The 72,089-nt window shown below is 32.2% G+C and overlaps 3 protein-coding genes across 5 annotated transcripts; 1 reads left to right on the top strand and 2 right to left on the bottom strand.

The window, feature by feature from the left end:
- The first annotated feature begins 41,441 nt into the window (after positions 1–41,441).
- On the top strand, positions 41,442–46,340 carry LOC107433473 (uncharacterized). Its single transcript, XM_016044760.4, has 5 exons — positions 41,442–41,892; positions 42,911–42,988; positions 43,085–43,169; positions 44,932–45,020; positions 45,950–46,340. The coding sequence occupies exons 1-5, from the start codon at positions 41,590–41,592 to the stop codon at positions 46,091–46,093; spliced, it is 699 nt and encodes a 232-aa protein (XP_015900246.1). The 5' UTR covers positions 41,442–41,589; the 3' UTR covers positions 46,094–46,340.
- Positions 46,341–47,784: 1,444 nt separating this feature from the next.
- LOC112489084 (uncharacterized) lies at positions 47,785–50,286 on the bottom strand. Its single transcript, XM_025067042.3, has 4 exons — positions 50,077–50,286; positions 49,400–49,625; positions 48,600–48,658; positions 47,785–48,233 (listed from the first exon to the last, which is right to left on the bottom strand). Exons 1-4 carry the CDS (start codon positions 50,197–50,199, stop codon positions 48,072–48,074), a joined length of 570 nt encoding a protein of 189 aa, XP_024922810.3. The 5' UTR covers positions 50,200–50,286; the 3' UTR covers positions 47,785–48,071.
- A 2,629-nt stretch (positions 50,287–52,915) lies between these two features.
- On the bottom strand, positions 52,916–56,339 carry LOC107433470 (autophagy-related protein 8f). 3 transcript variants are annotated; one of them, XM_016044757.4, is made up of 6 exons: positions 56,226–56,339; positions 55,727–55,765; positions 55,562–55,617; positions 54,645–54,697; positions 53,372–53,490; positions 52,916–53,215 (listed from the first exon to the last, which is right to left on the bottom strand). In XM_016044757.4, exons 2-6 carry the CDS (start codon positions 55,761–55,763, stop codon positions 53,112–53,114), a joined length of 369 nt encoding a protein of 122 aa, XP_015900243.1. In that variant the 5' UTR covers positions 55,764–55,765; positions 56,226–56,339; the 3' UTR covers positions 52,916–53,111. The 3 variants fall into 3 exon arrangements, with proteins under 3 accessions (XP_015900243.1, XP_015900244.1, XP_048320417.1); XM_016044758.4 differs by having other exon boundaries at positions 56,198–56,249; XM_048464460.2 differs by lacking the exon at positions 56,226–56,339 and adding an exon at positions 56,089–56,178.
- Positions 56,340–72,089: the final 15,750 nt, after the last annotated feature.

Raw genomic sequence — 72,089 nt, 5'->3', positions numbered from 1 at the left:
CCAAACACAACTTAAGGCCAAGCTAGTCACCCAATGGAGCAAACTTTGGTAATCATGCTAACACCCAATCCACTACACAACGAGTGATCAAAATCAAAATGAAAACCCCAACCTGATGAAAAATCAAGAACAAAATCCTAATTCTAAGCAAAATCGCAACAAAAACCCAAATCCCAAACAAAATCGCAAACAAAATATCAACCTAAGCAAAATTAAGTAAGTCCACCAGTTAAATTTGAAGAAAAACACACAATCCAAGTTTTTTTCACTTGCAATCTGTATAATGCAGCAACCCAGCAGCAAACATACCAAGAAATCCAGTAATTACAGCAACCTAACAAGGAAAAAAAAAGACAAAAAAGGAAACCCACAGATGAACCTAACATGGTTGTTGTTCAAAATGGGAGAAAAACCAGTGAATATACGCTCACCGATGGCAACAGAAGAAAAAGAAAGAAGAAACCCATAACACTCAGCTAACCCAACTATTCAACTCTTCTTATAGCATGGCAAAGCTAGATCTTTTAAGGTTGGTACTTAGTGAAAAGATGGAGATTGAAAAACACACCCAATATTTTTTTTTTTAATATTAATGAGGATTTTAAAATATCAAACGATGTAGTTTGAAAAAATTAGAGGCAAATACAAATGATTTTAAAATTTGAAAGAAAAATTAATTTGCTCAATATTTTATTCATTTTTGTGTATATTATTACTTATCTATAATATTTTAGTATATTTGATTCATATTCTAAATGGTACATGTAATTGATAAAAAAATTAAAAGAATAAATGCAAACAAATAGGCGACTCTTTTATCATGAAAAGCATCACCCAAACATTTTAAAAATCATTAAATTTATTATATTTTTATTAACTATTTGTTAATATTTATAAACAAATTACTAAAATATAAAATTAATTAAAATATCAAAAATTAAGGCAATAGATGATGCTTTTTATGTTAAAAACGTCGCCTAATCCTTTTAAATTATAAAAAAATTAATTTTGTTAAATTTTTAATAATTTAAAAAATAATTAATTTCAAATTGAATCACAAATAAATTAAATGAATAGATTAATTATTCTACTTCATATTACTAATTAATATGTTTAATATTTATATACATATGAATAAAATATAAAATAAATTAAAATTTCAAAAATTAAGATAATAGGTGACACCTTGGATGTTTAATGCGTCGCGTAATGTTTCTAAATTATAAAATAATTAATTTTGTCAAATTTTTATTAATTTTAAAAATAATTAATTTAAAATTGAAACATAAATAAATTAAACAAATTGATTAATTATTTCGCTTCATATTGGTAATTAATATTTCAGTATATTTTATTCATATTTTTATTATCTATCGATTAAAATTTTCAAAATAATTAAATTTATCCTATTGTAATTTACTATCTATTAACTATGTATTAAATATTTGTTAAATTATTAATTTTAAAATGATAAAATTATTATATGAGTTAATATTTAATTTATTTATAATATTAGTCTATTATGTAAATATTTATTTAAATTTTATTGCCTGTTAATTATTTTGTTTGAATCTAGCTATTAAACAATCCTAATTTGATGAAATTAAAAAAAACAAAATAAAAGGTAACGCTTTTTTGATAAAAGTGTCACTAAATATGCAAATAAGCAACACTTTTTCTAAAAGGTGTCACTACATACTGATATAGGCGATGCTTTGGAAATGCGTTGCAAAATATTAGAACATGCACACTTCCAAAAAGCGTAGCTAATGTTAGAATAGGAAATCCTTTTTCAGAAGCGTCACTAAATGTTTAAACAGGCGATGCTAAATGTGGGATAAAGGCGACGCTTTTTTGAAACAGCATCGTCGAACACTTTTTAAACATAAAAAAAGTTTTTAAAATAATTTTTTAAATCTTTAATGACACAATTATTAAGAAGATATCTCTTAGAAATAATTTTTATTTAAAAAATTATTTTTACAAGGACAAATAATTGATATTTCATTAGTTTATACAATATGTCATGGAAGAGTAATCTTAGCTTAGTTATCACAAACCAGGTATCAACAGATATCTCAAGCTTTAATTTCTGTGCCATATATACCATGCTAATTCATTAACCACTTATTCTCCAATTTATATATATATATATATATATATTTACATACATATGAATAAAACATAACATTAAATAAAATTTTTAAAAATAAGGTATATAGGCGACGCTTTTGATGGTAAAAATTTTAAGTTCTATTAATTTAACAAATAACTAAGTTACAATTGCAAAAAAATTGTAATAATTAAATTAAAATTACAAACACAACAATAATTATAATTGTAAAAAAAAAAAAAAACCATAGGCAACACTTTTTCCATAAAAAGCATCGCCTATTATTGTTCAAATAATTAAAAAAAAATCTTCGTCAACTTTTGCTTCATATTGCTAATTAATATATTAAACTATATTATTAATATCTTCACACACTATATTTAAACATTTTAAATGTAGTTATTGAATCAACATAAAATTCTGTAATCTGTAAAATAAATAACAAAGTGATAGTACAATACTACCTAATGGATAAACTGCTCTCCTTAGGTTTTCAAAAGCAAGGTATCCATAGATATCTCACGCCTTAATTTCTATATTGTATATACCATGCTAATTCACTAACCACTTATTTTCCAATTTATTTATTTATATATATGTATATATATATATTTATATACATATGAACAAAACATAACATTAAAAAAAAAAAATTCTAAAAATAAGGTACATAGTCAACACTTTTGTTGGTAAAAGTGTCGCCTAATCTCTTGAAAAAAAAAAAAGTTCTGTTAATTTAACAAATAATTAAGTTACAATTGAAAAAAAAATTGCAATCATTAAGTTAAAATTATAAACATAACATTAATTATAATTGAACAAATTGAAAAAAAAAAACACAAAGGTGACTTTTTTAAATATAAAATCATTATATTATCTTACTTTTGATAAACTAAAAAAATTAATTTAAGATTTTAAAACAAATAAATCAAATTGAATAAGTGGATTAATTATTTTGCTTCATGCTACTAATTAATACATTTAATATTTAAATACATGTAAATAAAACATAAAATGCATGGATATCAAAATTGCATAGAAAAGGCAATACTTTGATTTACAAAAGCATCACCTAATACTTTTTATTCATAAATAAAATGAAATAACATTATATGCTTCTTTAATATAGTTATTCTTCTTCACTCTGCTAAAATTAAATAAAATGAATATAAATTATGAAATAAAATTATAATAGTCGATGCTCGAAAGATTAGGCCAAGGTTAAACTAAAAAAAACAAGGTTTTCAAGTTGATGGAAATTGATTTTTGGATGTGATGTACTCTGCTTTGTATGAATAAGCTGCTGGAAAATTTTTTCACCACGGCCGGTTTTGTGTTCTCTTGTTTTCAAAAGGAAAACTAAGGTATTTTTCCAAAAAACCAAAATAAAAATTCCATCGAAGTGTTTGTACATATATATAGGTTACAAAAGTGGTATGAAAGCACACCATGGCCGGTCCTATGTACCAATGTTTTCTAAGTCCCTCATGATGAAGTAAGCACATGTGTAAAGGTAACTTCACCACATGCTTCTTAAGATTTTGACAAGTATTGCTGCCTCATTGAGTGCATCATGTTGAAGTAATCCACATGCATAATGCCATATGTCTTCACATGCATTGGAGGAGAGAGAGGTTGAATGGTTAAGCTCCATGTCACTAAGCAGGTATTCATATCATCATCCTTGTCACCAAGGTGCTTCAATGTCATCAAAGTGTTTAGGTTTTCTAAAACCCTAATTTGGCTAATACACATTAATTAAAACATTTTGGTATCATTGTGCACCAACTTAACCAGCTTAGCTTAGACAAAATTTGGCTTTAACAAAATACAAAAACAAACTTAGAAAGTAACCCCTCAGCCAAGACACCTTGGATCTTAAGTTTGCCTTATTTTGTTCTTTGGATTGCTTTGTTCATAGCTAACAATGCGACGATTCTCTAGCACTCCTCCTTGGCAATGTTATGCATGATATGTAGAAGACTCCTAAGCTTTGATGTCTTTCTTTTGGCAATGGTTTTGTAAGTATATCGGCCAATTGATCTTGAGTGGAGCAATGTACCAAGTTGGTTTCCTTAATTTTTTCAGCCTTTTGGATGCTATGGTTCTTCACAGGAATGTCTTGGTTCTTCTATGTTGTACTGGATTTTTGGTAATGGCAATGGCTGAAGTGTTGTCATAATAAATGGTGGTTGCATTGGTTTGTTTGCAACCTAAGTCATCAAGCAATTTCCATAGTCAAATTGCTTAGTTTGATGCTATTGCTATTGAAATGTATTCGGCTTCTTCTGTTGATTGTGCCATGGTTTCTTGCTTGTGTGAACTCCATAAAATGGACCTGAATTAAATATGAATAAGTAACCATAGTTACTCTTCATGTCTTCCAAGCTACCTGCCCAATCACTATCACAATAGCCAACTAGCTCACACATTTTGCCATGTTTCTATAGAATTCCATAGTTGGCCGTGCCTTTCACATTAACCTTAGTAACACACTTACAACATACATAATATCAGGTCTTGAAGCACATAAATAAAGTAAGATTCCAATCAAGCTTCTATAAACCGAACCATTCACTTTTTCACTTCAATCAATGAGTTCGAATTTGGCATTTTGAATTATTGGTGTTTCAACAAACTTGGCATTTTCTAATTAAAACTTATCAAGCAAATTTAAAGCATATCTTTCTTGAGATAGAAATATACCTTTATTTGTTTGCTTGATCTCCAAACCTAGGAAGTAATTCATTAAGCCAAGGTCGGACATCTCAAAGGTTTCCTTCACTTTGTGTTTGAATTTTTGGATGGCTTTGGTATTACAACTTGTTATGAGCAAATCATCAACATAAAGAGAGACTAACATTTCATCTTCAACATAAAGAGAGACTAACATTTCATCTTCATCTGAGTTGTCTTTGATGTAGAGTGTAGGCTCATTATCATTTCTTGAAAAGCCTTCGTGAGTGAGGTAATCATCAATTCCTGCATACCAAGCTCTTGGAGCTTGTTTGAGTCCGTAAAAAGCTTTATGAAGCTTGTATACTTTCTCCTCCTCTCCTTCTTTGACAAAGCCTTCAAGTTGCTCGATATAGACTTCTTCTTCTAATATGCCATTTAGAAAGGCTAATTTCATATTCAAATGGTATATTCTCCATTTCTTACCACTGGTGCAATGGTCTCCATGCAATCTATTCCATATTGTTGAACATATCCTTTTACAACCAGTCTTGCTGATGGAATTTGGTGTAGGTTTATGTTGTTGTACCCTAGAGCACAATCATTCAAGGTGTTAGTCAAGAATGATTGTTGTTGGTTCTTGGTTCTTGGTTCTTGGTTCTTGATTTTGTTTTTTTTTTTTTTGGGTTTGTTTAGGTTTTGTTTCTGGTTTTAATGGAGGTTTAGGGTTCTTGAGAAGGTTGTTAGCTTTTGGGAAGAAGAAGAAACCAAAAATGTAGTAGTTAAGAGAGAGAGAGCCAAAAATGTTGTTTTTCAAAATCTGTTTTTTGAATATTTTCTTTCTCAACATTTTTCATTATAATTTTCATACTTTTAAATACATCAAAAAGACAATAAGGCATGCTGCCATATTGAGCAATAAATACAAAAGCATTAAAAGTAACCAACCAAGCCAAACTATCTCAACTAACTCTAATCAATGTGCTGGGCATGCAAGAAACCTTCTTTAATGGGCAGTTCAGCTTGTCTAAGGCATTTGAATTTGAAAACCAGCTCCATTTGACTTGAAAATTGGAGGGAAGCCTTTTTGAATATTAAAATATCTACCCAAAAACCAGATAAAACAAAGTCCATTTACCCATTCAAAAGTAATCAAACCCGAGGCAGTTTTGCCCAGTTTTCTGGGCAACAACACTGCACAAGGGTCAGATTGTTTTGGGCTTAACTCAGCCTTCCCAGCTCCAAATTGGGCCATTCGTTTTGCTGATGCTTCCTCTGCATATCTAGTTTATCATATCCAAAATTCAGGTCCAAATACCAAACCTACTTCAAACGGCATCCAAGGAAGTGGACTTATGTTGCTGGAAATACAATTCCAGCAACTAGACAAAAAAAGGCCTTAAGCTAGATAATGAGCTTAGGGCATTACAAAAAGGATATTGTTCTTGAACATTACAAGATAAAATAAAATGCATAAACATAAACAATGTTTGGTCTTTGATGTTGCAAAACAAAGAGTGCAAGTGTAACCGAACTACCTTGCACATTGTGGCAAGATCACCACATTTCAACACTCCTCCATGGTGTTCTTGCTTGAAATATTTAGAAGCTTCCTCAAGGTCTCAAATCTTGCTTTTGGAAGTGGCTTGGTGAAGAAATCTGCAAGGTTATCTTCAGTCTTGATATATTCCAAGCTTACTTCTCCATTTTCTTCAAACTCCCTCAAAGAGTGATACTTCACCGGTATGTGTTTTGTCCTTCCATGTTGAACGGGGTTCTTGGCTATTGATATGGCTGAAGTGTTGTCACATTTGATGATGGTTGAACCCTCTTGAGGATAACCAAGGTCCTCCAATAATTTCCTAAGCCAAATGCATTGATTTGCACATGAAGAGCAAGCAATGTACTCGGCTTCGGCGGTGCTTTGAGCGGTTGTTGCTTGCTTCTTTGCATTCCATGAGAATGGTCCACTACCAAGTGAGAAAAGATACCCCGAACTGCTCTTCATATCATCCAAGCATCCAGCCCAATCACTATCCGAGTAGGCCCTTAATCTCATCACATCTTACCTATCATACCAAACTCCAAAGTCTTGTGTTCCTTTTAAGTATCTAAGAATTCTTTTGGCACCTACAAAATGGTTTTGGGATGGTGCTTGCATATATCTAGACAAAACACATGTGGCATGCATAATATCCGGTCTTGATGAACATACATAGAGCAAACTTCCTATCATGCTTCTATATAGGGTCGGGTTTACCTTTGGTATGCCATCCTCCTTCTTGTATTTGTCTCCTTGGCTCATTGGTGTTGACATTGGCTTGCATTCATCAAGGTTGAACTTTTTCAAAAGATCTTTGATGTATTTCTCTTAAGATATGAAAATACCCCTAGAGCATTGCATCACTTCCACTCCAAGGAAGTAATTCATTTCACCAAGGCTTGACATGTCAAACTCCTTTTCAAGTTCATTTTTCAAAACTTCCACATTCTTTTCATTTTCACCCGTGACCAACAAATCATCCACATAGAGTGAGATAACAATCATGCCTTCTTCATTCCTTATGTGTAGTGTTGGCTCATTTGGACTCCTCCTAAAGCCTTGGTAGGTCAAGTAACCATCAATCTTGCCATACCAAACCCTAGGTGCTTGCTTTAACCCGTAAAGTGCCTTGTGTAGATGGTAGACTTTGTCCTCATGTCCTTGAACAATGAAGCCCTCGGGTTGCTTGACATAAATCTCCTCTTGAAGCACACCATTCAAGAAAGCCGACTTTACATCAAGGTGGTACACCTTCCATGACATTGAGGCTGAGATGGATAGGATGAGCCTTATGGTCTCCATTCTTACAACCGGTGCAAACGTCTCTCCATAATCTACACCCGCTTGTTGTGCATAGCCTTTTGCCACAAGCCTTGCCTTGTGCTTGCATATTGTTCCATCCGGGTTGAACTTGGTCCTAAAGATCCACTTTACACCAATTGGTTTCTTGTTTTTAGGTTTAGAAACCAAAGACCAAGTTTCATTCTTTTCTATCATATCCATTTCGGTTTGCATGGCCTCCATCCACTCTTTCTTTTGCATAGCTTCTTGAGCATTGGTAGGATCACTCAAGGCAACATTGCACCTTTCATATATTTCAAGCAATGGCTTTTCTCCTCTAACACCATCTTCAATCTCCAATTCGGCTCCAATGGTCTCAAGTGCATCCTCCTCATCATCTTCATTTTCTTCATTGTCATTGTCATTGGTTTCTTCTTCTCCATCATCCAACCGAGCATTATCTTCATGGACAAGAAGCTCCTCCTTTGTCCAATCCCAAACAGCATCTTCATCAATCCTCACATCCCTTGTTACCACAAGTTTCTTGGTTTCCAAGTTGAAAACCCTAAAACCTTTGGTAACCTCACTAAAGCCGACCAAGATGCCCACATTTGCCCTTTTATCAAGCTTGTCTCTCATGTGTGGATGAACATGGAGAAAACAAACACTTCCAAAGATTTTTATGTTGTCCAAAGATGGTTTTTCTCCATACCATATCTCATAGGGTGTCTTGGACTCATTGGCTTTGGTGTATGCTCGGTTTTGGATGTAGCTAGCCGTGTATATGGCTTCGGCCCAAAACTTCTTTGGCATGTTCTTCTCATTTATCATGCACCTTGCCATCTCCATCAAGGTCCTATTTTTCCTCTCACAAACACCATTTTGTTGTGGTGTGTATGGTGTTGTGAATTGATGCACCATTCCATTTTCTTTGCAAAAATCCTCCATAGCCAAGCTTACCATTGTCGGTTCTCAAGCACTTCATCTTTGCATTGCTTTGGGTTTCCACCATCTTCTTGAATTCCATGAACTTCTCAAGCACTTGTGACTTGGTTGTTAGAAAATAAACCCAACACATCCTTGAGTAGTCATCAATGAAGGTTAGGAAGTACTTACATCCTCCAATTGATGACAAACTCATCGGTCCACACACATCCGAATGGACTAGCTCAAGCTTCTCCTTAGCTCTCCATGAACCTGCTTTAGGGAATGGAAGCCGTGTGGATTTCCCTAGTTGGCATACATCACATAGGCTTTTCATCTCCTCAATCTTTGGCATGTCCTTCACAATGGCATTGGTGTTTTTCATGGCACCATAGCTAGAATGCCCAAGCCTTTTATGCCAAAGTTGAGAAATGGACTCCACTTTGGTTTTTAAGGCTTGTTCATTCTTAACTAGGTCCAATCTATAGCTTTTGTCCTTCAATGGTACCTTAAACAGCTCATTACCACAAGCATCGTATATGATACATCCATCTTTTGCAAAATTTAAAGCAAAGCCTCTTTCTACCAATTGTGCTACACTAAGCAAGTTTTCACATAAACTAGGAACATATAGCACATCTTTTATAATTTTGGTACCTTCCTTGGTGTTCAAGCACACATCTCCTTTGCCTTCTACTTTCATGAACCGGCCATCACCAATCTTCACTTTGGTTTTGTAGTTTCGGTCAAGCTCCACAAAGCCATCCTTTTGGAAACTCATGTGGTGTGAGCAACCACTATCCACAAGCCAACCGAGACCACTACTTGTGACTTTAAGGCATGTGGCCACAAATAGGTTCTCGGCTTCTTCATTAACCACATTGGCTTGTTGTCTCCTTTGCTTGCATACTTTGACAATGTGGCCTTTTCCTCCACATCTTTCACAAGATGCATCCGGCCTCCAAAAACACTTGGATGGTGGATGTCCAAGCTTCTTGCAATGAGGGCAAGGTGGATGCCCTCCTCGGTTTTGATGGCTTTGTTGTTGTTGTTGTTGATTCCATCCATTTTTGTTGTTGTTTGTGTTGTTGTTGGTTGTAAAACCGGTTTGGTTGGTGTTGTTGCTCTTCCTTCCTTTATTCTTCTTTTTGTTGCCGTGGCCACCATAGAATGCACTCTTTATGGTCTCCTCCTTTCTAATGGCTCTCCTTTTTTCGGTTGCTTGAAGAGCATTGATGAGCTCACTCAAGGTTATTTCACTAAGATTTCTAGATTCTTCAAGGGAGGAAATCTTAGCTTCAAACCTTTCAGGTAAGCTCACCAATACTTTCTCTACTACTCTTTGATCGGTCAATTGCTCACCAAGGACCCGAATTTGATTTACCACTTTGAGCATCCTTTCCATGAAATCCTTGACAAGCTCATTCTCCTTCATCTTCAAGGTCTCAAACTCTCTTCTTAGGTTTAAAACTTGCATTTGCCGAGTTCTAGTATTTTCATGGAACTCCTCTTGAAGCTTTATCCAAACCTCTCTAGCACTTGTGCATGACATTATCCTTGTAAAAATGGAATCACTCATGGAGGAGTACAAGGCAGTGAGGGCCTTGAACCCCTTGGCAACTTCGGCCTCATGTGCATTTCTTTGTGCTTGGGTTGCATTAGCTCTCAACTCCTCCACTACATAACCTTCTTCTATGACTTCCCATAAACCAAAGGCTTGAAGGTAGGCTTTCATTTTTATACTCCAAATGGAATAGTTTTGGCCTTCAAACTTAGGTGGTGTTGGGGTTGCAAAGGATTGTGAGGCCATTTGAAAAAATGGTTTTTGAAAAGTTTTGAAAAATGGACACAAGAACAAGCTCTCGGGTGGTGGTGTTTTGGTGAGTTTCAACTAGTCTTTTTGGGAGGTTTTGGTTTCGGTTGGAAGGCTTTAGGTGGGGGATCCTCTCACAAATAAAATGGTCTAGATTGAAAGCTCACAAGGTCCTAAGAAATGACACTATGCTCTGATACCATGATGGAATTTGGTGTAGGTTTATGTTGTTGTACCCTAGAGCACAATCATTCAAGGTGTTCATCAAGAATGATTGTTGTTGGTTCTTGGTTCTTGGTTCTTGATTTTGTTTTTTTTTTGGGTTTGTTTAGGTTTTGTTTCTGGTTTTAATGGAGGTTTAGAGTTCTTGAGAAGGTTGTTAGCTTTTTGGAAGAAGAAGAAACCAAAAATGTAGTAGTTAAGAGAGAGAGAGCCAAAAATGTTGTTTTTCAAAATCTGTTTTTTGAATATTTTCTTTCTCAACATTTTTCAGTACAATTTTCATACTTTTAAATACATCAAAAAGACAATAAGGCATGCTGCCATATTGAGCAATAAATACAAAAGCATTAAAAGTAACCAACCAAGCCAAACTACCTCAACTAACTCTAATCAATGTGCTGGGCATGCAAGAAACCTTCTTTAATGGGCAGTTCAGCTTGTCTAAGGCATTTGAATTTGAAAACCAGATCCATTTGACTTGAAAATTGGAGGGAAGCCTTTTTGAATATTAAAATAAGTTCTACCCAAAAATCAGATAAAACAAAGTCCATTTACCCATTCAAAAGTAATCAAACTCGAGGCAGTTTTGCCCAGTTTTCTGGGCAGCAACACTGCACAAGGGTCAGATTGTTTTGGGCTTAACTCAGCCTTCCCAGCTCCAAATTGGGCCATTCTTTTTGATGCTGCTTCCTCTGCATATCTAGTTTATCATATCCAAAATTCAGGTCCAAATACCAAACCTACTTCAAACGGAATCCAAGGAAGTGGACTTATGTTGCTGGAAATACAATTCCAGCAACTAGACAAAAAAAGGCCTTAAGCTAGATAATGAGCTTAGGGCATTACAAAAAGGATATTGTTCTTGAACATTACAAGATAAAATAAAATGAATAAACATAAACAATGTTTGGTCTTTGATGTTGCAAAACAAAGAGTGCAAGTGTAACCGAGCTACCTTGCACATTGTGGCAAGATCACCACATTTCAACACTTGCTTCGTGTTTGTTTAAGGTGCCATTAGGGTTTAGTTTGGATCTAAACACCCATTTAACACCTATAACATTTCATTTATTTAGTCTTGGCATCAAGCTCCAAGTTTTGTTCTTTTCTATCATGAAAAATTCCTCCTTCATTGCAACTTACCATTCTTTATGTTGTGCAGCCTCACAATATGTTGTTGGATCAGGTGATGCCATCCTTGCTCTTTCATAAAGTTCAGCAATTGATTTTGTGCCTCTCTTCCTAACATAGTTTTCATTGGCCAGATCATTATCATCATCCTTATCATCATTGACAATATCAGGGTCACTTTGATCCATGAAAGGAGTTTTTGATTGAATATAGGGGTTTGCTTCCACTTTATGCTCTTTCCAACTCTAATATGAGTTTCCATCTATGACAACATCTCTAGAAATAACAACTTGCATCTTTGACACATCATATATTCTATAACCCTTTGAAACCGAGCTATAGCCAACAAGAATGCCAACATTTGCTTTCTTGTCTAGCTCTTTATGTCATGTATATGCATATAACAAATACTTTTAAATGAGTAACTACAGGTTTAAAGCAATACCACAATTCATTTGGAGTTTTGGATTCAATTGCCTTACTTGGAAGTCTATTTAGGAGGTATACACTTGTGTTGGCAGATTCGGCCCAAAATTTCTTTGGTAAAGTCTTCTCAAACAGCAAGTATCTTGACATCTCCATGATGGTTCTATTCTTCCTTTCACTAACTCCATTTTGTTGTGGTGTATATGAAGTTGTGAGTTGATGTATAATGCCACTTTGCTTGCAAATATCTTGAAAAGCTTTAGAAATATACTCACCACCATTGTTGGTTCGGATTACCTTGATGGTTGTTTGAGCTTGGTTTTCCATAAGTGTTTTGAACTCTTCGAATGTGGCTGCTATCTCTGATTTTTGTTTAAGGAAATAAATCCAACATTTTATTGAATAATCATCAATAAAGATGGAAAAATACCTCCTCTTGGCATGGGTTGCCTCATTCATTGGTCCACACAAATCCAAGTGCACCAATTGTAGCTTTTCTTTTGCTTTGCCGATTGTTGTCAAAGGAAAAGGTTGCCTTCTGAGTTTGCCAAATTGACAAGTTTGGCATACAGCTTCAAGTTCTTGGATTTGTGGCAAGTTCTCAACAATTTGTTAAGTTTGCATTTGCTTTATAGTGGCATAGTTCTAGTGACCAAGCCATCTATGCCATAATTTTAAATCTTCTTAGAATTTGGTGCTCATAGTGATACGAACCTAGGACGACACATGCTTAAACTCGTATTATATTAGTCCGGATCTTAATTAAGTTCAGATTTTAATGAATTGACCTCAACCCCTAACCAACCTGTGATTAGAAACTTTGGTATAATGAAGACTCCACAATAGGTGATGGATATCCTATTGATAAGTCAAAACTACAACACTCACTCTCTAATGGTGTTTTAGGTGTTCAAAGAGAAAAAAGAGAAATTCAATCTGACAATTAATTTTCTATGGAAAATTCAAGCTGCATTCTCATTAAAAATTAAGTTAAATAGGTTCAAAACATGAAACAAAAAAAAAAACAAAAAAAAAAAAAAACCCTAAAAAGATAGGACAAAACCGGCCAATAGGATTAGGAAACCAAGTTGGCCGAATTTTCTCTCTCCTTTCCTAATCTAATTTTGATTAATTAATTCTTTTATTTTGAATTAGAAATTAATTAATTTAAAATAAAAATAATAAAATAATAAATTTTCTAAGTTGATTTGTCCAGCAAATAAATAAATAGAAATCAAATAAAAGACTAATTTCCTAAAACAAAAAGTAGAAATTAAATTAAGAAACTAAAATACTATATTTTTGAGTAAGTTGATTTTGACCAATCTTTTACCAATTTAAGCTCCAAATCAGCTTCCATATCTTTGTAGGATGCCAAATAGGATTTTCATGGAGTCCCACATGGTGCCTTTTCTTGGATCAAAGAGAAAAAGCCAACTTAGCAAAATACAATAAAACTAACAACAAAATACAGTAAAACTAGCCAAAACTCCTCCTATGCACACAAGCCATTTTTTTTTGCCTTTTTTGCTGCCTTGACTTGATTCCATAACCTCTTAGAGATGTTCATTGAATCCATGAAGTATTGGAACCATTTCATGCTACCTAGAGTCCATATCAGCTACCCGAGTCTGTATCGGCCTCCACCACTTGTATGCTCTTCAGGTATGGACAAGCCCTTTTGAGAATGAATTATTCCCTACCTAGAGTCCTAGTGATTGGTACGGTCTTCATCCGTATCGGGTCAGCACTCCAACAGATTGTCGGTTGTGGGGGCTCAGGCAGATTCTTATCATTCCCCTCCTCTTGAAAAGGATTTGTCCTCAAATCAGGATCATCATCTACAGCAAAAGGAGATAAATTAGCAACATTAAATATATAGGTCTATTTGGTATGGAAGCCTTTGGAACAAAGTCAATTTGATGCTCAATCCCTCTAACAGGTGGTAATCCATTTAGAATTTCATCCAGAAAAATATCATCAAATTCCTGCAAAAGACTAGTGATAGAACTCGATAATTCAAGTTCTTCAAGGTTAGCTTGTTCATTTAAATAGACATCTTTATAAATCATAGCTAGCAATGGTTTCTTGCCAAGATAGCCTTATTAACATCCCCAAAACTCAAATAATTTTTTTTATTTTTCCTCTCTTTTCTTTCTTTCCCTTTCTCACTCACGAATTCAATGGTTCCATTACTCTCGGCTTTTGCACTAAATTTCTCACTCTCGGGTTTGTTAAAATTTTTCCATTAAACTTGGGTTTCAGAGGACTTACCTTGGACAGCAAGCTCACTTTTTCCCTCTTGAATGGATGATGAAACTGTTGGTGCCATACTAGCCTTCTCTTGAGCCTCTCAACTTCCCTCCTTTGTTGCATTTGTAATTGGTCTCTAAAGACTTCCTTCAGGGTCAATGGCTCCAGTTTAACCTTCTTGCCTTTAAACTTTAAAAAAATGGAGCTCTTTCTCCCATAATGTATGGCATCTTTATCAAATTGCCATGGCCTTCCCAACAATATATGACCAGCATGTATAGGCACAACATCACACAACACAACATCCACATATTTATCTATGCTGAATTTTACTTTGGCTTGTTTATTTACTTTCATCTCTCCACTATCATTAAGCCATTATAATCTATATGGTTCTGGATGTTTAATAGTTGTTAAGCCTAATTTATCAACTACCATGCTACTAATTACATTTGCATAACTTCCACTATCTATAATCATACTACATATGTTACCTTGAATTTTTCATCGAGTGTAGAAGATGTTCTCTCTTTGAACTTGATCCTCATCTTTGTATACAGTAAGGAGCCTCCTTGCAACTAAACTTAAATTAGCCCTTGAAGGTTGGAGTGTTTTGAATTCCTCATGCTCGTTCTCCCCAAGTTCTTCATCATCCAATTCGGCCTCTCCCCCACTTTCGGATTCTAGTTCACCATTGCCTTTCAGCACTATGATTCTTCTATTCGGGAATTGATTGGCTGTGTCCTCATCCCTGGCATTTAAAACAAAAAATTTCTCTGGATCTTGAAGGTTTAAGATCAGATTTACCTTCAATTTTGCGTGCTTAGACAGATTCGGTTCTAGCCTCTCTTTTTAGCCGATTTGAACTTTCTTCTCCAACTTTCAGCTTTGGCTTGTTTTCATAGGTAGGATTGTCTCTCCAACCACTTGGATTTGTCCTTTCACTGTTGGAAACACCTCCAAACTATGAGCTTACATCCCTCCTCTTGAATTGATGCTCAAGTTTAATAGCCACATGCAGCATCTCCTTCAATTCCACATATTATTGCAATTTTAGTTGATTGGCTATCTCACGATTCAAACCAATTAAAAACCTTGCCATGGTTCTTCTCTATATTCATTAATGCTTAACCTCATCATAAGCATCTCCATCTCCTTATAATAATCCTTCACAGACCTATTTACTTGAGATAAAGATTGAAGTCTTTGATGTAGCAACCTACGATAGTGTGATGGTACAAATCGCTTCCTCATGGCTCCTTTTATTTGTCGCCATGTAGTAATCAAGTCATCACCAACCCTTCTTCAGGTGTTTTGCTCATTAGTCCACCTTTGGAGTGCATAGTTTCCAAATTACATTGCTGCCAATTTAAATTTCTTGGCCTCTGAATAGTTATGACAGTAAAAATCATCTCCATTCGCTCCTCCCATTCCAAATAAGCTTTCAGGTCACTTTTTCCCATGAAAGGTAGAATGTTTACCTTGATATTCCCAAGATCATCATCTTCATTCCTTGCTGGTCTCCCATGGTTTTACCTTCCTTGGAGTGCAAAATTTTCATCAAACTCCTCCTCCAAGTCATCTTTAAATTTACCTTCCCAAAATTCCTCTTTAGGTCGCCCTCGGCCTCCTCGACCTCAACCTCGGCCTTTATGAGCATCATACATTATATTTAGCATTCTTTGGGATGTCTCTAATCTGTCCATCCTTTGATTTATATGGTCAAATCAAGAGTATTCACCCACTATAATTGCTCTAAGACAGCCTTCATGTCCATTTGTCCACCACTCCCCGTGTTGCAAATCCGCCCGAACTTGCACAACCAACAACCCACTGGGGTGCCAACCCGATACGGATGAATACCGAGCCGATCACTAGGGCTTAAGCTAAGAGATTTAGGGAAAACCTTACTGCCTTTATCCAGGGAGTAATTCATTCTCAAGAAGGCTTGTCCATACCAGAAGATACAAGGCATGTTTTGAGCATACAAGTGGTGGAAGACGATACGGGCCCGGGTAGCAGTTTTGGTGCATTTATGGAGTCCGGGCAGCATGAACTGGTTCCAATGCTTCATCGATTCGATACATATGTCTAAAAGGTCATGGAATCAAGACAAGGCAGCTTCAAAGGCATCCAAAAAGGGGCTATGCTCACAACATGACAATTTGGCCGGTTTTGCTGTATTACCCACTGACTTTACTATATTTTGCTAAGTTGGCTTTTTCTCTTTCCTCCAAGCAATGGAAACATGTGGGACTTCATGATCAGCCTATTTGACATCATAAAAGGCATATGGAAGCTGATTTGGAGCTTAAATTGGTCAAAGATTGGTCAAAGTCAACTTAGTAATAAAGATAGTATTTTAGTTTTCTAATTTGATTTCTAGTTTTTCTTTTAGGAAATTACCTTTACTTTTGGTTTTTATTTATTTATTTTCTGGAAAAATAGGTTTAGAAAAGTTATTATTTTATTATTTTCATTGTAAATTAATTAATTCTTAGTTCAAATAAAGGAATTAATTAATCAGAATTAGATTAGGATAGGAGAGAGAAAATTCGGTCACATTAGGAAACAGTAGCATGGCAGGTTTTGCCTTTAGTTTTTAAGGTTTTATTTTGTTTTCTCTTAGCCTATAAAAGGACTTGTTTTTTAGTAAGACCACAGCATTAATAATATTCAGAATTTATTTTGTGAGATTGAATTTCTCTTTGTTCTTTTGAATACCTAAAACACCACTAGTGAATGAGTGTTTTAGTTTTGACTTATCAATAGAACATCTATCACCTATTGTAGTGTCTACATTATACCAAGGTTTCAAATCATAGGTTGGCTAGGGGTTGAGATCAATCCATTAGAACTTGAACTTAATCATGATCCGGACTAACATAATACGGGTTCAGGAGCAGGTCGCTCTAGGTTCAAATCATTTGGTATCAGAGCCAAATTTTGTTCAGGTTTGATTTATTTATTTATTTATTTTTTGGTATTAATTTGTAATTTTAGCATTAGGTTAAAGTTGCATCCATCCCATACCTATTCAGCATCATAAAAAAAAAAAGAAAAAAAAAACTCATTCCTAGTTAAATTAGGTTTTCCTAGTTTTACCATAATTTTAGTTTCCTAGTTTGTTGGTTGTTTTTCATCATTGTTCTTGTTAATTTTGGTAATTTTTTATTTTTCTTTGCTGTTTTAGTCTTAAATTTTTTCATTCATATATTCAAAAAAAAAAAAATGCACAATTTGTATTTTGTTTAGGTGGGTTTGGTGATTGTTTGATGTTGGAATTGCAATTTTGATGTTGATTCTTACTACTTCAGTTGTCTTATGTTCTGTGAGTCAAAAAAAAAAAAAAAGAAGAAGAAAAAGCCAAATAAAAAAAAAATTTGGTTTGTTGAATTTGGTGTTGAAATTTGTTGCTGGAAGTTTCTTGGAGCTGCTGTTTCGTTGATTATTCATTCAATATTTGGAGTTGCTGGAGAGTATTTTTGTTACTGGATATTTGAATTTTGGGTGCTTAAACTATTTGGATTAAAATTAATTAAAGGAATTGATACAAAACTAGAATTACAAGAACAACAACCAACACTACTTTTTAATTTTGTTCGAATTGATTCTTGTTCGTGTTTGAAATTATTTTTCTAGATGTTTATTCTTGAATCTTTAATTCCTTGCCATCTAGTCCAATTCTTATTGATTCCAAAATTTTCTTGTAATTTGCCTTATTTTGCCTTAAAAAAGCCGAAAACTAGGTTTTGCCAATTCATTCGGTATTGCTTGCTTTTGCTATTGTTTTGTTGATAAGTTAAATTAAAAAATACTTGTGATCTAATTGCTGTTTTGTGGGTGTTTTAATTAGAACTTTGAGATAATTCTTTGAGTGAGAAAAGGCAAGAGAGTGTGAGCTTAAAAGAGGGTAAAAGCCAAAACTAATGTGAAAAAATGAGTGTCGAGACCTTGATTAAGTGAAACACGAGAGGGAGTGATTGTTTGTGAGAATTTATTTTATTTTGCATTATTTATACTAACATGGTAGATTCAAGGTTGAGGAGAGGAGATCCACCACTAAGAATTAATGAAGAAGAATCCATAGGATTCCATGCTAATTCCCGAGCTACGAGGAGTGGTAAGCAAACGAACATGAGGGCTATCTTGGAACAGTTGCAGCGGATGAATGCTCAATTTGATAACATAAATCAAAGGATGGACAGAATAGAAACATCTCATGGTGGACCATATTTGAGGTAAGAATTCCATGGATGCCGAGGTCGAGGTCAAGGAGGCTGTGGATGACTAAGAGAGGAGTTCGAAAAGGGAAATTTTGGAGATGATTTTGAGGAAGGAATGGATGAACCACTTGCTGTCCAAGAGAGGCTAGACCATGGGAGGCATAGGAGAGAGGAGGTAGATGATGATCTTGGAAACATCAAGGTAAACATACCACCTTTCATGGGGAAAAGTGACCCGGAAGCTTACTTGGAATGGGAGGAGCGTATGGAGATGATCTTCGACTACCATAACTATTCGGAGGCTAAGAATGTGAAATTGGCAGCAATGCAATTTGGGCATTATGCACTCCAATGGTGGACTAATGAGAAAAATACATAAAAAAGAGTAGATGACAAATTGATTACTACATGGTGACAAAGGAGCCATGAGAAAGCGATTTGTACCATTACACTATCATAGGTTGCTGCATCAAAGGCTTCAATCTTTCTCTCAAGGAAATAGGTCCATGGAGAATTATTACAAGGAGATGGAGATGCTCATGATGAGATTGAGCATGAATGAAGATAGAGAAGTAACCATGGCAAGGTTCTTGGGTGGTTTGAATCGTGATATAGCCAACCAAGTGGAGCTTCAACAATATGTAGAATTGGAGGAGATGCTTCATGTGGCCATCAAAATTGAAAACCAATTCAAGAGGAGGGGAAGCTCATGGGTTGGAGGAGTTACAAACAGCGGGAGGTCAAATCCAAGTGCTGGGAGAAGCAATCCCATCTATGAGTCAAAACCAATACCGAAACTAGGTGAAGAAAGATCCAATCGGCCAAAAAGGGAAGCCAAGGAATGAAGGTAAATCTGATCCTAAACATTCTAGAACTCGTGATGTTGTGTGCTTTAAGTTCCAGGGAAGAGGACACATTGGTTGTCAATACTCGAATAGGAGGATCATGGTGCTGGAAGGTATTGGCGAATTACAATCCGAAAGTGAAGAAAGTGATGCTGAAACCTAAATTGATGGTGAAGAAGTTGGAGATGATGGACATGATGAATCTGAAACTCTCAAGGCATCTAGGGCTGATTTGAGTTTAGTAGCAAGGAGGGTTCTAACCGTGTACAAAGATGAAGACCAAATGCAAAGAGAGAACATCTTCCACACTCGATGTGAAATTTAAGGTAAGATTTGTAGTATGATAATTGATATTGGGAGTTGTACAAATGTAATTAGTAACATTGTGGTTGATAAATTAGGCTTAACAACTATTAAACATCCTAAACCTTACGGATTACAATGGCTTGATGATATTAGTGAGATGAAAGTGAATAAATAAGCCAAAGTAAAATTTAGATAGATAAATATGTGGATGTTGTTTTGTGTGATATTGTGCCCATGCATGCCGAACATATTCTATTAGGTAGACCATGGTAATTTGAAAAAGATGCTACTCATTATGGTCGAGAGAATTGTATTGTTTTTAGATTTAAAGTTAAGAAGGTTAAGCTGGAGCCATTGACCCCGAAGGAGGTTTTTAGAGACCAACTACAAATGCAACAAAGAAAGGAAGCCGAGAGGCTTAAAGAGAAGGCTAGTATGGCACCAACGGTTCCATCATCCATTTAAAAGGGGAAAGGTGAGCTTGCTGTCCAAGGTAAGTCCTCTAAAACCCAAGTTGAGTGGAAAAATTTTAACAACCTCGAGAATGAGAAACTTGGAGAAAAAGCCGAGAGTGATGCAAAATTTAATGAAACCGTGAGTGAGAAAGATAAAGAAAGAAAAAAAAAGGAAAAATAAAAATTTTTATTTGAGTTTTGGGGATGTTAATAAAGCCATCTTGAGTAAGAAACTATTGCTGGTCATGAATTATAAAGATGCTTATTTAAAAATGTTTTTGTTGTATAGAACTTTATCTACCTTGTTGAGAGCTTTACTTTGTGGAAATTTGAAAATTAGGAAGAGATGTGTTGCTAACTTTAAAAAGGGTAATTTTTTCCAGGAGATTTGGTTTAGTTGCACTTACAAAAGGAGAGGTTTCTGAAACAAAGAAAGTCAAAACTTATGCCGCGTGTGGATGGACCGTTTCAAGTTTTGGAGCGGAATAACGAGAATGCCTACAAACTTGATTTAACAGGTGAGTACAATGTTAGGGACAAATTTAATGTTGTTGATTTTTCTCTTTTTGCTGCAGGTGATGATTTTGATTTGAGGGCAAATCCTTTTCAAGAGAAGGGGAATGATGCGAATACGTCCGAACCCGCACAATCGACAACCCGCTCGGGTGCCAACCTGATACGGATGAAGACTAGGCCGATCACCAGGGCTCATGCTAAGAGGCTTAGGGACAAACTTTCTATCTTTATCTAGGGAGTAATTCATTCTCAAGAAGGCTTATCCATATATGAAGATGCAAGGCATGTTTTGAGCATACAAGTGGTGGAAGCCGATAAGGACCCGAGTAGCAATTTTGGTGCATTTATAGAGTCCAGGCAGCATGAAATGGTTCCAATGCTTCATGGATTCAATTTATATGTCTAAAATTTCATGGAATCAAGTCAAGGCAGCTTCAAAGGCATCTAAAAAGGGGCTATACGCACAACATGACAATTTAGCCAGTTTTGCTGTATTACCCACTGGCTTTACTGTATTTGGCTAAGTTGACTTTTTTCCTCCAAGCAATGGCAATGTGTGGGACTTTATGGTCAGCCTATTTAGCATTCTACAAGGCATATGGAAGCTGATTTGGAGCTTAAATTAGTCAAAGATCGGTCAAAGTCAACTTAGTAAAAAAGATGGTATTTTAGTTTCTTAATTTGATTTCTACTTTTTTTTAAGGAAATTACCTTTATTTTTAGTTTTTATTTATTTATTTACTGAAAAAATAAGTTTAGGAAAGTTATTATTTTATTATTTTCATTGTATAATTAATTTCTAATTCAAATAAAGGAATTAATTAATCAATATTAGATTAGAAAAGGAGAGAGAAGATTCGGTCACATTAGGAAACAATGAGCATGGCCGGTTTTCCCTTTAGTTTTTAGGGTTTTATTTTGTTTTCTCTTAGCCTATAAAAGGAATTGTTTTTTAGGAAGAGCACACCATTAATAATATTCAGAATTTATTTTGTGAGATTGAATTTCTCTTTGTTCTTTTGAACACCTAAAACACCTTTAGTAAATGAGTGTTTTAGTTTTGATTTATCAATAGAACATCCATCACCTATTGAGATGTCTACATTATACCAAGGTTTCTAATCATAGGTTGGTTAGGGGTTGAGGTCAATCCATTAGAACTTAAACTTAATCGTGATCCGGGCTAATATAATACGTATTTAAGAGCAGGTAGTCCTAGGTTCGTATCACCTCATAGCTTGGGAATCACCTTAAATCCTACAGACTCCTCTTCATTAATTCTTAATGGTGGATCTCCTTTTTTCATCCTTGAATCTGCCATGTTAGTATGAATAACACAAAATTAAAATAGGACCTCTCCAAATTCACTCCCTTACGTGTTTTACTCAAATAAGGACTCGACACTCATGTTTGCACACTAATTTCTGCTTTTACCCTCTTTTAAGTTCACAACTCTTACATTTTTCCATTCAAATAATTAACTCAAAGTCTAATTAAAACACCCACAAAACAACAATTTGATCACAAGTATATTTTAATTAAACTTATCAACAAAACAGTAGCAGAAAAAGCAAGTAGTATCGAGTGAATTTTAAACACCTAATTCTTGGCTTTTCTAAACAAAAATAAGGAAATTTAGCAAAGCAAATTTTGGAATAAATAAGAACTGGACCAGATGGTAGGAAATTAAGAATTCAAGAATAAAAATTTAGAAAAAGAAATTCAAACACGAGCAAGAATCAAATTGAACAAAAATAAGGAATAGTTGTTGGTTGTTGTTCTTTGTAATTCAAGTTTTTCTATCAAATCCTTGTACTAATTTTTAATCCAATTAATTTAGCATCCAAAATTCAATATTCAGCAGAAAAAGTAAATCTCCAACAACTCCATATATTGAATAAATAGTAAACAATTCAGCAGTTCTAAGAAATTTCCAGCAAACGCCAAATTCAACAAACCAATTTTTTTTTTTTTTTAAATTCGGCTTTTCTTCTTCTTCTTCTTTTTCTTTTTTTTTACACTCACAGAATGTAAAAAAACTCCAGTAGCAAAGATCAACACCAAAACTAGCAATTCCACACCAAAAATCCACCAAACCCGTGACCTCCAACAATAAAATACAATTTGCAATTTTTTTTCACAAGTCTATATATGTTGCTGCAAACACACTTTTTTTTTTTTTTGGAATATATGAATGCAAATATTTAATATCAAAACAGCAAATAAAAAGCAACAATAAACTAAATTACCAAGAACAAATAATGAAGAACAACCAACCAATTAGGAAACAAAGAAATATGATAAAACTAGGAAAACCTAATTTAACTAGGAATGAGTTTTTTTTTTTTTTTTTTTTGGGTTTAATATGCAGAATGTGTATGATGATAGAAGAAACCTTAACCTAATGCTAAAATTCTAAATTAACACAAAACAAATAAATCAAATAACGATAGATCAAACCTAAACAAAATTTGTCTCTGATACCAAATGATACGAACCTAGGATGACACGTGCTTAAACTTGTATTATATTAGCCCAGATCTCAATTAAGTTCAGATTTTGATGGATTGACCTCAACCATAACCAACCTGTGATTAGAAACCTTGATATAATAAAGATGCCACAATAGGTGATGGATATCCTATTGAAAAGTAAAAACTACAACACTCATTTTCCAATAGTGTTTTAGGTGTTCAAAGAGAACAAAGAGAAATCCAATCTCATAATTAATTTTCTATGTAAAATTCAAGCTACATTCTCATTGAAAATTAACCCTTTAATAGGTTCAAGACATGAAACAAAAAAACCATAAAAAGATAGGACAAAACCGGCCAATAGGATTAGGAAACTAAGTTGGCTAAATTTTCTCTCTCCTTTCCTAATCTAATTTTGATTAATTAATTCTTTTATTTTGAATTAGGAATTAATTAATTTACAATGAAAATAATAAAATAATAACTTTCCTAAGTTGATTTGTCCAGCAAATAAATCAATAGAAACCAAATAAAAGACTAATTTCCTAAAACAAAAAGTAGAAATCAAATTAGGAAACTAAAATACTATCTTTTTGACTAAGTTGACTTTAACCAATCTTTGATCAATTTAAGCTCCAAATTAGCTTCCATATGCTTTGTAGGATGCCAAATAAAATTTTCATGGAGTCCCACATGTTGCCCTTGCTTGGATCAAAGAGAAAAAGCCAACTTAGCAAAATAAAGTAAAGCTAGCAACAAAATATAGTAAAATGGGCCAAAACTCCTCCTATGCGCATAAGCCCATTCCATGACCTCTTAGAGACATTCATTGAATCCATGAAGTATTGGAACCATTTCATGCTGCCTGGAGTTCATATTTGCACGAAAACAGCTACCTGGGTCCGTATCAGCCTCCACCACTTGTATGCTCAAAACAGTCCTTGTATCTTCAAGTATGGACAAGCCCTTTTAAGAATGAATTATTCCTTGTATAAATTCAGAAAGGTTGTCCTTAAACCTCCTAGCTTGAGCCCTAGTGATTGGTTTGGTCTTCATCCATATTGGGTCGGCACCCCAGCGGGTTGTTGGTTGTGCGGGTTCGGACGGATTCTCATCACATAGCCAAATAATTATGTTGATTAAAATCAATCACAAGGCTATTATCTTTAATATGGACAAGTAATACATATGAAATACAACATTTCCATCCTTAGATATTTCACAACATGTATCTAAAATTTTCAAAGTGTATCCTTTCTTCATAAGCTATGGCACATTTAGCAAATTCTCGGACGAATTTGGTACATAGAAAACATTTGTGATTAGTATTGTACTTTTTGATGTTTTAATCACCAAATAACCATTTCCCTGTGCCTCCATCATTTGTCCATTTGCTGCCTTGATTTTTTTTGCAATTCTTAGATTGATCTTCACAAACAGGTCACGGTTGTTGCACATGTGATTAGAACAACCACTGTCCAAAATCTAAGTATCTTTGGATGAGTTTGCAAGGTTGCAAGTTGCTATGAAGGGATGTTCATGCTCTCCACTTGACTCCTCGGGTTTTTAAGCATGTCTTGCCTCTTACCTCTTGCCTTTGGTTCCTTTGCCTGCAAACTTTCTCCATATGACCGAATTACTTGCAAATTTTGCATTGAACATTCGATCTCCATTAGCATATCTTGGCTGTGTGTCCCTGTTTCTTGCATATTGTGCAAGGACTATAGGTCATCTTGTTCCCTTTTTTGTTGGTGATCTCCTTGCCCCTATTTTGCCTTTGAAAAGTCTTTGGTTGCTGGATTGGATTACCTTTATTATTTGCTGTTAGGGCTGCTTCACTCGAACTAGCTTCACCATGTAGCCAAAGACTTCTTCTTTGTTCCATGGCTTGCAAGGCATTCATCAATTCAGTAATTGATATTTGTGAAAGATCTCTTGTTTCTTCTGAAATTGAAATCTTTGCTTCATACTTCTCTGTAAGACACATGAGGATCTTTTCAACAATTCTTTGATCAAGAAAGTTCTCACCTTGTAACCGGATTTGGTCCATAATCTTCATGACTTTGTTTGTGAACTTTTTCACGGTTTCAAGTTTTAACATCTTCAAATTTCCAAATTCTCTTCTAAGATTGAGCTGCTGCATATGTTTTGTTCTTGTGCTTCCTTGAAACTCTTCTTGAAGCATTTCCCAAGCTTTTCTAGGTGTTTTACAAGTATAATCCTTGTAAAATTTCATCGGTTAGAGTAGCTTGTATTACTATGAGAGTTTTGTAAAATCTTGCATTTTCTTCGCTATAAAGTTTAGTTTGGTTTGCCAAAGCTCCTGTCTTCAATGGTTCTGCTTCATAATCAACTTCAACCAGCTCTCGAAGGTCATAAGCTTGAAGATAGGCTTTCATTTTGATTACCCAAACCACATAGTTTTGGCCATCAAACGTAGGAGGTGAAAGTGCTAAAAAATGTGAGGAAGTCATTGACACCAATTGATGTTCTTTGGTTTTCACAAAGGATTAAAGAAAGAAAGCTCTGGTACCAATTTGAAAGATTAGGGCAAGGTTAAACTAAAGAGAACAAGGTTTTAAAGTTGATGGAAATTGATTTTTGGATGTGATGTACTCGGCTTTGTATGAATAAGCTGCTGGAAAATTTTTTCACCATGGCCGGTTTTGTGTTCTCTTGTTTTCAAAAGGAAAACTAAGGTATTTTTCCAAAAAAACCAAAATCAAAATTTCACTGAAGTGTTTGTACATATATATAGCTTACAAAAGTGATGTGAAAGTGCACCATGGCCGACCCTATACCCCCATGTTTTCTAAGTCCTTCATGGTGAAGTAAGCATATGTGTAAAGGTAACTTCACCACATGCTTCTTAAGATGTTGGCAAGTGTTGCTGCCTCATTGAATGCTTCATGTTGAAGTAATCTTGCCACATGTCTTCACATGCATTGGATGAGAGAGAGGCAGAATTGTTAAGCTCCATATCACTAAGTAGGTGTCCCTATCATCATCCTTGTCACCAAGGTGCTTAGGTTTCCTAAAACCCTAATTTGGCTAATACTCATTAATTAAAACATTTTGGTGTCTTTGTGCACCAACTTAACAAGCCTAGCTTACACAAAATTTGGCTTTAACAAATTACAAAAAAAAATATAAAAACAAACTTAGAAAGTAACCCCTCGGCTAAGGCACCTTGCTTCTCGAGTATGCTTTGTTTTGGTCTCGGGTTTGCTTTGTTCATGGCTAAAATGCCATGATTCTCTAACAATGCCTTTATAACAAAAAGCATCGCCCAATATAGATTATTTTTACTAATGCTTTGTTTATAAAAACATCAGCTAATATTTTTATTCATTGAACAAACGATGATGAAAAAAAAGCACCACTTATTGTTGTCATTAAGCCCAACACTTTATCCTCAGCGTTGCGGCTTTCTTTTCACAGACAATTTTTTTTGTAGCGCCTCGTAATTAGTGTCGCTATTTTATTAGTTTGGCGTAGTGCATTGTATTCTCTAAAAATCTATGAAAGCTTTTACACAGAGTGAGAAACAAAATCATGACATTCTATCTATATCCACTCACTTGGAAGTTTAGATAAGTCTATATAAGTACAATCTTCATAAAAGTAAAGTTTAAATTAAATATCTATAAAGTTTTTGGGCATTTAAAAAGTTACGTATGAATAAATCAAAACTTTTCAAGACTTTCTAAAAGTTTATAGGAGTCAAGATTGAATACCCTGTGACTTTAGAAAGTTTTTATAAGTCTTACTTAAATACTTTTGGACTACTTGAGTCTAAAGAAGCCTTTTAAAATCTTGATTAAATACACCCTTTTACTCTTATTCTTTTTTTTCTTTTTTTTTTTTTTTTGGGCAGAGGCATATACTTGGACATTTTCATTTCACCCAAAAACAATACATGAACATTTTTTTAGAAAAAGAAGTGATTTTTTTTTCATCACTTACACTATTAAACCTACCTGTTAAATAAAAGTTGAATTATACTAATAAAAAAAATTGCCTAATGATGTGTAAAATTAACTTGCAAGTGCAGGAATCGTTTTCAAGTAACAAAAGTGGAAAAATAGGGTTATCATACTCAAAGGATTAAAAGTTAAGTACTAAAGAAAATTAGGTTTTAGTAATATTTGAATTAGCAATTTTAATGGCAATTGAAAACTAAAACTAAAATTTAATAAAAGCAATCACTTAAAACTAAATCAATTTCGAGTAAGAGAGTAAACTTAATAATTATGAACACTAGAACATTTGATTTCACCACTAAATATTCCAATTTAATTACTTAAATATGTGGAGTTAATTGACTAATAACTTTGTTTACAGGGCTTAATCACAAAATTAATCAAAAGTAGTTTTCACTCACAATTAATAATATTCACATAATCTAATTTAATCCTTCAGGCTTATAAATTAAATCGTGTAAATTTATTAAGCATGGATTAAGCATATAATATCACATGAGATATATCTATTTTCCAATCAATTATATATTCATGCAAATCATTGTAGATCCATAATACTATTCTTTACTAAGCTCAAATATTAGTAAAATACTTCATTCCTTCTAGCCTATGAAAGCATTAACCATATTAATGATTTATTAATAAAATATATTATTAATTGAATAAAATTTAACATATATTAAAGTAATTAAATCTTCATAGTTAGGGCTACATCATAGCCTTAGCTATGAAAATTAGTTCATGATAAAAATAAATTCAATATCCATAATTATTTTAAAAAAAATGGTTTAAAATTAAAGAGATAAGAGAAGAGAATAAAAACTAATGAAGAAATCCTTCACAACCTCCCCAAGCTATGGCCTTCTTCTCCAAGCGAGCCTACATCTATACCTCCTTCAAGCTCTCCAATTGATCTCCCAAAACTATAAAACTCTAAAACCTTTAAGAGAACTTAATAAACTCACAAAACTTAGTCTGTTTCTATTCAAGCCTCCTGAAAACTCTTAAATAACCCTTTAAAATTGTATATCTTCCTTCAATGAGGTAGGGGCTATATATATATATATATATAAGACCTTGGAGACCTTTTTTTCTCTATTTGTTTTTAATGTGGGACTCTTACAAGACACTCTTTTTAAGTCATCAAAAGGGTTGGACGAATTTCATGTGTAAAAGGAAAACTTTTTTATATTACTTGCACCTCACAACTTTCATTTTCTTTAATTCCTTATATAAAAATATTTTAATTAGTCTAATACACCCATAATGAAGCATGTGATATAGCATGTGTCTCATTAATGACAACTTAACTAATTATCGCTACTTGTCCTTATTTTGGCCCTTGTGTTGCCTTGAGTCTCTATCTTGATTAATGATGAAGATTTAATTAAAATATTCTTTTTATAAATTTCAAATTTTAAATGACGATATATTTTTGCTCGCACCTTGTAATTCAGAAATAATGTGATATTTGAAATCGTTAGATCTTAAGAATTCATATGATATCTATTTCCACTATGAAATTTTCAAAGGAAATTTTATGGACGCTTTGTGGAATCTTCTTAAAATCTTTAAGAATCTTCTTAATGTTTGGTCCATTTGAGCTCAAATCTTAGTTCCTATCATAATTCGACCAAAAGAATCTATTTTTATAATTATTTTCCTGAAATTTTTCCTCCTTCACCTAATTTAATATATATGTATATATATAACTAATTATCTTTCCATAACAAATTAAAACAAATTAATAAATACTAAGCTATAAATATGGCATAAAATTATTCATATTTTAGGCCTAACACTTAACATGTTATGACAACAATTAGAATAATTTTATACATATAACCAAATCTCGAGTAAAAACATGGATTACTATTTATGTGGCATATAAATAAATAGTATATATAAGTAAATGGTAAGAATTCTAATATATTAATTATGAATTCAAAAACTAATTTTGCAATGGTATTATCCAAAAAGGCTATTAATTAATTATTTTTTCTTTTTTTCTTTTTAAAAAATTGATGTTTTAATAAAAAATTTATTTTTAACAAAAATTCACAATGTTTAATAAAGTCATTAGAAATAGATAATTCACCTTGATAATATTTATGTAAGTCCAGCTTGAAATTCATTATACACTATTAGAAAAACAAGATTTCTAATGCATAATAATTCTTATTTCTATAAGCTTATGAATTATATAAACGTTAAAACACATAGATCAAAAGATCACAAAGTATGAAAAAATTAAGAGATAGCTTAGTGTTTGATTATTTGGCTTTAAGACAGTTTTTGCCATGCACTGGTGTTGAATGGTTCTCTAAATGCCAAATGTCTCCTAGACCACAACGAATTCCTTCTAAGCATAATAGCAATTCAAATTCCCAAAAACAATGAACAAAATTTGTACACACTCTCTCTTTATGCAAATTAATGAGTATGAGTGAAAATCAATTATTTTCCTCTATCTTACTATACTTAATTGTAGAAAATTAGTCACATAAATAGATAAGGTTTGCACCTATTTTATTTGTGAAGAAGTACAATGCTTCAAGTTCCAAACATGAGGAACCTTTTCACCCTAAAATTGTCTTCTTGTTTCCCATTTTAAGTAAATAACCCAATGAATTAGCAAACAAATAATTAATTAAAAATAATAATTCACATAAAATTCCTTCAATCCCCACAAAAATAGAAATTATTGTAAATTGATTGTGTAGAGACTAAAGAGATTTAAGTGAAAAGAGATCGTATCACGAAAGATAAATTTTAGACTTGAATATTCCTTAATGAATAGTTATTGAGTTTACTAGTTGATCAATATGCATAATACTTTGAATTGTTTTACTGTTGATATAAACTAAGACAATAACTATCACACAATCACTTTCCTATATAAAATTTGTTCTCGTTGTTGTATTCATTTTAGCCTTGAATAACTTGGTTTCACAAATGCTTCAAGGTGCATTTGGTGTGCAGCATTATAGACTACATAGTATTAGTATTTTCTAATCCTTTGTTTGGCATGAATTCCCACACGTATTGCTTGTGTCATACAATCCACGATGCAAGTTTTTGTGCTGCAAGAATAGCAGTAATTGGGCTACTGGAACAGGAGGGGGGATTTGAGGTGCACCAAGCCTCTTTTCTTCTCTTTTCACGTCTTTCTCTCTCTCTCTTTTTACTTTTCTTTTTTGTTTCTCTCTCATTATATATATATATAGTCCGTCTATGGTGTGGACGGTCCTCATGCGGACCACAGTATTGGTGACAATTTTTCATAGTATTGGTGATAATTTTCTAAGAAACTGTCGTTAATACTATGAAAAATCGTCACTAATACTACGGTCCTCATGCGGACCGTCCTCACCATAGAATTTCCATATATATATATATATATAAACACTATTCTTCAACACATATGATGTAATTTTTTTTAACTATTCCTTGTTTTTTAATTGATATTTTTGTAAAAGTATTTAAAAATATAGTACAAATATTATTATTCTTCTATTTTGTTACGTCAGTATTTATAAAAACTTATTCCATAGTTTACATAGTGTTATTATAATTCGATTTAATATATTATAAATAGGCTTGAAAAAATTAATATATTATAAATAACGTAATTATTTAAATAAATGTGAATAATAATAATAATAATAATAATAATCATAATCATAATCATAATCATAATCATAATCATAATAATTTTTCTACAATTATTATTTTTTTAGTAATGTAATTATCTTAAAAAAATTATATGAATAAGAATATAAATCAATTTTAATTTGACAAAATTTATTTTTTTACAAAAATTTGTAGTATAGTACAATACTACACCAAACATTGTACAACACTAATATAATATGATCTAATGCAATAAAATCTAGTTCAATACAATATAACAGAAATAATACAGTACATTCTTGTATACCAATTTTATCCTTAGAGAATTACACATTCTTTTATATATGATATGTTAATATATGCGTTTTAATGTTTATATAGTTTATATGCTTATAGAAATAAGAATCATTATGAAGCAGAAATCTTTATTTTTCTAACAATTTTAAGATAACTTTCACCCTATACTGATGCTGAATGGTTATCTAAATGACGGATATCTTCCACGCTACAATAACTTCCTTTTAGGAATAGCAGCAATTCAAATCCCTAAAAAACAATAAACAAATTTTGTTCACACTCTCTCTTTGTGCAAATGAATGAATCTATATTATATATAAAAGTAAGATAGTCTGTATAAAAATTATAACATGTGTCATTATATAAATACTTAAGTTTCCCTCCAAAAACATTAAAAAAAATTCATTAATTATTATCAATTTATCAAACAACCATAATGAGATTTTATCATATTAAAAATGTATATATTTGATTTTATTTAGTTTTGATAAAATTGATTGGAAAAATAATAGAATAAATATTTGACTTTGGATGTTTCATATAGAAAATGGATTGATATTGTATATGTTTGATTTTATTTAGTTATGGTAAAACTGATTGTGAAAATTATGGAATGAATATTTGATTTTGGATATTTCATATAGAAAATCAATTAATATTGTATATTTACAATAATATAAATATATATATATATGCCTAATATTTTATATAATAATCACCATGATAAGATTATTTATAGTTATTTAGGTAAGCATTATATGGAAAATAATAAAAATATACATAATTTTTCCATTAAAAATTAGATAAATATTGTTTTATTTTATTAATAAAAAGTTTTGAGATTTTTTTTTTCAGAATATAATTGTTAAATATGGCAAATTAGGATTCCTACTCAAAACATACTATATGATTTTATTTTATTTATCGAATCAGCCAAATGCATTTGGCTATAAATTAGTACACATGATCTTTAGGTTGTTTAAAATTTCAAGGTGTTCAATATTTGGTCATTAGTGTATGATATTATTTTATTTTGGTGTTTTTTATTCTTTCATATTTCAATTTTGATTATTAGGGTTTTTCTATTTTTTATTGTCTATTTTTAATTTAATTTTTTTATTAGATGGATCTTCATCATGATTGTTTGAATCATGAGCATGGAAGTGAACCATGCTACAAATTTTTCGTTGAAGATGACGAATGTCATAACAATGCTGAATTAGAATATGTTGCAGAAACTAATCAGAAAAAGCAAAATGGTTTTGAGGAAAATTCCTAATTAATTTTTAATTTACATTTATATATGAATTTTTTCAAGATGATGGAAGACAAGAATTTAAAAAGAATAAGATATAAGAGATTCTTCAAGTCTAGGGCACGTAGAAAAAAATGAGACTACTGTTTTGGAACTTAGGTGATACTGAAATTCCTGGAATTTGCTATAACTGTATTGAGCAAGAAGCAGCATATATATATATTAAGCATTTATTCTAGATAATTTAGTTTTTTTTTTTTTTCTTTATGATGTTTCATTTTTATTTTGTTAGAATCTATTGTATTTGAAAAATAATATTTTGATTGAAATAACAATAATGGTTTTATTTTATTTACTATTTTTTTTATATTTTCAATTTACATTACCCTAAATATTTCCAATAATCCAATATTTTCCAATTTACGTTGTCATGAATGTTTCCAATAATGCAATGTTTTCTAATAATTTATACTATCTTTTCCAAATTTTGTTACAATATTATGTCAAATAAATATGGTAAAATGAATTATATATATTAAAATTTAAAATCCTTTTTTGCGAAATATTTGAAAATATTCCAAAGAAATGGTAAAATATTTAAAAGTATATAGCAGTAAATACTAGAGATTTTAATTTATGTATATGTCAATTTGCTTGAATCCTATACATGACAACAAATTTTAACTCAAGTAAAAGTTACAGTGATGAATATATTGAAAAAAATAAAAGAGCTATCTTTATAATTTTACTAAAAGTTAGGGTAAGTATTATAAGTAGTGCAATTAAACATAAATATAAAGAAAAATAAAAGTTATTCACTTCAAAAATAAATTATTTGTTTATGTTTATTTATTTGATATTATATATAGTTATTTTCTAAATATTAATTAATTGGCATTCATTTAGATATTTCATTACTTTTAAAAGTATATCCTCTTAATCAAGTGAAAAATATGATAATAAAATATGGAAAACACTTTGCATATGAGAAAATAAAATATTAATAAATCATGAAAAGTCTACACAAATGCCATCCTCTAATCGATAAGAAGAATTATATTATATAATTTACCAAACAAACTACTATATACATTATATTGATATTAAACGAGTATAAGCCAATTAATCATTAATTTAAAATTTGAAAGTATTAACCTATATAAATTTTTATTTCATAAATTATGAAATTAAATACCCGTATTGAATGCCCATTAATTTAAAATTTTAAAATTTGTGTCATATAAATTATTTATGGATATTATTTGCCAATAGTAAATAGCCCATTAATTTTAAGGCTATTCAAAGTTTAAATGTATATACTATTATAATGAGTTTTTAATGTAGACAATTAAAAAAAATCATTTAAAAATATCAATTATGATATTAAAATGTTAAAATTTAAAATTTAAAAATTTTGATCCATAAAAACAATATTATTAATCCTAAAAACTTTAAAAACAATCTTTTTAACAAGTAAAAATTAGGATAATAAATCGTGGACAAATACTCTTCTATTAATAAATTAAAAAACCCAATTACTTTCCACTTATGTACGATTAATATTATGGTTAGTAATTAAATTATATTTAATTTAATTTGGGTTTTAAATATGAAAAAAAAAAAACATAAAGATAACTAATTATTTAAGGCATGTTGGTCCAAAATACCCAAATTATGTGTTTTTCCTCCTAAACATCTAAATTATGATTTTTAAATAGTAATAATAAATTTGAAAATTAATCATGTAATTAAAAAAGCCTGAATAAAGCTATTTGTATTTTTTGGAATGTAATAACTGATTCTAAATAAGGCAAATAAAGCTTCAATAAAGCTAATTATTTATTTGAAAATAAATAACTTTTTTCTCCTTGAATAAATAAGGGTATAAATAAGGCTAAGTTCATAATATTTATATCAAGAAAGGTGATGACCATACATAGTCATTTTTAAAATTGATTCAAATAATTAAAGAAAAACTTTGATTTAGACTAATACCTTAATTTTAGGAATTGAATAAAATTTTCGTTCTTTGTTTAAAATAATATTTGTATCCTTACCAAGTTTTGAAGGTTTTCACCTATAAATAGACAATAGAATAAGCGATTTTTCAACTCTTAATCAATCATATATACAACCATTAAAAAAGTATTGTTATTTTCTGTTGTCTCAATTAGTTGACTAAATTTATATTTAAAATACTCTTTGTTACAAAGCATTTAAGAATTTTTAGGTTGTTTGTTCTCCACAATTTAGTACAATCACCTAATTTATGTTATATTTATGTTGCATAATTTTTATTATTTTATCATCATATTATATTTATTTTTCTAATTAAATTTAGAGTGATATGCCCACACCCACTAAAAAAGATGTCCAAACTGTTTGATTTTTCCAAAACTATCAAATAATACTAACAAAAATTATAAAATTGATAATAAATTTAGGCTTTGATCTTTAGTCATCAAAAATAACATAATTAATTAATTTAATTTGATTTAAATATAATTAATTATTATAGGTCATTTCGAAATCATCAATTGTAAGTGCATATAACGTGCATCATATGGGATCAAAACTTGTATGAATTAAAACCAATTATTTCCCTATATCTTACTATACTTAGCTGTAGAAAAATCAATCATATAAATATATAAGGTTTGCACCTATTTATGAAGAAGTACAATGCTTCATGTTCCAAACATAAATAATCTTTTCACCCTAAAGTTGTGTTCTTATTTCCCATTTTACATAAATAATTCAATTAATTGACAACCAAATAATTAATTAAAAATAATAATTTCTATTCATATAAAATTCCTACATACACATGATTATGCTAAACCATCTTTTTAAAATCACACTCATATTACTTATATGGCATGTTAGTTTTCTAATAAATATGTATACGACATATTAGGTTTCATAATTTACACCTTTAAAAGCGTCTAAAATGGCTCTATGGATTGCTTAAATTTGTTGTTAAATCATAAAAATAAACAAATGTAGAAAAAAATTCTAATGGATATGCAAAATAACTCTGTCAAGTTTATGTGGCCCAAAAAAAAAAACAAAAAGATATGGTCAAAAAGACTATCTAGTTTAAAAAGGTTCGCTAGAAGATATAACTCAGAAAAAAAATGGAAACATTCTATATCAAGAATAAAAACAATCTTTATTGACAATATATAGTTTTCTAAAAATTGTTTTTATTTTCAGTTGTTCTCTAAAACAAATTACGATAACTAATTGTCAAATAGGCCTGTTTGGTTTTAAGAATAGTTTTCTATTTTAGAAAATAGTAAATTGTTCTAAAAACAAAGCCTAGGCCCTTATAAATTTTCTTTTAAAGAAAAAAAATAATTAGACACAACAATATAATAAAAAATTATTGAAAAATAAATTTTGATCTAACCATCTATTAATTAAATATTTATGCCATGCACACACTAGTTCATCCAAACCCTATGTTAAATATTTATGCTATGTAGACACTAATTCATCCAAACTCTATGCTACGGAAATAGCAATCTATAGAGCCATTAAAAATGCTTTAAGGGCATGAAGAAGTCTACTAAGATGCTTATTCTAGGGTCTTATTCTTCAATTAGTTGAAAATTAATATAATATAAATATGGATAACTTAACACTTAGTGTAATTAAATATAGACTAATAAAATAATAGCATTTCATCATAGGTAAACATTTTAGAAAACTTTTTTGTACCCTTTAATATTACTCATCTTATACATTTTAGGGGTAATTAATATATTACTGTGTTGCTATCCATATTCTACTTGTACTCTATGACGTGACTGAAAATTGATCATTATAAATTATTTGTATTGTGTTCTTTGAAGAAAGAATGATGATACTTTTTTTTTTTTTTTCTGTTCTAGTAAAACTGGGGACAAAGACCTTAAAAAACACAAATAACAACTTAAAAAAAATGAATAAGGCATAGATAGTATCAAAATGGCAAATATCCTTGCTAATTGAGATGCTAAGAGTGATTTAAATATAGTTGAGCATTCAATTTTCCATTTTCCCTTTGTTTCAATTAGTTTGTGTACCAAATATTACATTTCTACATATTATTTATCAAAAAGTTTTTGTATTTTATTATTTTTACTTGTTTATTTATTAAAAATAATGGATAAAAATAAAAGATAAAATATTATATGAATCAAATTACCAATTTATTCAATTGTGCTTAAAAAATTAAAAAAGTAATATAGACTAACACCTTGATGCACCAAACGCTATATAATTTATATAGGTTTATTGTATAATTCGTACCAAACATTGTATAATAATAACACAATACAGGTTTATACAACAAAAGCTAATACAACATAGTTAATACAATACAGTCTACCAAACAAACTTTAATTGTACTACATGTCACAAAATCGCTATAAATTAGACTAAAAGTAGTTTAATGACCAAAGTACAATAAAAAATGAAGTTTATGATTCAAAGTACAACTATGGGTATAACATAGAGACTAACAAAGCTAATAACCCTAAAATAAATAATATAAAGACATAAGTTTTTTTTAATATATATATATATATATATAGTATTGAGACATAAGTTAACACAAAACAAAAAGAAAATCAAAAAAAAAAAAACAAATACACCCTTAATATTTAAGGGGAATGAAAAATTGGAGTTGCATAAGTAATTTTTTTTTTTTTTTTTCGGTGCTAAGTGCCACATAAAGTACAAAAGAGTAGATACTTGACACATCATTCACCTAAGCTTTAGTGTGTTTGGCACTTTACCACTTGAACTAAAATTTTTGACACATTGCTATATTATTGTTTTGATGTCACTTTAGTACAATTCTAAACTGCCATTAAAAGAGGACTTATGAAATAGACACATATAACAAAAACGAAGGGCATTTGATGGAAGAAAAAATTGGTTTTTGTTTCCTTGTCTTAGAAACCAAAAAAAAAAATGATAATAATAAATCGAATGTCTGTTACTAGAGTAGACATGCTCATTGAAATAGACAAAACTGCTAGGGTTTATTTTGGAGAAGGAGACTTTAATTTTACAATATTAACCTTTAACTTCTACCATCATATTTTAGATGTTTGAAATAACAATAATACTAGAAAGCATTAAAGATTTTACCAAACGATGTTATAAAATCTAACATTGTAAATGAGACAAGTTTAGTTGAATATTAATATTCTCAAGCTTGACTTGCATGATTTTAAAAGTACTCAAGCTCAGTTCAAATTTTACAAATTTTTTAAATAACTTACTGAAACTCGGCTTTACTTGTTCATAAAAAGCTTAGGTTTAATTCTGCTCGACTTGCTAAAATATAAAAACCTAAAAATTTTAACACTTGTTTTCTTGTAATAAAAATTTTAACACTAATAATTAATAAATTCCATTTATTCTATTAAAATTTTTTATAAAATTAATTTATTTTTTAAAAAAAATTATAATTTAAAAAATTTAAAATATTGTTTTCTATTATAAATAATCTATCTGCTTAAATTCATAATATAATTTTGGATTTTTAGCAATACTCCCTGAACTTATATGAAATTTGCAAATTGCACCTATGCTTAACATTCACATATGCCTTCTAAACTTGTAGCTTTTTTACAAATGCCTCCCGAGTTTAATTCCATCCATATTTGGGCATTAAACTCCATTAAATCAAAGGTAATATTGGAATTTCATGTGCCTTGGTGAAAAAACAAAGGGTGCAACTTGAAATGTCAATTTGTTGCACTATTTTCATGGTGCATTACCATAAAAAAGTTAAAAGTTTGAGGGGAATTACTACAAAACTCAATAAATTTTAGAGGGTAGTATTGTAAAATTAATTAAAGTTTAGGGGCATTACTATAAAATATTTAAAAGTCCATATAACACATTAGAAATAAAACACCTTGTTTCATGTAGCATTATACTTCTTTTTGCTTATAAACACAATAAATGAAACTTTTGCTTCAAGTTCTTCAAATTGCAATGCAAACAATTAAAATCAAACAACTTTTGCTTTTTACCTTTTCGATGAGATTACTAGAAATAACCATCATGCTCTGTGCTAGATAATCAATATTTTTCCTGACAAAATAGGTTCATTGCAACCAGTATTCCCATCTAAAACATTTTCATCATTCTGGAAAGGACATGTGGCATCTTTCTCAACTGTAAGAAAGCTTATTGCTTTTACTCTTTTAGTTTTGTTTGAACTAACCACTTCAACATAATACTCCTCGAAAAGCATCCCACGTACTTTATCATCCACCTCTGTACTTTCTTAATGAGTTTTTACTATTTAATATATCTATATAGTTTTTTAACAATATGTTTACATGCATATGGGTTGAAAAAGGAAAAATAAGACATAAACATAGTACATTTATACAAGGCCAAAGGAAGCATAATGCCATATGAAATAAAGTGTTGTCATTTCTTACATGAATTGTTAAATTTTTTTAGTAATGCCTTCAAGTTTTAATTAATTTTGCAATGCTGCTCCTAAAAAAATAATTAGTTTTGCAATAATGCGCTTTGAACTTTTAATTTTTTTCATTGTAATGCCCCTTGAAAAAATGCAACAAATTGACATTTCCAATTGTACTTTATATTTTGGCATCATGGCGTATGAAATTCTTATATTACCCTTAACCTAACAGAACATAATGCCCAAATATGGATCGAATAAAGCTCTGGGGCATAGCCGCCAAAAACTTGTAAGTTCATGAAGCATAAGTGGTGAATGTTAAGTATAGGGTGTGATTTGCAAACCCTTGTAAATTCTAGGGGGCATTGCTACAAAAAACCTTATAATTTTTATATAGATACATATAAATAACAAATTCGAGCTATTTAGAACTTAATTTATTATTAAAAAATGACTCAACATGATTTCTTTTTCAAGATTGGTTTGTTTTCCTTACCAATTGAGTTTAAGCAAGCTAAAATTGAGCCAAGTTCTAGCCAATTATAAGTCATTTGAGACTATTTACTAAGGATGTAAACAAGCCAAGTCAATTAGAGTATGCTAGTATTCTCAAGCTTGGCTTGCAAGATTTTAAAAGTGTTCATGTGATGGCCAGTGTGGGCAGATTAATATAAGTCGAGAAGGTAAGTGTTGGTGGGTGCATGACACTAGTAAGCTACCTTACTCGCAAAGACTACTAGGTGCCTAATCCCATATCGTCTGGCTGTGAAACAATAATGGTTCAAATGTAAAAATAGTCATTTTCTAATCGAAGTCTTTTTAGAGCAATTCGATTTATAATTCAAAAGATTTTCAGGGTTAAGCATGTTCTACTAAAAGCAATCCTAGAATGGGTGACTTCTTGGGAAGTCTAAACAAAAACCTCATACTGTTTGATGTGTATGACTAAATTGGAAACAATATCGATGTAGAAAGAGAGTAAGATGCTAATAGGGGTGGGGCATTCCAAATAGTTCACAAATTGTATCCGATCATAAGTGTGCTGGTGAGGACACTAGGCCTAAAGTGGGGTGAATTGTTACAACCAGTGTGAACGGATGTGGGGTATTGGTAAATTACTTACTAGTAAAGGTTACCTTTTTTCTAATCTCACTTTGTTTAAACATGGAACGGTAATGATTAGTAGGGGTGGGCTCGGTTCGGTTCGGTTCGGTTTTGTGATCTTTTTTAAACCGAATCGACCGGTTCGGTTTGGGTTGGGTACAAAACCGAACCGAACCGACCGTTACATTCAATCCAAACCGAACCGAACCGAATGAATATTTTTCGGTTTGGGTTGGGTTCACGGGTTGGGCTGGGTTGGGCTTTCTGATGGGCTTCGGCCCAAATTTTTTTATTTTTTGTTTAGGCCGGTTTGGGCCTTATGATGAGCTTCACTTTCAGCCCAATTTTTTGTAATTTTGGTTTGGGCCAGTTTGGACCTCATGCATATTTCATGACTAAACCTTCACCTTTGGATTATTATGGGTCGGTTCGGTTTGGGTTGGGTAAATTTTCTACCCACCCGTAACCCGAACCGAAAACCACGGGTTCAATACATATGTAACCGAACCGACCCGTTTAACAGTTAAAAACCAACCCAAACCGACCCAAATAGTTTGGTTCGGGCGGGTTGGTCGGTTTGGGTCGGGTTTTGCCCAGCCCTAATGATTAGAATATAAAGCTAGTTACTCTTTTAACAACGGAGACCATTTTAACATATGCTTTAGTGGGAGCAATTTTAGGGTGACTGATCTCTTAGGAAGTTTAAGCAAAAATCCCATGCTATCTGATGTGCAGTGGCTAAATTGGAGATGATATTAGTAGAGCAAGAGAATGGGATGTCGGGTGGGGGCGGTGCATTACAACTCAAGCTCGACTCAAGTTTACAAAATTTTGAATAATTTACTCAAATTCAACTCTATATATATTCAATGTGCCTAAATTAGTAATATTAATTTTTAATGAATACATACAAATAACAAATTTGAGCTACTTATGAGCTATTTACGAACTTGATTTATTATTCAAAATCAATTTCTACACTTAATCTCTTTTTCAAAATTCACTTGTTTTGTTTACAAGTCAAGTTCGAGTGAGCTAAAATCTAACTGATTACAGGCTATTTGAGTTTATTTACAACCCTACTATTTACAATCATAGTAAAATAATATGACATAATCTTAGTTATTAATTCGTTTTGAACATATTGTATCCCTTTAAAGGTTTGCTCATACACATTTATGTTATATTTATTTGTTGACCAAGAAAATAATAGCACATCATCTATACTATATCATTTTTATTTTTAATTTTTTGTTTTTATATACGCCACATCATTTGAATAAATACTTTGTAGCATTACTATTCAAATAATGAAACAAACATATATATATATATATAGATATATTATTTCTTTTTGGTACCAACAAACATATCGCGTAAGTATATTTTTAATGAATAATCTATTAAGTTTCTAGATTTAATTTGGCCATTAAGATTCAAAACCAGATTAAAAAAAAAAAAAAAAAAAAAGGAAACGACATGACCTTTGAAATACAGAGAACACTTAAAGTGTCGTTTCCGTATCTTTGAAATGTCATACGATGAAAACGATCAAATGTGAAAGCAAAGTGGGGAAAGGCCCAAAAAAAAAAAGAAGAAGAAGGGTTTTGACAGTTTCTAGCGGCCATCGTACACCGTATAGAGCTCCAGCTGATAAGAGTCGGATAAAGGACAATGGAAGAATCACTGGCAGAGCTAGAGAGAATCCAAACCAGAATACTCCAACGTATATCAGCGCTAGAGCTCTCTCATCTGCACAATCCCGATTCTGCCCCCTTCCCTTCAACCTCTGACCACTCAAACTACGACGCGGAGGCCGATACCGAAGCGCACCTCTCAGCCATTCTCCGAACGCACGGGGTCAACGACTTCTCCTTCAAGAAGGTCCCAGGAGATTACTACGATTGGCCTCTCGAGGCTCGACGAGAGGCTCTCGCTGCTGCTTCCGTTGATCATCTCTGCAAAAGCATTGTTTTGGTATTCTTTAAGCTCACCATTTGCTTCAAATCTATTGTGATTCCTACTTTTTAATCTGCTATCTGCATTTCCATTTCTATTTCTATAAATTCGAGCATTCGTCAGAATTGATCATGAAGATTTTGGTAAAGTTGTTAAGTTGAGGTTGATATTGCTCCTCTAAAACTAGTCTAATTAACTAAATCTAAATGGATCTGTCTTGTTACATTGTTGTGTGATTGGTTATAGCTCAGCTAATTTTATGAGAGAATTTTATTAATTTCTGGACTTGATGTTATCGATCATGTAACACGGTGATAAAGCAAAGATGACGAAGTTGAGGTTGTCAATATTGAAAATGAGTGATTATAGTTGCAATTTTAATAATAGTTGTTTGAATTTAAATGCATCACCAGAATGCATAAGGATAGTATGAACTGAAATTGTATGCAAAAGTACATAATGAGCTGGAATTTTACTTTATGAGAACATTTTACAATATGATTACATATCGGGGGGGGGGAAAAAATGCAATGGATAAACCATTGTGTTGAATAATATGTCACATCACTAACCATGGGTTAAGCCTATTGCTAAGTTGAGTAATTATTTCTCAAGATCAGGTTATTGATCAAACTAATTATTTCTGCAACTCAACATATAGGACACGTGCATAAACATGTCACTGGAACTATATTTGGTATGTAAAATAAGTGGAATTGAATTTATGATAATTCCTTTTTGTTCAAGACATCCTGTTTTCTTCCTTAGTCTTACTTAGATATTTCCTGAGATTTGTATTCTATAGTGTTAAAAAATAAGAATTGTTTATTATTATTTTTTTTCATTTTTTTTCTGTTTTATTATTATTGTTATTATTATTTCCATATAAGTACATATGTTTTCTAATAGTAATTCTTATCGTTACAATCTGTGCTTCGTTTCACAAGCTGCTTGTTGAACTCGCTGGACTTTCTCACATCTTGAGTTAATATAAATTACATATTTTTCTGTGGGATTTGATTTCTTTCTTGATTAGGTTAATACGCAAGCCCAATCTAATATTGTTGATTGTAGTGATCACAGAAACTCAAAGTACTATGTTGTCGTAGTTCAGGTAACTTTTTGTTTGTCCTCAATACGATTGCGATGAGCCATTATTTTTGCTTCATGAGCAATTTAACATCTAGAGGTGAGATTTTCTTTTTTGCAGTATACTGCTCGATTCAACGCTGAAACAGTTAAAAATTTCCTCTATTTGCTCAACAATGGGAAGATAGCAAAAAAGAAATTTAATTGTGAGTTGTTGTCCACTTACTGATTGAAAAGTTAAAATGTTATGGAATATTGGAAGTACTTCTTTTGTTTGTTTTCTGTTGATGTTCACAAAAACCAGCCATTATGAATGAAATTATATAGAATATGTTTATGATGCTTGAAAAACCACCTTTTGTTATCTGTTTTTAATACCAATATTGTCTCAATAAACTGGGTTTTAGATGTCAAATACATATCTATGAGAATAAGGATGTTATTTTTAGTCTGGATTTATAGTGATACAATTACATATACTGTATGGTTCATAAGATCTAATGGAGTTGGATGATAATCAGTGAAGTACACTTTTTGTATCAGCAATTGGTAATTTGATTGTTTCTCTTTATGGTCTCTTTCGTGGGGTTTGGGATGGGGTTAATTTGTGTGCGCCTCATTTGAACAAATAACTTTTTGTTTGAATTGTAGTGACTTCAAATTGACAACACTTCCATTTGAGAATTATTTTTCAGAAGCATTTCTCCTAATGAAGTGGTTTCCAAGGAAGGGCCTATTTTCAGAATCACCAAATAGGTGATTTCCTAAAACAAGATCTATGAAAAATGTTTTTATATTATTAACCAAACACTTCAAGAAGCAATTTAAAGCGATTTTAGACCTTTCAAAACCACACCTAAATGGGCTCTTCATTTCTCGATGTGAACATGTTTTGTCTAAGATGAGGCCATGACTTGCTTGGTATCTCTGTACATCATACTCTTACCAATTTGACTCATTAAATTGTAGAAGTATGCACCAAATAAAAGTGATAGGAAAACAGTTCTTCATGTGGTAGTCATTAACAGTAACTACTCATTGTTGGCCCCTTCAGCTTTGTAATTTTTCTGTGCCTCATTTGACAAATAACTATTTATTTTAATTGTAATCACTTCAAATTGACTACAGTTCTGTTTAAGAATGATTTTTTGGGAAGTATTTCTCCTAAGGAAGTGGTTTCAAAGGAAGTACCTGTTCTGTCAGAATCACCAATTGGGTGATTTCCTAAAAACAACTATCAAATGAAAAGCATTTTGATAGTACAGTTAAACAGAAACTTAAAAGCAAGGTTTTATACCTTTTAAAATCACATCTAAATGGGAACTTCATTTACTCTCTGTTCAAGGTATCTCTTTCTAAGATGAGGTTTTCACTTGTTCGATTGTCGGTGTAGTAAATAAAGGTGATAGGAAAACATTCTTCACTTTGTACTTGTTAACAATATTTTTCTTGATCATAAAGCGAATAGTCATTCTAGAAAAAAGAATTATCATTGTTAAGAATTATCATCTGTTAAATAATGGAATTATAAAATTAAGTGATGCGCAACTAAAATCATGGATTGATTGTCTCCTTTGAGATTGGTGACAACCAACATCCATCATGGTTTGTCTTTATGATTTTTCTGATTTTGGTTACTTATCTGGATCAATTTTTATTGATTATACGGGAGCTTTTAGATTACCCTCCATACAAATTCTTTTTCTCAATTTAGGAATAATTTCATAAACTGGAACAATCCTTTGAAACCTGTCAGAATAGATTCATTAGTCCATCATTTATTTTATGCCGCTTTTGGTTACATATGTGTTATCACTCAAATGTTTCTTTTCCAATGTTGCTGTTTTATTACTGTAATTGTCCTTGATTGTACTTGAGAAGCATTCCAAGCATGTTTCTGTCTGAGGTCTCAAATGTTAGTAATATTTACAAATTTTAGTAGGAAACTATTGTGTTATGACCATGCAGTGAGGCTTGCACCTGAGGAAATTTCTGTGAAGTTGACTGGATATGAGCACAATGCAGTAACATGTATTGGCATGAAGACAGATATTCCGGTAAATACTCTGTTCAATTATTACAAAGTTTCTTAACATATTGTGAGCCCTTGAAGTGAGTAGTTTCGTATCAACATGTATGCCTTGTTAATTAGAAACCAGAAAGTAACTAGTAAGTTAACAGTTCTAATATGATCGATGCAAAGGGAAACTAAGACATAATTTCAATGGAATTTCAATCTAAAGTTACCAGTTTATTAGCATTTCTAACACATGTCCATGGTTTCAAAAGATTGTTTAATGCCTTTTGCTGTCAAGATGATGTGAGTCAGTGACACTTATTTTTCAGACAAATTTGGAGTGTCCTTTTGTGCAAGATACAGCTTTAACACACAGGTCCTTGTGGTTTATTTGCCTGGGATTTCTTTAAGCCCCTGTTGCTCGTTTACGTACCTGGCAATAACAATGTATTTGGTGGCAAAAGGAAGAGTGTTTTATGTTTTGAAATGTATTATCCCTCAAAACCCTTGCTTATGAGTTGAATTCTTACAACCTTCATGCCAGCTACTGGTGGTCCACTGTTCCAAACATCTTGTCTGTCTAAACTCTGGCCCTAGAGTGTGAAGTTTTTGGCTTGTAATATGGTGGTCCCCTGTATTGATTGTTTCAATCAATGACTTTCTGCCAGCCTGCTAGGTGCAGAAAAATGGATTGAAAGTGAATGTTAGAATACTGTAGCTAGGTATTTCGACAGCAAAAAACCTTGTGTTTGTGCCTGCATATGATGTTTGAAGTAGTTAGGAAGCACTTGATGTTGAGATAAAGAGAATTGTCATTCCTCAGTTAGGTGATGAAATGCATCAGAATGTAGGAAGGATAGAATTGCATATAGAATCATTTTAGTTACCATGAAACCAGATCATAAGCATGTTGTAGAATTCTACTGAACAACTTGAATTAGTAAATCAATTTGTCGGATTGATTTCCAGGTGATTTTGGATGAAGCAATTGCGAAACTTGATCCTGATTTCTTCTGGTTGGGTGGTGGTGAGACTGATCTGAAGCTCGGTATCAAAACCTCTGAATTTATAAACTTTGTTAAACCTTTCATTGTTAATTGTAGTGGTACTTGATTACTGCAAAACTAGTTATAATTTTATGAAACAATACATCGTCAAACAAAGACTACAAAATAGATACTGAAGAATTGCCTACCCATCATAGGTTGCGCATATTCATCAAATCCTGGTTTTTCAATATACGTAGCAAGAGCAAAAGTTATTTTTTCAAAGAGCAGGAATTCTTACATTGCTTAACTTTTAAAGATTGTTTATCAATGTACTTGAACTCGATGAGAAGACTAGAAATTTTGATTTTTAATTGTTGTCTATAACTGATGGCTATTTGGAGTTTGTTTGTTACCTTCGGAAGCTATAGGCCATATATTACATGGGTAAGTCTTTCCAAAGGTCAGCGCAGGTGACATAAATTCACGCTGCAACATTATGCATCAAAATTGTCATTAAGTTGGCGGGTTGGTAACATCATTGGCCACGCATATACATACATATATACACATATCTACATGCAGACCCACATCATATTCTTTAATTCATCATATCATCCCCGAAAACCAATTCATATCGGATAATAAGTTAATAACATGCGCCGCACAGCTACAGTATTAAGTTTTATTTGGGAGGATTGGGTCAAATTGTCGAAGTTAGGCTTCGAGGCTTTTTATATTTTATTTTATTTTATTTGTTTATTTTAAAGTGTATCCTGTTTAGGAACTATCCACAGCTCGGTTTAAATATGCTAAAGTAACTAGTAAGATCATCAAAGTACAATGGACTAAAACTAGCTTTTAGATTCTTAATCTCATAAATCAATCCTTTTAAGTTATAAACAGGCTAAGGCCCCTAGAAACTGAAATTTTTTACCTAAAAATTGTGAGCTGCTTCCCCTCTTTTTAATTACTTCTTTACTTTCACAGATAAAACACTTTATTTGAATTTTGTCTATTATGCTAATTTTATTTTCCTTTGAGATATTAATGACAATTTTTAATTTCAACCATGCATGATTATTGTGGAACTACTGCTTATTAAAATTTTAATGTCTAACTGGCATTGATCATGATTTTGAATCTCCGTATATCAATTTAACATATGGCCCCAAAAAAAAAAAAAAAAAATTCCCATGGAAATGTAAATTGATCTTTAAAACAAATCTATTACACTTTACATTTAGATTGAAACAGCGACAAAGCTATTGCTCCTTGGATAACAATTTACGGTTCAAATCTCACAATTCTCATGTAAAAAGAAAATCTATATATATATATACAGACGATTATTTTACTGTTTATTTTCATGGCATTCATGCCTTAGCAGCACTTTGAGGTGAATTCCAATAGCAGTAACAACAGTCGGACAAGACAATATACTGAAAATGGAGAAACTTACATACAAGTGAAGTGTTTTTCCTTCATTTAAGAATACCAACAAACACATTTTACAACATGGCACCACATCCATGGCATATGTTTCTTCGTTCACAATCATTATTCTTATTTCATAAAAGCACAACAGATACAAACAATTTAGCAAACCATTATCCATCAAATCGCAAATTGTCACGAAGCTGACCTCTCTTTTGATCAAAATATATGGCATTGAGCTTTATCGATCCAACAGTAGTACATCTTTCGATTAAGGCTTTGCATGTGATCAACTCTAATATGCCAAATGTATATATATATATATATAGTTCTATATATATATATATATATATGGAAATTCTATCATCAGAATATCCTGATAAAATTTGGTACAGACGCCAATATCTTGCAACATATTGCAGGACAAGTTTGTTCCAGTACATTGGTTTCCACACCAAATTTCATCAAGATATCTTGATAGTAACTGGATTGTATATATATATATATATAATTCAGTACTAAAAAGAAATAATAATAATGACAAAGCACTTGGAAGTATACATATTTTGCATTTTAGAACCGAAAAAAAAAAGTACAAAAAATAATGTACTATATATATATATATATTATATTTATAGAGTTTGTAGAGGAAGGTGGAAAGTGATGATCTAGGGTTTTTCGTTGTGAATGGGTGGCTTTCGGTGAGGTTGTGCATAATCCATCACTACTATGTCATCATCAACAGCATCATTTTCCTTAAAATCAAGGGCTTCCTCTGTATCATGTGGTGCAGATCCGTGCATTGAGCGTGCATGCCCCTTGATCAGCCCCTATAAAAGCATAGCAATTAGGAAACCAAACATGTTACTCATCTACTGGTACTCTCATTATTATTATGTCTCCTATTACTATATATCCATCCCATGCAAATCATAATTCATACATTTCAATGCTTTTATTTTATTTTATTTATTTATTTTTTTTTATGCTTATTTTTTTTTTTATTTATTTTTTTTTTATGTATGGCATGCCACCAATTTTTTGTGCAAGTGATACAATATGCCAAGCTTTCCTAACTAGGGACATAGGTGAAGAAGGGATGCTAGTCTTCATGAGATTCGGTTCCCTTGGCTCCAAACCTTTAATAAGCTTTACAAAGAATATGGAGTATATTATATTTTAATCTCTGTGTATACCTTTTCTTTAATAGATTGCTGCAACTCAGTAGGAGCAAAAGATTTTGTAATCTCACTTTCTGCACATCCATCCAAATCATCACCATCAATAATTTTAAACCAATAAAAATATAGCAATTAAAAAAACTAATAATAATAGCTACTACTGCTACACATGAACACTTTATACATAGACAAAATGTGGGAAATAATACATGGTTACTTTTTTAGGCATTTCATCCATCTAAGTTAGGATGGAAAAAGAGAAGAGCTTTCTACAAGGTATCTGGTATATCGAACCTAGCAATCTCATAATATATATATATAGATAAACACACATACATTCTGTTGTACATAGAATAAATTCCAGTTCGTTTGGAAACACATAACACCAATTTCCGATGATGTCACTTAAAAAATTTCTAATTAGGAGAATAACTATGTAAACACATATACTTTATCTGTACATATATATATATATATATATAACTAGCAATAATTATCATATTAAGATACTTTAATTTTATAAAGTTAAAATATAATATAAATAAGTTCGGATAAAATGTAAACGATCAATTTGTCCTTTATTGATTTGCATTATATCTACAAAATTAAAATGTTTTGTAAAATCACGACTAACATGGTTTGAAAATTTTTTACTTCTTGGTTATTTGTACGAGAGTCTATATGGCTTAATCGAAGTACAAGGAAATTAAAATAATGAGATGGGACTTGTATAGACAAATGCTGTTATGTTCATGGTAAATAAAGTAACGCTTTGTAAAAAATAAGAGATGACAAGAAACTTATTTGAAAAGAACCTGTGTTTTCTCTATCGGCGGGTTCTTGTTTCCGCAAACTTGCATTTGGAATTTTTTGCTTGGAAGTGGTAACAGTACCATCACAATTCTCACGAGTGAATCTTTCATTGTTTCTGGATTCTAATTCCAGTGTTTGATATTCTCCTGGGATGGAAGGCTTCAGCTTTGATGTAGGTTTCAGCTTTGATGTACTTGAGGTTTCGAAAGGTTTTACCTTCCCTACATCCTGCAAAAATCACCAACTCCTAGATTTAGACCACTTCTGCGTGGATGTTTCTACATATAGATTAACCTCAAAATAATGCAATATATATAATATTTGTCAATCCTTTGAAATAGTTGTAGTTTTACTCATAAATCAGAAATTGCACCAAATAAGAACTTGACAAAATTACCATTTTATAGCTTAAAATAAAGTAATAATTCTTAAAAGAATGTGATAATGGAGAGAGTAATTTCTCAAAACCAATATTAATCTCCTTAGATGTTCAAGTATACAATGAGACTCTTATCCATGATCTAGGACTAATCAGTTAAAGTTGAGAAACAACCTACTAACACTAATAGGCACCTTCAACCGCAAATAAAGAAGCCTATAAGCAATTGAATTTTGTTTTAGTTCATAATTTTGGATAAGATAATTCACTTCCATAATATATATATATATATATACCAACCTCAGCAAAATGGTAGATTTTACTGCTAATTTGCTCATCAGTACTAAAGAGTAGAATACGGGCATTACAGGCATGCAAAGAAGAAAGACACAGGAGAAGGAAAAGAAGAAAAACTGAGGACATGATGATGAGGGTGATAATTCGAAAGGAGAGAGGGTTTGGCGGTTGAAAGTCTAAAAATAACGGCGATGAGATTATAACAATGAAGGTTTTTTTTGGAATGTTGTAAAGTGAGTTGGGAAATAGATTCCTCCAAAGTATTTGTAGTTAGAGAAGCAAGGAAGAGCATTAAATGCAGGTTTTGTTTACGTCCTTAAGAGAACATGCAGGTGTTTGGGCGATGAACCTCGAATACCAAATTGAAGATATTGAGGGCCTTCCCTGTCTCCCTCCTTTCTCATTACTTTTTAAACAATTTGGGCCCTAAATAGAGCATAAAATTAAGGCCATTTAGAGCTTCACCAAATTAATATTATGCGATTAAGAAGAGAAACAACCAGTACCCGTAGAGAGAGAAAATGTTTTTACTAAAATAATTTTCATACATGTTTTGTAATGTATTTTTAGTTTTTTCCTGCTTAATTGTCTGTAATTTGTGTACTTTAAAAAATTTGTTAGTGTTATTTAATTATAAAATTATTAAAAATAAAATAAAAAATCAAATTAAAAAGAGTTTGAAATTATTTTCAATTTTTCCCTCTTCAAGTTTATTTTTATTTTTTTAGATATCTAATAAATTTTACTATTATTAACAAACATTAAAAATAAATAAATTATACATAATTAAATATAAAAAAATAAAATAATAAAATAAAACAGCAACTTGTAACCAAATGACATCCAAAGTTTAAATGTTTTTAGTAAGGAATATATTTATATTGCTTGTTCGAAGTCTAAGCTCGTGGAAGTAAACTGACATAAAACATATTTGGAAAAGTTTGGTCCTACCCATGTGTTTTTTTTTTTTCACGGAAGAATCCCCATTCCTTGTCTTCCTTCTACAAACAGCCATTGTAGTATGGCTTACAACCACCTCCTTTTTCCTTTAGCCCCATGTTTTCATAGAGGAAGTCGTCAATGTTTTTATTTTTATTTTTTAATTTTTTTTTTATAACGAATGAAAGATAACAAAGTGAGGTTATTCTTGCAAATCTCATATTGATTAATTTATTGATGTTTTTATCACTAATTAAATTTTGGATGAATTAGTTGTCACGTTTACATTATTCTTAAAAGACAATACAATGGTTTTGATTCATATTAAATACAACGTTAATCCACAAAATTTAAAAATACAAAACAGTAGGATTGTAGTAATTAATAGTGAATTCTGTAAGGGTGTAATAATAAGAATTTTGATTGTAAATTGAAATATTGAGCAAATTAAGTAGACTAGGAGAGGAATGGAAGGTAGGGACACTAGATGAGGGAACAAAGGAGCATGGCCGAAACTTCACCTGCAGGTTGTCTTTGGGACAAGGGAAGGTCCACTACTCCCTACCAGCGTGGGCTTGTAGTCCATGTGCTATGGACTTGGTATATTGCCATGTCCCCGGTGGTCCATCCTAATTTTTCACCTTTAATGCTTATTTATTTATTATGTTGGATTTAATTATTAGTTATTTTATTATGTAAAATAATAAATATTAAAGTTATTAAAATATTTATCAAATTTATTTAGGTGATATGATAATATTTAATTTATTTTTTATATAATTTATTCATTTAAAAATTTATTTTTTTATATTTATGTTATGTAAATAACCAATAAATAGTATTTTAATATATATTATTTGATAAATATTTTGTTTATATAGCATTACTGTTTATAAGATTTAGAAAAATAAATAAAAATTTTACTTTTAAAATGCTCTTACAAAGCTAAAACAGACCAAAATGCAATTAATTAAGAGCTTTTTGGTAATATTTGTCTATATGTTTTTGGTTTTCTAATTTTCTTTTTTTATTTGAAAGATTAATAAGTATGCATAAATAACAAAAAAAGTGTCCTTTGCCATAGCAATAAAAGACAAAAAAAATTAAACATAAACAAACAACATTTTACCAAAATGAATATCAATTTGTAAACAATTTTTTTTTTAAGCTGTTGTGTATACATGAGAAGCCTTCAATATCGTATTTTTGGCTTTTGGTTATTTTTGTTTTTTGTTTTTTGTTTTGTTTTTTAGTTTTGTTTTGTTTTGTTCTGTTCTGTATATATATATATATATATATATATATATATTTTATTTTATTTATTTATTTTTTTTCCTTTTAATCTTGCAACTTGTTTCTTTAATCTTATCATAAACAAATTATACATGATTAATCTGATAAAAACTTTTTTGGTTCTAGGAAATAGTGAGGAAAAGGAAAAAAAAAATTATAAGACATAAAATAAATAAATAAATAAATAATCTGAATCTCTTTATTGTTCGCTTTCTTTTTAACTTTCCTATGCAATATGTAAATTGCTTAATTTTTTGGTTTTGGCATGGGGTTATTTATTCCCTACTTATTTTACTTATTTTTGGCGAACCTGGATGCTATTTTAACTAGAAGAAGAATAACCACATAACTTTACCCAATTAAAAATAAAAGCAAAAAGAGAAAAGCATTGAATCGCAAACCTGTTTTTATCCCAAAACATACAGAGAAAAAAGATCAAGCTCTTTTCGTTTTTTTAGTTTTTATTTTTATTTTTATTTTTTCAGAATGACAATCCAATCCAGAAAAACCACATTACACTTAAAAATTTTCTTCTAGTAAATCATATTCAGGTTTGATACATATATAAAAAGTGACATGGAAAGCAGAAAAATATTCGCTGAACGGGCTGTTGAATGCAAGCACAAAAACTTTTGCAATGGAGTACCTAGCGTTTATATACAATATATAACTGTACACAAAATCACCAGCAAGGTGTTTAGATGGAACGCAGAGCAGAATAAGAGAAACACCAGCACAAGGTAATGAAGGTGGAGACAATTAATTGGCACTTAAAAGAAATACTGCAGTATCGGATAATCAAGCAGCTAAAGAGTGATCTGGTAACCAAACGTGTTCTCTCCACTGTAAGTGACATAAAGAAATCCATCCTCATCCTTCTTCTCGTCATATATGGCAGCCATGATTGCGCCTGCCAAAACAAAGAAAAACTTGCCAGATCACTTAATAACTACATTCAATCTCCAGAAAATCCCAACTGTTTTGAACTTTCCCTTTTTGTGGAGCACATCCAATAAAAAACCTCCAGTTGCAACATAATATAAAGGATCATATTATATCCACATACCTGTAGGTGGAAGCACATTATCCACGAATATAAAGATTGCCTTTTCTGCACTTAGTTTAATCCTTTTGCGGATCACATAAACAAATTGCCCCACAGTTAGGTCAGCTGGAACAAGGTACCTGTAAAAAGTATTTGTAAGGAAAGAGTAAAAAACTGACTACTGACCCAACTCATAGAGAACTTAACTCTGATAACAAAAAGAACTAGAGATTCCTAATCAACATGGCCTGGTGCATACAGAAACCTTGTATGAGTACGAGTTCACTTTTAGGCGAACAGGAAACAATTCGTTGCGTCTCATAACACCAAAAATAAAGAATTTGTTTCTTTTCTATTTTCAATTAGCAGTAGATGAGGCCAAAGAAAAAGTGCTTTACACAGGCTAAGTGCCCATAAAGAGTAAACAAAGAAGTAGACAGACATACGAATAGCAACATTTTTGAACAACCATATAGTTAAAACTACTCTTAGGGTTCAATAATAAACTTAGAAACATCGCGATGGTTCTCTATCTTTCAATTAACTGAGGTATCTCACCAGACCAGTGAAAATATAGCAGCGTCATCACTACACCTATCTTTTCTGTTGGTTCCTGTAAACTTGTAAAGCACCTTATCCTATGAGTGACTGTTAGTGTTTATTGAGTGTTCTCCATATTGCCAGTGTATGCATTACTGTATATGTAAACACAAATGATAATCATAGATGAAAAAGGTTGACAAGATTAAGACTTTACAGCTCTTAAATTGCGCTAATGCTAATATGTTATTTTCTTTTTTTTTTTTTTTTTTTTTTTTCCCCTCCCAAAGTTTGACGCCTTTGCAGAGTGCTACTATTAGATTCTCCATTGAAAATTAAATTAGGCCTGAATCTGAATAAATATTCAACATTCAAAACTTGTTTTCTTTTCTCCAAATTTTCAAATATATCTTATCAATCTGACATTTTGTCATTAATATTAAAAAATGTCCTTTGAGTAGAACCCAAATATTGTTTTGAAAAATATATTACCAAAAAAAAAAAAAAAAAATTGCAAATATTAAACCAAACTCATTTTCAGATATTAAAATAAAAAAATAAAAAAATAAAAAAAATCTTTTTCTTGTCTTGGATTCCGTAATTATTACAACTTATTTGAGATTATTAACCGAATACAACCTCCACTAAATGTTATGAACTAACCACAAACTTAGAAAACTTGACTAAAGATGTGATAAAAGAAAAGTAGGAGAATAATAAAGGAATTTAGGATCACTATTAAAGAAAGACTTACTTTTTCTTATCAATATTTGGAATATCACTTCTCTCTGCCTTCTCCACAATCACCTGCAGATTGAAGACAAGTCAGCCAAGAAAGTCAAAATTAAGGTGTATCAAATGATGGAAGTAGAATTAAAGAAGATCAAATTGAACTTATGTAAAGTTGTATATTTTGTCAATATTCTAATATATGGAATAAACTTCCGTATCTCTATGGCTGAACAAAAACCTAAGACTGGTTTTTAAAAAAATTATCACCAAACTATTCATTTCAACACACGAGCATCAAGAATGTCTACTAAATAAGTTCCCTATTATAAACAAACCAATATGTCAGTATTATATGAACCTAACTCGCAAACCGAAAGAAGGTTTGAGAACTCATAAATTTTATTCTTTGCAAATATAAATGTAAACAAAACATAGAATTCTATTTACTTTTGAAAAAGGAAGATCAATGTTAACAAAGATGACACGTTGCAAGACATCCGAAGATCTAGTATCAATAGGCAAGATTTACTAGAAAATAAGTGAACAGATCACTCTAAAGACAATAAAAACACAGTATAATACTGGATTATTCCAAAAAAGCTTTGACAGATTCACATCAGTTACCTTCGAACACCATCAGGCCCTAAAAGATTAACATGACCATGAACACAGAATGTTAAATGATACAGAGTATGCAATTTACCAACATACATAGTACAAACACACCAAAGATATCTAAAGATGGCAGGATGCTTTAAGCATAGAATTAATAGACCTCAAACAAATAAAAAATAAAAACAAATAAATCGGGCTGCGTAGTAAATAAATTTTGTTAGGATAATAACTCTAGATATATCTATATGCATATATATCAAATTTATTACACATTAGAAACACTAATCCCCAATAAAGAAATGAACTGTGCAGTCAAAATCTCACCGGAATTCTATCAGGGTACTTCTCCCTAATCCTGGCAGCCTCAGCACGTCTCTTATCTGAAAATCAAATAATAAATAATATTAAATTTCTTTACAGAAAACTAAAGCAACAAATATACATCAACTACACCACCGTTTCATGCAACCATTTGCAAATTGTACATACCAAGATCATGCTCTTGCTTGAAGTAGCTCTTTGCCATTCCTTCAGAAACAGTACCCAATATAAGTATAGAAAAACCTTATGCAATTAATTTTCACTCATATCCACTCTCATATTAAGAGCCATAAAAATAAACAGTATCAAAAATCAACAAAAGTATCTTTTCCTTAGCAATAAAAGAAAAACTCAAAGAACAAACAAGACCCAAACAAGCAGATTTCTCAAAACAACAGCCCACAACTTATAAAGAATAGGATTAAGAAATTGCAAAAGAAAAATTATTGAAGTAACTACGAACGAACAAAAAATAAAATGTTCAGAAAAACATTAAAAAAAAAAAAAGAAAAAAAAAAAAAGGGGACTACCGGGTTTTGTTGACATCACGCTTTTTACATATTACAACAAATTTTGTTGATGAAAATCATAAAAACATAAACATATTCATGCCGATGGATAATGGAAACCAAACCAAACCTCTTGAAGACGAACCCTAAAAAGATACCTTTTTGATCAGAGAGTCTCTGAGAGTTCGTGGCTTGGCTGTTTAAAACAACTCAATGGCAGCTTTGCTCGGTCTACTTCAATCTTCATGTATTTATCCATTAATATATATATATTTTATGATATTATTATTTTAATAATAATTTTCCATAAAATAAAATTAAACGAAATTGATTTATATCGACAGCTCATACTCTTCTTACGTCTATGCTAACGTGGCTCGATATAGGAAGGCCGCACAGGACCGGTATAAAGCAGTCGAATGATTATGGCCGTAGGATGCAATTTATAGCATTTGTTGATGGATGATGGATTAACCAAGGTTCAGAATAAATTGATCATGATAAATGTGTAGGGAAAATTTCTTTTCGGTCGTTTTTTTTTATCCTAATTATATTTAGGAAAAAACCCTTCATTTGAAAGCTTTTATAGTAAAAAATCAAAATTATATTTTTAAAATATTAATTATTAATTTGGTTCGGTCTTCTAACTGTTAAATTTATCTAATTGTTAGTGCTCAATTTTGAGAAAAAAGACCTCATTAAAATTTTTGAAGATCCAATCCATAGCGGGAGGCATGTGAGGACCATTTGAGAATCCTTTACTAGAACTTTAGAAAAGCACGGGTAGGAAAAATCCTTTCGAAAATTTTCTACATAACATCCGATAGTATCTCTTTTGTAGGTTAGACTTTTCTAAACTTTTTTTTTTTTTTTCAATAAATAGCACATTCCAAAATGTATATTTGTCTTATTCTTCCTTTTTACTACAGTTTTTCACAAACTCGTAGCCGTTAAAAAAATAAAAGAGTATAGGTCATAAATAATTAATAAATATAAATAATCTTATATAGATTTTAAAGTCCATAATTTAGTATTAGAGCAATGCAAGAATATTTAAAAAAAATATATAAATATTACATATACAAACAAGTGATAATAACAAACGAAAAGACTAGGGAAAAATACTAATTGACGGTCGATCCATTAGTTCTTTAAACATAGAGGAGCATATTCAAAAAATAAAAAAATTAATTGATATTAATCATTCCAATAAATGGTATCTATATAATATTGACAATAATATTAATATTAAATATATAATAATAATTAATTAAAGTAAAGAATTAATAATAGTAATAATATCAATACTATTATAATAATAATGATAATTTAAGAAAATTAAAATAAATATTTAGATAAACAACTATTCCTTCCAAATTCCTTACTAATCCAGTCAATTTGAAAATTTTCCTGTTTAAAATCATTTTTACATAATCGATAATTTTGTATTCCCAAATATTTTAATATTGCTATAAGAAATAAAATAAAAAATAAAATGAAACGTTATTTAATTAATTTCCCCATATTTTTCATTAAAATAAATAAATAAACAAAACTAAGAAAAATGAAAAGTGATACAATATAATAAATATTATACTTAAAACAATTAAATAATTAATAAACATTCAAAAACAAATAAAACATCAAGTGTATATTTAATGCACCACATTGTACTAAGTTATGCTAGTGGCGTTTGGCGTTCTAAACACCACCTAACAAAAATAGAGAAAAAAAAATATCTGTAATCAAACACTCTAGCGTTCCAAAAGCATTGGTGCTAACAACATATTAAGGAAAGGGTGATTAATGCTCACAATGCAAAACACTTGCATATTCTCTCTCGTCTTAGCTCCCATTGAATGGCTAAATAATACCGCATGCTAATCAACGATGATAATAGTATAGAATATTAGTACTGTATGATGCATTTAAAAACAATATAATTTACAGATTTTTTCATAATTCGATTTTATAAGTTTTAGTGGAATAACATAGTGTGTCATACCTATTTAAATTATTTAATTGATTTAAACATTACCTATAAAATAATAATTTTACAAAAATATACATATTATAAAATCTATTTTATAAATCTCAACTGACAAATTTACAAAAATATACTTAAAAACATATTCATCAAACATATATCTAATAACATTTCCTTTTTAATCAAATAATACAATATTAATCAAAATTTATAGCAGAATTTCATTTAATTAATTCTAAAAATAGATTTAGAAAAGAGACCACTCATATAAAAATGGGATCACTTTAGATTCTCTACATGATTTATTTCTTAGTTTACACGGTGCCTGATATATCAATAAAAATACAACACATATTAAAATACTAATTTTTATAAGATATTTTATACATAGTTCAACCAAGGGTTCAAACACAAACCTTAACAAAAATTAGCAAACTATATACTAAAACAAAGTTTACAGTTTAGGGATCATGAATTCGGACATACATCTAGGAAATTTAGTCGATGGTGGCCGAAATTTCATTAGAAAGGCTAGGCCAACTTTAAGTCTTGGATCTCTACATCTAGCTTAAATTGAGTTAAAAGGATATTAGATTTGAGCATAACGGGGTCAAAAATGGTGGAAAAGGATGGTGATTTGGTCCAAAACTAATTAGAAAGTTGAGAAATGGTAGGCCACCATCCTCTTCATTGACCGGTCCATTCTCGATGCGTTGTCGGCAATCTAGCAATGAAAATTGGGCAACTGGTCAATCTCGAAGTGGATTTCACAATGATGGTGGTGGTGAGATATATGGGTGGCTGAAGAAGGGTGAATTTGGGGATAAAACCAGCTGTTGCTACAAAAAATGCTCTGAACATCATTGGTGATGTTGCAGTGATTTTTGGCCTGTCAGCTGGGTTTAAGGTGAGCTTCATGGTGGTGAGAAAGGGGGAAGGACGAAGATGGGTGTTTCAAAGGGGTGGCCAGTTTATTCTCTCCTTTTCTCTCCTCCTTTCTCTTTCTTTGGGTTCAAATGGCCCAATTATAGGCCACCAAGTGGACATTGTTCTCACACTTGAGGCACCTATATGCTAACATATGGCCTATGTCGGTTGATTTTTAATCCTCCTATATTATGCATTTTCTTCTAAACTATCCGATAAAATCAGTCCAAGAAAAATAATTATAACTTTATGAGTCATAACCTTTTAACCATGGTTCCAAATTAAGCGTACTACTAGTGTGCAGACTCTCATTGACGAATACTATACGATGATATACAAGTCAAAGTTATAAATTATACAAATAAAAAGTCAACCTTGGCCTTACTTGATCAATTAGATAACATCTTGATCCAATATAACATTTTGATCTTAACTTTGATATTGAAACACCGCTAGTCTATGACTTTGTGATGATGCGTACACAATGGTGCCCTAGCCAAGATGAAAGTCTATTGGTATCAAAAAGTAATTTGTGGGATCTGCTTGGTCAACCTCGATCAACTTCAGTCAAACTTGGGGAAAATGTAAAAAATTTCTTCTACAAGTTTGTGTGGAGTGTTACAATTTACCTTATTACAAAAATTTTGCCCACAAAATCATACTATATTGAAATAGGTAAGGGTATTAGGTTAGTGTTTGCTCCTTGGGTTCCCACGTCATCTTTTCCACTAAGTCGTTCCTCTAAAGGACCTTAACTAAGGTATGGTCTTGTTATAAAGCACTCATTTCTCACAATCTAGAATTACTTGTTGTTCTACATAGGATAGGTCTTCCTTCAACTTGATGTCTAGTGCCTCCAATGCATGCGATGGGTTATCAATGTACTAATGCAACATGGAAACATGGAACACATTGTGCACTTGTGAGAACTCATCCGATAAAACCAATTTGTACACCACTAAGCCCACCCATTTGATAATCATGTATAGACCTATGTATCAAAGGCTCAGTTTCCCATATGTGCTAAATTGCACAATACCTTTCCATGGGGATAGTTTTAAAAGTACCCAATCACTTACTTCAAAATCGAGATCTTTCCTTCGCATATTAGCATAGCTTTTTTATCAATCCTGTGCTATTTTTAATCTGTCTTGAATAATTCTAGATTTGTCCATGGTCATTCGCAGGTAATAAGATCTAACTAAATCTTCAGATTTGATAAGCTTTTCTTCACCTACCTCACTCAAACTTAGCAGGTCCTACATTGTTTCTTATACCACACCTCGTACGAAGACATCCTGATGCTCGATTGGTGATTTGATGGTAATCCTCCCAACTTTTTTTGAATTGCAAGATGCAGGATCTTAGCATGTCTTTTGAGGTTTGAATTGTTCTTTTAGACTATTTGTGGATGGAAGGCAGAGCTAATATTGAACTTTGCTCCGAATGCATTCACCAAATTTTACCATAGCCTTGAAGTGAAACAGGATCTCTGTCTGATATGATACTTACTGGCACTCCATGTAGACTCACTATATGATTTACAAATAACTCAGCCAACTTTTCTATAGAAAACCATTATAACACTGGTATGAAACATGTGACGATGAATGTAGGCGGGTGTGAAGAATTAGTAGGCTACCTACCGTCCAATTTCATATCCCTAGATGTAGAGTAGAAGATGACTCAAATGTAATAATAGCCACTCTTATAATGCAAAGGCTTTTTCAATGCGGTTGGCTTTAATAGTCGGAAGAACTCCAAAGTTAGCATGCTAGGGCTAAAGTAACCCTAGCATGGGTAACCTTTTAAAATGCTCTGAACAAAAAATCCTATACTAAATGCAGTGGCTAAATTGGGACAATATTGACAGAGAGTGATAGGTTTGACAATGGAGGCGTGATTTTACAAATGGTATCAGAGCCTGTATCTGGCCAGAAGTGTGCTAGTGAAGACGCTAGGCCCTAGGGGACTGGACTATGAGCGAGTGTGGGGCATTAAGAGGCTACTTAGTGTTCAATCCCACATCGCTCAATATAGATCAGGGGATGACTTAAATGTAATAATAATCATTCTCATAACGCCGAAGCCTTTTCAGAGTGGTTGGCTTCAAGATTCGAAAGAATTCCAAAGATGTGTGACCTCTTGGGAAGCTTGAACAACAAACTCCATACTAAGTGCGGTGGTTAAACTGGGAACAATATCGGTAGAGAGTGACAAGTCTGCCAGTGGAGGCAGTGTATGACAAATGTGTTGACTTAGTGAGTCAGTCTATGATCATGCATATACCATCAATGGGTGGAAAAATGAACAAAGTACCCGAAGGAGAGTTGGTGATGAATTGATTACTACTTGGCAACAAATGAAAGAAGTCATGAGGAAGCAATTTGTATCAACTCATTACCATAGGTTGCTGCATCAAAGACTCCAATCTTTAACATGATAAAGTAGGTGGAGGACTATTTCAAAGAGATGGAGATGCTCATGATGAGGTTGAGCGTGAATGAGGACTGAGAGGCAACCGTGGCATGGTTCCTAGGAGGTTTGAATTGAAAGATAGCCAATCAACTAGAAGTACAACAATGTGTGGAATTGGAAGAGATGTTGCATATGGCTATTAAACTTGAGAATCAATTCAAGAGGAGGGGTACAAGCTCACTGTTTGGGGGAGTATTAAACAGTGGGAGATCAAATCCAAGTGTTTGGATGAGTAATCCCACCTATGAGACAAGGCTAAAATCGAAACTTGGTAATGAAGGCTCCAATAGACCAAAGAAGGAAGGCAAAATCGAATCTATCCAACTACATTAATAAGAAGGTAAACCTGATCCTAAACCTTCAAGAACTAGAGACATTTTTTGTTTTAAATGCTAGGGATAACGACACATTGCCAATCAATTCTCAAATAGGAGAATCATGGTGCTGAAAGGTAATGGAGACTTAGAATCCGAAAGTGAAGCTGAAATTGAATTTGTTAATAAAGAACTTTGAGATGAAGAACATGAGTATTCTGAAACGCTCAAAGCTTCAAAGGCTAAATTGAGTTTGGTAGCAAGAAGGGCTTTAACCATGTACAAAGATGAGGAACAAATTCAAAGAGAGAACATCTTCGACATCCGATGTGAAATTCAAGGTAACATTTATAGTATAATAGTTGATAGTGGAAATTGTGCTAATGTAACTAGTAATGTGGTAGTTGATAAATTAGGGTTAGCAACCCTTAAACATCCCAAACCATACAGATTACAATGGATTATTGATACTGGTGAGATGAAAGTAAACAAACAAGCCAATGTAATATTCAGCATTGATAAATACGTGGATGTTGTATTGTGTGATGTTGTTCCTATGCATGCTGGTCATATTTTATTGGGGAGGCCATGAAAATTTGATAAGGATGCCATACACTATGGAAAAGGGAATTCCATTGTTTTTAAATTTAATGGAAAAAAGGTTAAGCTAGAGCCATTAACTCCAAAGGAAGTGTTTAGAGACTAACTTGAAATGCAACAAAGGAAGGAGGTCAAAAGGCTTAAAGGAAATGCTAGTATGGTACCCATGGCTTCACCACCTATTCATGAGGTCAAGGCCAAGCTTGCTGTCCAAGGTAAGTATTCTAAACTCAATTGTGAGGGGAAAACAATGATAAAGACAAGAGTGAGGAAAATCCAAGAAAAGCCAAAAGTGAGGTAAAAAAAAATGGAGTCCGTGAGAGAGAAAGAAAAGAGAAAAAAAATTTTTTTTTTATCTTAGCTTGAATGAGATTAAAAAGGCATTTTTGAGTGAAAAGCCCTTGCTGGTCATGATATATAAAGATGCTTATTTAAATGATCAAGCTAACCTTGAAGAACTTGAATTGCCTAGTTCTTTCTCTTCTCTTTTACAGGATTTTGAAAATGTCTTTCCGGAGGACATTCTTAATGGTTTACCACCTATCTGAGGGATTGAACATCAAATTAATTTTATGCTGGGAGCTTCAATTCGTAATAGACCTGCATACAGGAGTAATCCTGAATAGACAAAGGGGCTACAAAGGCAGGTAAGTGAGTTGTTAGACAAATTTTATATTAGGGAAAGTATAAGTCCATTTGCTGTTCCTGTTTTATTAGTTCCAAAAAAAAGATGGATCATGGTGCATGTGTGTTGATTATAGAGCCATAAATAATATTACCATTAAGTGTAGACATCCAATTCCTAGATTAGATGATATGCTTGATGAGTTACATGGTGATTGCATGTTTTAAAAAATTGATCTTCGGAATGGATATCATCAAATTAGGATGAAAGAGGGTGATAAGTGGAAAACCATATTTAAAACCAAATATGGATTGTATGAATGGTTAGTGATGCCTTTTAGATTAACTAATGCACCTAGCACCTTCACAAGATTAATGAATCATGTCATGCGTCCATTTATTGGTAAATTTATGGTTGTATATTTTGATGATATTTCAGTGTATATTCGAAGTATTGATGAACATATATGGCATTTTAGGCAGGTTTTAAATATTCTTAGGAAGGAAAGGTTATTTGCTAACATGAAAAAGTGTGATTTTTGCAAAGATGAACTTATTTTCCTAGGATTTGTTGTAAGTGCAGCAGGAATTAAAGTTGATCAATCCAAGGTTCAAGCAATCCAAGAGTGGCCGAAACGTACGTCCATCATCCAAATGAGAGGCTCTCATGGTTTGGCTAGCTTCTTGATACGAACCTAGGATGATTTGCTCCTAAACCCATATTATATTAGCCCGGATCTAATTATGTTCAAGTTCTAATGGTCACCTTGACTCCTAACCAACCTGTGGTTAAAAACCTTGGTATATAATGAAGACACCACAATAGGTGATGGAAATCCTATTGATAAGTCAAAACTAAAACACTCATTCACTAATGGTGTTTTAGGTGTTCAAAAGAACAAAGAGAATTCAATCTCACAAATAATTTTCTGTGTAAAATTCAAGCTTCCTTTTCTCATTGAAAATAAGCCTTTAAATAGGCTTTGAATGAACAAAATAAAACACTAAAAGGATTAGGAAATTTTGGCCAACATAGAATCCAATTAGGAAATTGCCTAATTTCACATCCTTTCCTAATCCAATTTGGATTAATTAATTCCCTTATTTTGAAGTAGGAATTAATTAATTTACAATGAAAATAATAAAATAATAACTTTCCTAAACTTATTTGTCTAATAAATAAATAAATAAAAACAAAAAAAAAAGTCAAACGCAAATTAGAAAACGAGTTGACTAGTTTGACAACTAAGCTGACTTATGTCTAATGACTGAGCTAACTTATGTCTGCCTGATGTCCGAGTTACTTTATTTCCGTCCGAGCTAACTTATGTCCTGATGTCCGAATTACTTTATGTCTGTCCGAGCTAACTTATGTCTGCCTGATGTCCGAGTTACTTTATGTCTGTCTGAGCTAACTTATGTTTGCCTGATGTCTGAACTAAGTTATGTCTGATGTCCGAAGTCCGAGGTTAGATGTCCAAGGCATGGGTGTCCGATATAAAATGTCCGATGTATCAGCCTCCACCACTTGGATGCCTCAAACAGGTCTTTTATCTTCATGTATGGACAAGCCCTTTTGAGAATGAATTACGTTCTGGATAAAGGTAGCAAGGTTGTCCTTAAACTTCTTAGCTTGAGCCCTAGTGACCGGTCCAGTCTTCATCCGTATCGGATCAGTACCCTAGTGAGTTGTCGGTTGTGCGAGCTCAGGTGGATTCGCATCATTCCCCTCCTCTTGAAAAGGATTTGCCCTCAAATAAAAGTCATCACCTGCAGCAAAAGGAGACAAATCAGCAACATTGAAGGTAGCACTAACATTATACTCACCCGGTAGATCAAGTTTGTAGGCGTTGTCGTTTATCCTTTCCAAAACTTGAAAAGGTCCATCACCCCTCAGCATGAGTTTTGAGTTACTTTGTTTAGGAAATCTTTCTTTCCTCAAATGTAGCCACACCCAATCTCCAGGTTCAAAGACCATTGGTTTTCGGCCTTGATTAGCCACCTTTGCATATTGCTCGGTCTTCCTCTCAATATTTGCCTTTGTCTTCTCGTGAATCTGTTTTACAAAATCAACTTTTTGTTTTCCATCTAGATTAGCACGCTCACTCAAAGGTAAAGGTGTTAGATCTAATGGAGTCAAAGGATTAAAACCATAAATAATTTCAAATGGTGTATATTTAGTAGCTGAATGTAAAGACCTATTATAAGCAAAATTCATCATGTGGCAAACATTCTTCCCAAGTTCTCAAATTTCTACTAATTAAAGCACGTAACAAAGCAGACAAAGTTCTATTCACTACTTCGGTTTGTCCATCAGTTTGTGGATGACAAGTATTTGAAAATAAAAGCTTAGTACCTAACTTAGCCCACAAAGTTTTCCAAAAATAACTTAAGAACTTAGCATCCCTATCCGAAACAATAGTTCTTGGCATTCCATGCAATCTCACAATTTCCTTGAAAAATAAATTAGCAACATTGGATGCATCATCAGTTTTATTACATGCAATAAAATGTCCCATCTTAGAAAACCTATCTACTACAACAAATATTGAATCCTTACCTGTCCTTGACCTAGGCAAACCAAGAATAAAATCCATAGACAAATTTACCTAAGGATAGGTAGGAATCGGCAAAGGCTTGTACAATCCATGCGGCTTCAATGTTGATTTTGTTTTTCGGCACTTCAAACATCTTTCACAAATTCTCTCAACATCACTCCTCATGTTAGGCTAATAAAAATGTTCTTGTAGCAAAGATAAAGTTTTAAAAACACCAAAATGACCCATTAAACCACCCCCATGTCCTTCCCGAACCAATAATTCCCTAATGCTACAATTAGGCACACAAAGTTTGTTTTCTTTAAATAAATACCCCTTAAATATATAAAATTTATTAAATCCATGTTTCAAACAGGTTCTAAAAATTTCTCCAAAGTCACTATCATGGTATAAAGTTCTTTCAATTGTTCAAATCCAAGCAATTTAGCATCTAAGGTAGAAAAGAGTACATACATTTGCGATAATGCATCGGCAACCACATTTTCCTTACCTTTTTTGTAGCGGATCACATATGGAAAGGTTTCAATAAATTCAATCCACTTGGCATGCCTTCCGTTGAGCTTTCCTTGACCCTTAATATACTTCAAAGACTCATGATCCGTATGAATCACAAACTCCTTTGGCATGAGATAATGCTGCCACATCTCCAAAGCCCTCACCAAAGCATGCATCTCCTTGTCATATGTCGGGTAGTTTAGTGCAGCTCCATTTAATTTTTCACTAAAGTAGGCTATGGGTCTTCCTTCTTGCGTTAAGACAGCTCCAATACCTACACCTGAAGCATCACATTCAATTTCAAAAGTCTTAGAAAAATTTGGCAAAACTAATAAAGGTGCATTACATAATTTTTCTTTCAACAAATTAAAAGATTTTTTTTTGTACTTCCCCTCATTTAAAGCCAACATTCTTCTTGACAAATTCATTCAAAGGTGCGGCTATGGTGCTAAAATCCTTGACAAATCTTTTATAAAAACTTGCCAAGCCATGGAAACTCCTCACTTGGGTGATTGTTGTAGGAACCAACCACTCTTTGATTGCTTGCACTTTAGCTTGATCCACTTTGATTCCTGCAGCACTTACTACAAATCCTAGAAAAACAAGCTCATCTTTGCAAAAATCACACTTGTTCATGTTAGAAAACAATCTTTCCTTTCTAAGAACTTGCAAAACTTGCCTAAGTTGATTCACATGCTCATCCAAGTTTCAGCTATACATCAAAATATCATCAAAATTAACAACCACAAATTTACCAATAAATGGACGCATTACATGATTCATAAGCCTCATGAAAGTACTAGGTGCATTAGATAATCCAAAAGGCATAACTAACCATTCATACAGCCCATATTTAGTTTTAAATGCGGTTTTCCATTCATCACCTTCTTCCATTCTAAATTGATGATAACCACTTCTAAGATCAATTTTAGTAAACATGCAAGCACCATGCAACTCATCAAGCATATCATCTAATCTAGGAATGGGATGTTTATATTTAATGGTGATGTTATTTATAGCCCTACAATCAACACACATCCTCCAAGAACCATCCTTTTTAGGTACCAACAAAATAGAGACAACACATGGACTTAAACTCTCACGAATGTATCCTTTATCAAGCAAATCACTTACCTGTTTTTACAGCTCTTTTGTTTTTTGGGGATTGGTTCTATATGCTGGTCTATTTGGTACGGTAGTCCCTGGGACAAAGTCAATTTGCTGTTCTATCCCTCGAGTAGGTGGTAGTCCACTTGGAATCTCATTCGGAAAAACATCTCCAAAACCCTTCAAAAGAGAAATCATTGAACTTGGCAATTCAAGTTCTTCAAAGTTAGTTTGATCATTTAAATAGTGTTCTTTATATATCATGACCAGCAAGGGTTTTGTACATTCAATAGCCTTATTAATATCCCCAAAACTCAAATAAAAATTCTGGTCTTTCCTCTCTTTTCTTTCTTTTCTTTTTCTTCCCTCGGTTTGGCTCTCATTGGCGGGAATTTCCAGATTGTTGGTGCTCTCGGGTTTACTCTCTTTTCTCAACCCCCTCTCGGCTTTCTCTTGGTTTTTCCACTCGATTTGGGTTTTAGAAAGCTTCCTTGATCAGCAACCTCAATCTCACCTTCTTGAAAGGATGGTGAAGCCGCTGGTGCCATACTTGTTTTCTCCTTAAGTTTTTCGCCTCCTTCCTTTGTTGCATTTGTAGTTGATCTTGGTAGACCTCCTTGGGAGTCAATGGCTCCAGCTTGATTTTCTTCCTTTTAAACCTGAAAACAACACTGTTTTCTTGACCAAAATGAGTAGCATCTTTGTCAAATTGCCATGGTCTACCTAGTAAAATATGTTCGGCATGCATTGGTACAATGTCACACAAGACAACATCCTCATACCTACCTATATTAAATTTAACTTTGCCTTGCTTATTTACTCTCATCTCACCACTATCATTTAACAATTGTAACCTATAGGGTTCTGGATGTTTAATTCTTTTCAAGCCTAATTTATCAACTACAAGATTACTTATCATGTTGGTACAACTCTCACTATCTATAATCATGCTACAAATCTTACCTTGTATTTTGCAGCGAGTGTGGAAGATGTTTTCTCTTTGTATCTGCTCTTCATCTTTGTAGACAGCAAGTACTCGCCTTGAAACCAAGCTCAACTCGGCATTAGATGCGTCTACTGGTTCGACTTCATCATCATTGCATTCCTCCTCTTACTCGGTTTCAGCTTCGCTTTCTTCACTTGCAAATTCCAGCTCACCATTCACCCTTTAATACCATAATTCTTCTATTTGGGCATTGGCTGGCTATGTGTCCTCTTCCTTGGCACTTAAAACAAATTATTTCTCTGGATTTTTGAGGTTTAGGATCAGATTTTATCTCACCTCTAAGTGCTTGGACAGATTCGGTCTTGGCTTTCCTTTTTGACCGGTTGGTACTTTCTTCTCCAACTTTCGGTTTTAGTTTGATTTCAATAGCTGAATTGTTTCTCCAGCCACTTGAATTGAATCTCCCACTGCTGGAAGCACCTCCAAGCCGTGATCCTACACCCCTCCTCTTGAATTGGTGTTCAAGCTTAATGGCTACATGCAACATTTTCTCCAATTCCAAGTATTGTTGCAATTCAAGTAGGTTGGCAATGTCACGGTTCAAACCACCAAGAAATCTCACCATTGTTGCCTCCCTATCCTCATTCATATTCAGCCTCATCATGAGCATCTCCATCTCTTTGTAATAATCCTCCACGGACCTACTTCCTTGAGACAAAGATTGAAGCCTTTGATGCAGCAACCTATGGTAATGTGATGGCATAAATCGCTTTCTCATGGCTCCTTTCATTTGTCGCCATGTTGTGATCAAGTCATCACTAACTCTCTTCTGGGTGCCTTGCTCATTTGTCCACCATTAGAGTGCATAATGGCCAAACTCCATTGCTGCCAACTTCACCGTCTTACCCTCCAAATAATTATGGCAGTCAAATATCATCTCTATCTTTTTTTTCCACTCCAAATATGCCTCGGGATCACTTTTTCACATGAATGGTGGGATGTTTACCTTGATATTGCTAAGATTGTCATCTGTTTCTTCCCTCCTATACCTTCCACGGCCAGCTCTCTCTTGGACAGCAAAGGTTTCGTCCATGCCTTCCTCAAAGTCTCCACCGAAATTCTCCTCCTCAAATTCCTCTCTCGGTCTCTCAAGGTAATAGATTATGAGTTCAAGAATAAAATTCTAGAAAAGAAATTCAAATACGAGCAAGAATTAAAGAGAACAAAAATATAGAAAAGTGTTGCTTGTTGTTCTTGTAATTCAAGTTTTGTATCAAATCCTTTAACTAATTTTAATCCAAATAATTTAGCACTCAAACTCAAATATCCAGCAGCAAAAAAAATAACTCTCCAGCAACTCCAAATATGGAATAAATAATCAACAAAGCAGCAGTTACAAGAAATTTCCAGCAACAAACTTCAACACCAATTTTCAACAAACCGATATATATAAATTTTTTTTTGTATATTCGGCTTTCTTCTTTTTTTTTTTTTCTTTTCTTTTGTTCACTCACTGAATATCAGACACAACTACAATAGCAATAATAAACAACAAATTTGCAATTCCAACTCCAAAAATTCACCAAACCCGTGACCTCCAAATAAACACAAATGTGCAGTTTTTTTTTTTTTTTAAATGTTGCCGCAAATTTTTTTTTTTTTTTTTGAATAGATGAAGCAAATATTTAAGACTAAAACAGCAAAGAAAAATCAACAAAAACCAAAATTAACAAGAACAATGATGAAAAACAACCAACAAATTAGGAAACAAAAATAAGATAAAACTAGGAAATCCTAATTCAACTAGGAATGAATTTTTTTATTTTTTTTTATTTTTTTTTAAAGATGCAGAACGTGTATGGGATGGATGCAACCTTAACCTAATGCTAAAATTGCAGAATAACATAAAAACAACTAAAGCAAATAAAGATAGATCAAACCTGAACAAAATTTGGCTCTGATACCAAATGATATGAACCTAGGACGACCTATTCCTAAACTCGTGTTATATTAGCCCGGATCTAATTATGTTCAAGTTCTAATGGTCACCTTGACCCCTAACCAACTTGTGATCAGAAATCTTGATATATAATGAAGACGCCACAATAGGTGATGGAAATCCTATTGATAAGTCGAAACTAAAACACTAATTCACTAATGGTGTTTTAGGTGTTCAAAAGAATAAAGAGAATTCAATCTCACAAATAATTTTCTATATAAAATTCAAGCTTCCCTTTCTCATTGAAAATAAGCCTTTAAATGGGCTTTGAATGAACAAAATAAAACCCTAAAAGGATTAGGAAATTTCGGCCAACATAGAATCCAATTAGGAAATTGCCTAATTTCACATCCTTTCCTAATCTAATTTGGATTAATTAATTCCCTTATTTTGAAGTAGGAATTAATTAATTTACAATGAAAATAATAAAATAATAACTTTCCTAAACTTATTTGTCCAACAAATAAATAAATAAAAACCTAACAAAAAAGTCAAACGCAAATTAGAAAACGAGTTGACTAGTTTGACAACTAAGCTGACTTATGTCTGATGTCCGAGCTAACTTATATCTGCCTGATGTCCGAGTTAATTTATGTCTGTCCGAGCTAACTTATGTCTATCTGAGCTAACTTATATCTGCCTGATGTCCGAACTAAGTTATGTCTAATGTCTGAAGTCTGAGGTCAGATGTCCGAGGCATGGGTGTCCGATATAAAATGTCCGATGTATCAGCCTTCACCACTTGGATGCTTAAAATAGGTCTTTTATCTTCATGTATGGACAAGCCCTTTTGATTTTATCCTTAAACCTCTTAGCTTGAGCCCTAGTGATCGGTCCAGTCTTCATCCGTATCGGATCAGTACTCCAGTGAGTTGTTGGTTGTGCGAGCTCGGGCAGATTCGCATCACTTCGACTAAAGATTTGTAAAAGATTTTAGAACCATTACAACACCTTTAACTGAAGTTGTAAAGAAGAATGTTTGCCACATGTTGAATTTGCTTATAATGATAGTAGGGGGAAGCAAAAGAAAAATCTTTTAATTTGTTGAAAGAAAAATTAACTAATGCACCTCTATTAGTTTTGCCAAATTTTTCTAAGACTTTTAAAATTGAATGTGATGCTTCGGGTGTAGGTATTGGAGCAGTTTTAATGTAAGAAGTAAGACCCTTGCCTACTTTAGTGAGAAGCTAAATGGAGCCGCATTAAACTACTTGACCTATGATGAAGAGTTGTATGCGTTGGTGAGGGCTTTCGAGACGTGGCAGCATCACTTAATGCCAAGGGAGTTTGTGATTTGCACGGATCATGAATCATTGAAGCACTTCAAAGGCCAAGCAAAGGTTAACCAATGACATGCTAAGTGCATTGAGTTCATTAAGACTTTTCCTTACGTCATTTGCCATAAGAAAGGTAAGAAAAATGTGGTTACCGATGCATTATCCCGAAGGTATGTATTGTTTTCTACCTTAGATGCTAGATTGCTTGGATTTGAACAATTAAAAAAACTTTATGAGCATGATAGTGACTCCGGAGAAATATTTAGAAACTGTACAAAACATAGTTTTAATAAATTTTATATCTTTGAAGGATATTTGTTTAGGAAAAATCAATTTTGTGTGCCTAATTGTAGCATTAGGGAATTGTTAGTGAGGGAAGGTCATGATGGTGGTTTAATGGGTCATTTTGGAGTTTTAAAAACTTTATCCTTGCTGTAAGAATACTTTTACTGGCATAACATGAGGAGAGATGTGGAGAGAATATGTGAAAGATGCTTGAAATGCTGAAAAGCCGAGTCTAAGTTGAAGACTCATGGTTTGTATCATCCTTTGGCGATTTCAACCTTCCTTGAGTGGATTTGCCTATGGATTTTGTTCTTAGTCTACCTAGGTCTAGGACAGGTAAGAATTCCATTTTTGTTGTGGTGGATAGGTTTTTTAAAATGGCACATTTTATTACATGTAATAAAACTGATGATGCATCTAATGTT

Source organism: Ziziphus jujuba, chromosome 6 (assembly GCF_031755915.1).
Source record: "Ziziphus jujuba cultivar Dongzao chromosome 6, ASM3175591v1".
Taxonomy (NCBI): Eukaryota; Viridiplantae; Streptophyta; class Magnoliopsida; order Rosales; family Rhamnaceae; genus Ziziphus; species Ziziphus jujuba.
The sequence above is the reverse complement of the archived record's forward strand: the minus strand, read 5'-3'. Positions and strand labels throughout refer to the sequence as shown.

Excerpts from the sequence above, each read along its gene's own strand:
- LOC107433470 (XM_048464460.2), bottom strand. Across the intron at positions 54,698-55,561 it reads AGTACCCTGATAGAATTCCG|GTGATTGTGGAGAAGGCAGA; the intron begins GTGAGATTTTGA and ends TTCAATCTGCAG. Across the intron at positions 53,491-54,644 it reads CCAAATATTGATAAGAAAAA|GTACCTTGTTCCAGCTGACC; the intron begins GTAAGTCTTTCT and ends TACTTTTTACAG.
- LOC107433473 (XM_016044760.4), top strand. The coding sequence starts at position 41,590 with ATGGAAGAATCACTGGCAGAGCTAGAGAGAATCCAAACCAGAATACTC. Across the intron at positions 41,893-42,910 it reads TCTGCAAAAGCATTGTTTTG|GTTAATACGCAAGCCCAATC; the intron begins GTATTCTTTAAG and ends TTTCTTGATTAG. Across the intron at positions 43,170-44,931 it reads AGCAAAAAAGAAATTTAATT|TGAGGCTTGCACCTGAGGAA; the intron begins GTGAGTTGTTGT and ends ATGACCATGCAG.
- LOC112489084 (XM_025067042.3), bottom strand. The coding sequence starts at position 50,199 with ATGTCCTCAGTTTTTCTTCTTTTCCTTCTCCTGTGTCTTTCTTCTTTG. Across the intron at positions 48,659-49,399 it reads CGCCGATAGAGAAAACACAG|AAAGTGAGATTACAAAATCT; the intron begins GTTCTTTTCAAA and ends ATGGATGTGCAG. Across the intron at positions 48,234-48,599 it reads AGCAATCTATTAAAGAAAAG|GGGCTGATCAAGGGGCATGC; the intron begins GTATACACAGAG and ends ATGCTTTTATAG.